This window comes from Oncorhynchus kisutch, linkage group LG8, assembly GCF_002021735.2.
Source record: "Oncorhynchus kisutch isolate 150728-3 linkage group LG8, Okis_V2, whole genome shotgun sequence".
In the NCBI taxonomy this organism is placed as follows: Eukaryota; Metazoa; Chordata; class Actinopteri; order Salmoniformes; family Salmonidae; genus Oncorhynchus; species Oncorhynchus kisutch.
In genome coordinates, this window is record NC_034181.2 from 7,999,900 (window position 1) to 8,071,774 (window position 71,875).

General features: G+C 44.0%; 2 protein-coding genes across 3 annotated transcripts; both read right to left on the reverse strand.

Moving 5' to 3' along the window:
- Positions 1 to 6,695: 6,695 nt before the first annotated feature.
- LOC109883240 (ubiquitin-conjugating enzyme E2 L3-like) lies at positions 6,696 to 11,272 on the reverse strand. 2 transcript variants are annotated; one of them, XM_020475267.2, is made up of 4 exons: positions 11,119 to 11,272; positions 9,579 to 9,674; positions 9,184 to 9,370; positions 6,696 to 8,771 (listed from the first exon to the last, which is right to left on the reverse strand). In XM_020475267.2, exons 1-4 carry the CDS (start codon positions 11,143 to 11,145, stop codon positions 8,617 to 8,619), a joined length of 465 nt encoding a protein of 154 aa, XP_020330856.1. In that variant the 5' UTR covers positions 11,146 to 11,272; the 3' UTR covers positions 6,696 to 8,616. The 2 variants fall into 2 exon arrangements, with proteins under 2 accessions (XP_020330856.1, XP_031685475.1); XM_031829615.1 differs by lacking the exon at positions 11,119 to 11,272 and adding an exon at positions 10,616 to 10,710.
- Positions 11,273 to 26,199: 14,927 nt separating this feature from the next.
- LOC116374797 (hyphally regulated cell wall protein 3) lies at positions 26,200 to 50,548 on the reverse strand. Its single transcript, XM_031829616.1, has 3 exons — positions 50,444 to 50,548; positions 31,653 to 31,938; positions 26,200 to 27,431 (listed from the first exon to the last, which is right to left on the reverse strand). The coding sequence occupies exons 2-3, from the start codon at positions 31,924 to 31,926 to the stop codon at positions 26,551 to 26,553; spliced, it is 1,155 nt and encodes a 384-aa protein (XP_031685476.1). The 5' UTR covers positions 31,927 to 31,938; positions 50,444 to 50,548; the 3' UTR covers positions 26,200 to 26,550.
- Between the last annotated feature and the right edge of the window lie 21,327 nt (positions 50,549 to 71,875).

Consider the following 71,875-nt stretch of genomic DNA (forward strand, 5'->3'; position numbering starts at 1 on the left):
ATGGATCAATAAGAAGATGCTCAATGGCGCTAAGCAAAATATGTTTTTTCTAATCCGGATATGCAAATGACCTGATTCGCTGACTCAAATCATATAGGTGGAATTACCACGAAGTAAGGCAATTGGGGACAACAAGAACAAGTAGATTGTGTTCTTGTGAGTGTTTTAAATGAGTAATTATCTACAACGTTCAGGAGATGATCACGTTTGGCGGCTTACAATATTTCTATAAATTCTGTACGTAGATTTTTTATTTTTATTTTATTTTTTAAAGTGAACACCACAAACTCATGTCGGGAAAAGAAAAAGGTGAAACTAATCTACGCCCGTTTCTGATAAAAACCTTAGGGCATCTAGCCTCGGGGGATGCCTTGCTTGATCACACCCTCCTTCCTTGCTCCTGGACTGCCTTGCCTCTTCCACCAATCCATTTGTTTCTAATGGACGGAAAAGAGCAGAAGCTATGAGCTGTCCGATCAGGTCCATTGTTTACCGAGTCCACTGTCGAGTTGTCGCAAAACCGGTGAATTGAACATCGATACATTGTTGCGGCGCAGCTCAGTGTTGCGCGGAGGGAACAAAATAGCTCTGTAGTTTGAATCGCCCTGTCTGTCTGCTGTGCTGTGTCCTCTTTTCCACCAGTGTCCAGCGATAATGCCTCAACCCAAAGTCAAGTTGGTGGTGACAGGAGACGATTTTGGGTACTGTCCAAAGAGGAATCAGGGGGATAGTGGATTGTTTCCCAAGCCGGGGGGGGGGGGGGGGGGGGGGGGGCATATCTAATGTGTCCCTTTTGGTTAACGCCTCTTTAGCGAAATAAGCGACAGAGCTGGTCAAAATTAGATGTAGTAAAGTAGGCTACATGGTTTACTTTCATAGCTCATATGTGACGTTTAATAGACTACAGATAAATTACATTAAGGGTGTGTTGGTAAATTCAATCTGGAATGTCACAGTGCGCTATGGTCGTTCGTATATTCAGTGTTGTCAGATTGTCCATTCATAAAATTCAGAGAGTTTCGCTCTGAGCGTTCAGAGCCACACTGGACGCTCTGGCGGAGGAGTAGGGTTGATCCGTGTTCTGACATCACAACGGCAGTCAAACACCCAAACTAACTGGCCAATGTCGGCTACTTCCAGACACCAATGAGAGAACCCCTCACTCTGACCATTTTACTCACCAGAGCTGGTTAAGCTGTTTTATAATCCAGAGTTTTGGTGACTGTTTACTGACACCTGCCACAGTCAAGTGGTGTTGAGCGTTAGTATACTAAATGTCTACTGAATATAATTTTTAAAACAATACATTCACAACACATTAAGTGTGTTCCCGCAGGCCACTACTCTACTACCACATATCTACAATACAACATCCATGTGTACGTGTGTATAGTGCGTATGTTATCATATGTCTGTTCCTATGTGTGTGTTGCGTCACAGTAACCCGCTGTTCCATAAGGTGTATTTTTTTGTCTTTGTGGGGTATGCATGGGTGTCCGAGCTGTGTGCCAGTAGTTCAAACAGACAGCTCGGTGCATTCAACATGTCAATACCTCTCACATATAGTAGTGATGAAGTCAATCTCTCCTCCACTTTGGGCTGCCCTGTTCTGAGCCAATTGCAATTTTCCTAAGTCCCTCTTTGTGGCACCTGACCACACGACTGAACGGTAGTCCAGGTGTGACAAAACTAGGACCTGTAGGACCTGCCTTGTTGATATAGTGCTGTTAAGAAGGTAGAAACTAGGGCCTGTAGGACCTGCCTTGTTGATAGGGCTGTTAAGAAGGTAGAAACTAGGGCCTGTAGGACCTGCCTTGTTGATAGGGCTGTTAAGAAGGTAGAAACTAGGGCCTGTAGGACCTGCCTTGTTGATAGGGCTGTTAAGAAGGTAGAAACTAGGGCCTGGGCTTGTCTCAGGATGGTAAGTTGGTGGTTGAAGATATCCCTCTAGTGGTGTGGGGGCTGTGCTTTGGCAAAGTGGGTGGGGTTATATCCTTCCTGTTTGGCCCTGTCCGGGGGTGTCCTCGGATGGGGCCACAGTGTCTCCTGACCCCTCCTGTCTCAGCCTCCAGTATTTATGCTGCAGTAGTTTATGTGTCGGGGGGCTGGGGTCAGTTTGTTATATCTGGAGTACTTCTCCTGTCCTATTCGGTGTCCTGTGTGAATCTAAGTGTGCGTTCTCTAATTCTCTCCTTCTCTCTTTCTTTCTCTCTCTCGGAGGACCTGAGCCCTAGGACCATGCCCCAGGACTACCTGACATGATGACTCCTTGCTGTCCCCAGTCCACCTGGCCATGCTGCTGTTCCAGTTTCAACTGACCTGAGCCCTAGGACCATGCCCCAGGACTACCTGACATGATGACTCCTTGCTGTCCCCAGTCTACCTGGCCATGCTGCTGCTCCAGTTTCAACTTCCACCTGACTGTGCTGCTGCTCTAGTTTCAACTGTTCTGCCTTATTATTATTCGACCATGCTGGTCATTTATGAACATTGAACATCTTGACCATGTTCTGTTATAATCTCCACCCGGCACAGCCAGAAGAGGACTGGCCACCCCACATAGCCTGGTTCCTCTCTAGGTTTCTTCCTAGGTATTGGCCTTTCTAGGGAGTTTTTCCTAGCCACCGTGCTTCTCCACCTGCATTGCTTGCTGTTTGGGGTTTTAGGCTGGGTTTCTGTACAGCACTTTGAGATATCAGCTGATGTACGAAGGGCTATATAAATAAATTTGATTTGATTTGATTTGATTTAAGAAGGTAGAAACTAGGGCCTGTAGGACCTGCCTTGTTGATAGGGCTGTTAAGAAGGTAGAAACTAGGGCCTGTAGGACCTGCCTTGTTGATAGGGCTGTTAAGAAGGTAGAAACTAGGGCCTGTAGGACCTGCCTTGTTGATAGGGCTGTTAAGAAGGTAGAAACTAGGGCCTGTAGGACCTGCCTTGTTGATAGAGCTGTTAAGAAGGTAGAAACTAGGGCCTGTAGGACCTGCCTTGTTGATAGAGCTGTTAAGAAGGTAGAAACTAGGGCCTGTAGGACCTGCCTTGTTGATACGGCTGTTAAGACAGAGCAGCGCTTTATTATGGACAGAATTCTCCCCGTCTTAGCTACTGTTGTATCAATATGTTTTGAGAGGTCTTCAGTGAGAGTGAGATGTTGTCAGTGAGAGTGAGATGTCAGTGAGATGTCGTCAGTGAGAGTGAGATGTTATCAGTGAGAAGTTGTTAGTGAGATGTCATCAGTGAGAAGTTGTTAGTGAGATGTCATCAGTGAGATGTTGTCAGTGAGAGTGAGATGTCATTAGTGAGATGTCATCAGTGAGTTGTCATCAGTGAGATGTCATCAGTGAGATATCTTCAGTGAGATGTTGTTAATGAGATGTCATCAGTGAGATATCTTCAGTGAGTTGTCAACAGTGAGATGTCATCAGTGAGATGTTGTCAGTGAGATATCTTCAGTGAGATGTCATCAGTGAGACGTCGTTAGTGAGATGTCATCAGTGAGATATCTTCAGTGAGATGTTGTTAGTGAGACGTCGTCAGTGAGATGTCATCAATGAGAGGTTTACAGTCCGTGTCCAAGAACACCAAGGTAACCTGTCTAAATGACTACCCGCCCTGTAACACTCACATCTGTAGCCATGAAATTCTTTAAAAGACTGGTCATGGCTCACATCAACACCATCCTCCCAGACCCTGGACCTACTCCAATTTGCATGCCGCTCCAACAGATCCACAGATGATGCAATCTCTATTGCACTCCACACTGACCTTTCTTATTTAGACACAATGAACACCTATGTGAGAATGCTGTTCATTGACTACAGCTCAGCGTCCAACACCATAGTGCCCTCAAAGCTCATCACTAAACTAAAGATGCCGGGACTGAACACCTCCCTCTGCAACTGGATCCTGGACTTCCTGTCAGGCTGCCCCCAGTTGGTAAGGGTAGGGAACAACACAGAGAGACCTGGCAGTGTGGTACCAGGACAACAACCTCTCCCTCAACATCAGTAAGACAAAGGAGCTGATTGTGGACTACAGGAAAAGGAGGGCTGAGCACGCCCCCATCCACATCGACGGGGCTGTAGTGGAACAGGCCGAGAGCTTCAAGTTCCTCGGTGTCCACATCACTCAGGGATTATCAATGGTCCACACACACCAACACAATTGTGAAGAGGGCACAACACCTCTCCCCCCTTTAGGAGACAAAAGATTTGGCATGGGTTCCAGATCCTCAAAAAGTTCTACAGCTGAACCATTGAGAGCATCTTGACTGTCTGCATCACCTGTTTGGTATGGCAACTGCTTGGCATCTGACCGTAAGGCTCTGCAGAGGATTGTGGGTACGGCTCAGTCTACTTGCACATTCATCTGCACATCTACCATTCCAGTGTTTAATTGCTATATTTTAATTACTTCGCCACCATGGCCTTATCTTATCTTTCCTCATTTGCACTCACTGTATATAGACTTCTATTTTTTATAAATTGTATTATTGACTGTATGTTTTTTTATTCCATGTGTAACTCTTGTGTTGTTTGTGTCGAACCGCTTTGCTTTATCTTGGCCAGGTCACAGTTGTAAATGAGAACTTGTTCTCAACTGGCCTACCTGGTTAAATAAAGGTGTTCTCAACTGGCCTACCTGGTTAAATAAAGGTTAAATAAAATACAATTTAAAAACATCACTGGGGCCCAGCTCACTGCCGTCTATGACCTCTATACCAGGCCGTGTCAGAGGAAGAGCCTAAAAATGGGCAAATATTCCAGCCACCCAATTCATAGACCTGTTCTCTCTGCTACTGCACTGCAAGCGGTACCGATGCACCAAGTCTGGAACCAACAGGAACCTGAACAGCTTCTACCCCCCAAGCCATAACACTACTAAATATACTGAACAAAAATATAAACAACAACAACAACAACACACAATTTCAATGATTTGACTGAATTGCAGTTCATATAAACGCAGTATTTTTTAAATAAATTCATTAGGTCCTAATCTATGGCTTTCACATGATTGGTCAGGGGCGCGGCCATGGGTGGACCTGGGAGGGTATAGGCCCACCCATTTGGGAGCCAGGCCCCACCCAGAGTATTTCCCCCACAAAAGGACTTTATTACAGACATAAATACTCCTCAGTTTCACCAGCTGTTCAAGGTGGCTGGTCTCAAGACGATACCCCCGGTGAAGAGGTCCCTGGGCTGGCATGGTTAGACATGGTCTGCAGTTGTGAGGCCGTTTGGACGTACTGCTAAATTCTCTAAAACAATGTTGGAGGCGGCTTATAGTAGAGAAATGAACATGAAATTCTCCGGCAACAGTTCTGGTGGATATTTCTGCAGTCAGCATGCCAATTGCGCGCTCCCTCAAAACTTGAGACATCTGTGGCATTGTGTGTGAAAAAAACAGCACATTTTAGAGTGGCATTTTGTCCTCAGCACAAGGTTGACCTGTGTAATGGTCATGCTGTTTAATCAGCTTCTTGATATTCCACACCTGTCAGGTGGATGGATTATCTTGGCAAAGGAGAAATGTTAAGAAATTTGTGCACAAAAGTTGAGAGAAATAATCTGTTTGTGCATAATGGAAAATTGTCTGGGATCTTTAATTTCAGCTCATGAAACATAGGAACAACACGGTACAAACTGCATTTATATTTTGGTTCAGTATAGTCAGTAGCTATTGGTTAACTATTTAACATTCTGCATTGGCAGTTTATCTGTACTTATCTACCTTATCTAAATGAAATAAAATGTGACTCGAGTATGGCGCCCTCTAGTGGCAGGTTGTCTCACTAGATGCCAAATTAAAAAGCCTGAACACTATCCCACCCAGTTCGCCTTGCCAGGCCACTGACATGAATGTAAGCTATAACTTTCAGCTGTGTCCATTGTTTCCTGATTTGAAATACAGACCAGACTATTATGGAAATGTGCCTTTCTGTGGTGTCACTCTGACCACAAACTTTGTCCCGCCTTCACATCTTCTAGAAGGAACTACTGAATCCCTACACATTCACTTACCTATTGTTGAATCTAGCCTTTCCCCTTCACGTCGACAGTATATCTTGCCCACATCTTGCAGTTGAAAATTATTTAAAAACACGCACTTTATTAAACAACAAATGTTGCACTGACCCTCCAAAACTAACATTTTAAAAAGTGTTCCCATTCCAAACACATTTATTCACCCAGCCACAGGGACAAGCTCCCAGCAGCCAGACACCCAGCCACAGGGACAAGCTCCCAGCAGCCAGACACCCAGCCACAGGGACAAGCTCCCAGCAGCCAGACACCCAGCCACAGGGACAAGCTCCCAGCAGCCAGACACCCAGCCACAGGGACAAGCTCCCAGCAGCCAGACACCCAGCCACAGGGACAAGCTCCCAGCAGCCAGACACCCAGCCACAGGGACAAGCTCCCAGCAGCCAGCCACAGGGACAAGCTCCCAGCAGCCAGACACAGGGACAAGCTCCCAGCAGCCAGACACAGGGACAAGCTCCCAGCAGCCAGACACAGGGACAAGCTCCCAGCAGCCAGACACAGGGACAAGCTCCCAGCAGCCAGACACAGGGACAAGCTCGCAGCAGCCAGACACCCAGCCACAAGCTCCCAGCAGCCAGACACCCAGCCACAAGCTCTCAGCAGTCATTCACCCAACCACAGGGACAAGTTCACAGCAGCCAGACAATGGGACCAAATGGTTAGCCATCTTTATTATGAAACATTGGACTGAATCACACAGCGGTTATACCCTACTGGCAGACAGACAGCTCAGTGTAAGGTACCTGTTACATAGGACCACTGTCACTGTGAGGTAAATCAGTCTGTGTCAAAAAATGGCACCCTATTTCCTGTATAGTGCACTACTATAGACCAGAGCCCTATTCCCTATATAGCGCACTACTATAGACCAGCGCCCTACTATAGACCAGAGCCCTACTATAGACCAGAACCCTATATAGCGCACTGCGTATGAACACAGCACCTAAGCGCCTTACAATTTGGCCAGAACCCTATAAAGGGAATAGGGTGCCATTTTGGACTCAACTTCAGTCCCCCGGTGTTGCCCCAATCAGGTCTGACCCTTCACTAAGACCTGGGGGGGCTGTTCTGTTCCAGTGGCTATATCAGCCACTGAGATATACATATATACGTGTGAGTTAGTCTCTCCGTGATGACAAATAAGATTTGGTTCACGGTGACAAGATTACATTTATGTAGAGAGAAAGGAGGTGGGGGTTCCGATTTTGAAATGTGTATGTGCCGTTTGACAATACAAGTGGGAGTGACGATGATGAGCGGACTGGATAACAGACTTACAGCAATTATGTGAGGAGTCAGAACTATTGTTTTAACTTCCACACTTTGTCTTGAGCATACTGCAGTGGGTGGGGTACACAGCCGACCTTATAAAACACAAAGAGGGAGATAACCAAAAGTATTTCAGAAGGAAGTCTCAGAATGCAAATGGAGAAAATATGTCCAATGCAAAGAGGGGCATCCTCATAAACAGAAAATAATGGAAACTGAAGTACATTGAGTATTCTTCCGTTTTCCAATCCTAAAAAAAAAGGCATTTTAGACCAGTGGGGAGAAAAACAGACAATTATCACCAGTCAATTACACTTGTAACTGATGACAATATTGGCTTATTAAATCGGTTGCCATTTTGTTTCTGTCTGCTCAGTGGACTGGCTTCAAACTGAGGGGGATGGACAACGGCTTGTTCCACAGAATACAGTGCAACTACAGAAGCAGAGAAGTCAGAAGGGAAAAACATTTCAGCACACACTTCCAGGGCCTAGCTAACGTTTCAGCACACACTTCCAGGGCCTAGCTAACGTTTCAGCACACACTTCCAGGGCCTAGCTAACGTTTCAGCACACACTTCCAGGGCCTAGCTAACGTTTCAGCACACACTTCCAGGGCCTAGCTAACGTTTCAGCACACACTTCCAGGGCCTAGCTAACGTTTCAGCACACACTTCCAGGGCCTAGCTAACGTTTCAGCACACACTTCCAGGGCCTAGCTAACGTTTCATTTTGGGGTGTGACAAGACCAAGGTGAGACAAGAAACAGAAAATAAGAAAAGCAGAACCACAACTTTTCATTCTGTCAGAAAAATCTCCTTCCCCAAATTAGTGCTACCACAAGAGGCATACGATACCCAAGCTGTGATTTCTTGTTTTTCCTCTTTTTAAACAAACAGCCAAACTAAAACATTGGATATTTTTTTAATCATTTCCTTCTACCCCCCCCCCCCACCCTCATTAGTTCACCATCTTTAACATGGAAGTGAACTAACCCATTTTTTTTTTTCATTTTAATTTAAGAAAATAGTAGAAAGTTAGTAACGGCCTCGAACTATCACCATGAGGAAGAGAAACCTGTCTGATCCAGGGTCCTGTGTAAAGGGTAGGCTGTGTCGGCAGCCATGCGCTGAGGCTGCTAGGATGGCATGTATGTGTGAGGGAAGAATGGAGGAGAGGATGTGTGGGGAGATGGGGAGGAGAGAGTGGGGGAAGGTACAGAGAGAAGGAAGGAGAAGACATACATTTGGTTGTGGGGGTGAGGAAGGGAGAGAGAGAGAGGGGGCTACACACTGGTCAAGTAATCAGTCCATTGGTCTCCTTTCTCCATGTTTCTTTGTAAACTCTTCTGCGTTCCTAAAGAATTTTTTCCGGTCCTTTGAGTATTCTTCTGCTAAGTCTGCCCTCAGAGGGTGCTCTGGCTGGGGGTCGTTCACCAACGCAATCAGGGACTGAATTACTGCAGAATAGACAGGGAAAACAAACACATTACTACAAAATCAATTGCTACATTGAGAACCTGAAATGACTAGTGAAAGTGTTTATTTTCTAGTGGTTAGAGGGGGAGGCAGGTAGCCCAGTGGTTAGAGGGGGAATTTGAAAATAAGAATTTGTTCTTAACTGACTTGCCAAGTTAAATAAAGGTTAAAAAAATAAAATAATAATAACATAAGCATTGCAGGCATAATTTACATTCTAGGCAAATGAGAGGTGTTTAAGTCCTGACTTGACATGCATGTGCAAGTCAACTTTCAGGAAAATTCAGCACTGTTATATAATGTGTAAAAGTTCAAGCTAATGTTCCAGCACTCCCACCAGAAGGCTGACGCGCTCCCACCAGAGTGACTATGGGGAGACTGAGGCTCACCCACCTTGGTCTGTTTTGGTGGCTGGCTTCCAGTTCTCTGCACTGATAACAGGCAGACACACCTGTCCCTTCTCGTCGATGTTGGGGTGGTAGATCTTCGTCTTGAACGTGATCTTGGGGGGCTTGAAGGGGTACTCGGCAGGGAAGATTAATTCAATCCTGAACGCTCCCTTGTCATAAGGTGCGTTGTCCTGGAGGAGTAACGTGTAGAAAATAAACCATGGTTAGTTAGTGTGACAATGACCATATCCAAGGAGCAACCTGTATAACTGTGTAATGACATTCCATACATGTAATAGGTCCGTAACTACAACAGGGCTTCTGTGAACTTAATAGCCTTCACGAGAGAATTGTGATGCCATGAATTGACGATGATAAGGAATTTAAAAAACCACTTACAGGGACAATGAGACCTTGCCAGGTCAGTATGTTGGATTCATCGACTTGAATGTTTCGGAAGTTTTTCATTCCAGACTTGCGAATCTCTTCAAGTTCCTAAAAAGAGAGCGACATACAACATTATGGCCTGTAAAGCGACCCCCTCCAATAAGGAGAAGGAACATAAGTGTACTGTATAATCCTACTCTTAGGAAAGAGGTTAGGAGAACTTCCAATAAACTGTGGCTCCACATTCACTACAATAAGTCAAATGTCATTCAAGTCATTATGCCTGTGAGGCGAGGCATCAATGTCTGTGAATGACAGCAAATATGGCATTGACATGTCTTGTTGACGTAAACAAACCTGAAAACCAGAAAGCTTTTACTAATTCACGTTTTGTTTGGCCCACACAATTCAGTTTACCGAGTGTTTATTATTAGTTAGGTCTAGAAAAACGTTTCGGTTTCGTTTACTGCAGCCAAACCTTCACGATGACCTCCATGAGATAACTGCACCATGAGTTAATTTTCTACAAGAGCCATATGTGGCTGACTATCTAGTAGCGTAGGTAGACCTACAGAAAATGGCTATCCAACGTTACTATTAGTGACAACAACAAAAAAACTATCAATTACAACACTTGACTAAATGTACTACCACAACCATACGTGCGGTGATAGTAAATAGCATTTACTAGCTAACCACTTGCGGTTTCGTTTCTAAAAAGGAAAGCACTCAGGGTTGATAAAGTCGTTAACTACTAACATTAGCCGACTAGCAAGATAACTAGCTGAGGATACAGCAGTTAACGTGACTGTAGCTACAAGTCGCACTGATAATAAACCGGGCTGACTTGAAAACGTTACAGTAAAACAGTTGTGCGACTTGCTAATCCTCTAAACATTTTGGGACAATGAGATTTGTGTTTGTGACTCAGGTCACATTGTAAAGTGAAACGCCCTTTCTTGGTTTAGCTAGGTGGCTAAACTATTTTTCCCCTTCTGTACCCCGGAGATTGGTGTCAGTTCTAACTATTAGCGAGCAACATTACATACTGCGTTTCCCTGCTGTGATCCTCAATTTTGGCTTAAAAAAAACATGCCGGTGTTTCCAAACCAGGAGTGTATTAATTACGCCGATTCTGTGGCAAACCGTTCCGTCTGACGGTATGTTACAAAACGTTTTTGCAACTGAAACGATTCGCTCCAAACGTTTTTGCAACGAAAAAAAACAACGAGTTTCTATTGGATAGACTGAGGTAGGTCCCTCCCCGTTTTGTTCGCTATGTTTGGTTCTCAAACTGTTTTCGATGTAAGAGGTAAATGAATACACCCTATAGTTTGAGCTGGCTAACCTAACTAGCTAACGAAAGCCATCTAGTCAACGAAACAAGAGTGACTTCTCGCTTTTAGCGTGACATTATTTCAACGCACAACGTTACGGATACGCATCGTGGCGAAATCGTGGCAGCGTTGGGTTGAATAATGACTAAGCCCTTAGATAAACCATTCGGCTTAAATGTTGATAGATATGAAAATAGTGCGATCATGAGATTTACCTTGTGCAGTCTCCTGCTCGCCGCCATCTTGAATCTACTGTGGGTACCCAGAATACACTGCGGAGACAGGGCGGCTTGCTTTCGCAGTTCCAAAATAGCGACGCGTTCGAGCGGGTCATTTTTGTCAACTCGGCGACCATGGTTGGTCACCGCCTATTCAAAGTCTGTTGCATTATGCCAATATAAATTGTCCGACTTGCGCTTACATGAACTTTACAACAGCCATGTGATCAAAGGACATGAAGTTTCGACTGCAGTCGACATGCTCCTCAGCCGTTGCAATTTGCAGCAATCGCCTACATTGTGGGAAGCATTTGTCAATCAATCGTTAGTGTTATTGTTTGACAAACGCGACCAAATATGACTGAGACAGGAAGAAACGATATTCATGATTAAATTGGATATGTACAAATTAATGTGATATTTCAGGCTGTTGCTGCCCAATTGATAGCAATATACACACCTATATTTAAATGTGTGATTTGGGGATTGGAGACATGTTTATTTCGGCAATACAAAAAAACTACGTTTCTAAACAATGGCAACACTCCCATGTTGCACCGAGCCTTACAGTTGGAAAACCACATCAGTATCCGACTTTTTCCTGTAGCAGATGCACCTCCAGTTTGCATTTGGTTTCTTCAACCTTACCAAACACGCCCACTCCTTTCACTCCGCTTTGATACAACGTGATTTTCAAAGCAGGTTAAGAAAGCATTTTCGCTAACCTTAGCCTCAGTCGCCTAACCTGCTGCGTAAAAAATCCTCCTATACTTCGGTATCGAAGTGGCGTAAAAATAGTGTTACCAGTTTCAAAAAGGCAATGGGCCGCCTTCCAAAGTGTGTTTCATTATGGCGATAATAATGGACAGACTTGCGTCTACCTGAACTTTACAAAAAAACGTGATCAAATGTCACTAAATTTTGACTGCAGTCAGAGGAAGAGGCGAAACTGCCCAAAATCTATCTTTTCCAGAGGTAGCGTTTTTTTTTTTTGCACACAAAGCGAGGAGTTTCTTGAATGGAGGTCCATGAGTGTCGTATTTGGTATGGCTTGTTTAATCGAATAGAAGTTTCGTTATGCTTGTTACGAGTGTAACCTAACGTAGCAGGCGTAAAATAAACGCCTGAAATTAGATTCCCTACATTTTTTAAATATATATATTTTTATTTCACATTTATTTAACCAGGTAGACCAGTTGAGAACAAGTTCTCATTTACAACTGCGACCTGGCCAAGATAAAGCAAAGCAGTTCGATACAAACAACAACACAGAGTTACACATGGAGTAAAACAAACATACACTCAATAACACAATAGAACGTGTGCAAATGAGTCAAGACTAGGGAGTTAAGGCAATAAATGTGTTTGTTGAATAAAGTGGCGAAGTAATTACAATTTAGCAATTAAACACTGGAGTGATAGATGTGCCTAAAATGACTGTACTGGTCTTGAAGAGAAGAAAAATAACAGGCCTCTTCTGCATTGTTCAACCAATCCAGTAAATGTAGAGGAGTTTAAAATTAGGGTTGAATGCGGGAACCCCAGTTACCGAGATTTACCGCCCAAAACCCCTCCCTTTTCCCATGATAAATGTCTGTGAGAAACCAGTATATTATAATAAATCATTTATATGAACCGCATGGTGTGAAATGGAACTGTTAAATTATATGCAATGTCTAAATCTGTCTTCTCTACGGCCTCTGCATGATGAATCATCAACGCTCAGGGTGGGGACAGACAGCCCATCTCAGTATGGAGCGCAGTCAACAATTAATTTATTTACCCAATAGAGCATATAGCTCAAATCAAAATTTATTGGTCACATACACATGGTCAGCAGATGTTATTGGGAGTGTCGCTAAATGCTTATGCTTCTAGATCCGACACTGCAGCAGTATCTAACACAACAAAAACCTAATATCTAACAAATTCCACAACAAAACCTAATACATACAATCTATTAAAGGAATGGGATGAGAATATATAGATATAACATATATGGATGAGCAGCGACAGAGCGGCTAAGATGCAATAGATAGTAAAGAATAGATAGAAGGATACAGTATACAGTATATACATATATGGATGAGCAGCGACAGAGCAGATAGATGTAATAGATAGTAAAGAATAGATAGAAGGATACAGTATATACATATATGGATGAGCAGCGACAGAGCAGATAGATGTAATAGACAGTAAAGAATAGATAGAAGGATACAGTATATACATATATGGATGAGCAGCGACAGAGCGGCTAAGATGCAATAGATAGTAAAGAATAGATAGAAGGATACAGTATATACATATATGGATGAGCAGCGACAGAGCGGCTAAGATGCAATAGATAGTAAAGAATAGATAGAAGGATACAGTATACAGTATATACATATATGGATGAGCAGCGACAGAGCGGCTAAGATGCAATAGATAGTAAAGAATAGATAGAAGGATACAGTATACAGTATATACATATATGGATGAGCAGTGACAGAGCGGCTAAGATGCAATAGATAGTAAAGAATAGATAGAAGGATACAGTATATACATATATGGATGAGCAGCGACAGAGCGGCTAAGATGCAATAGATAGTAAAGAATAGATAGAAGGATACAGTATACAGTATATACATATATGGATGAGCAGCGACAGAGCGGCTAAGATGCAATAGATAGTAAAGAATAGATAGAAGGATACAGTATACAGTATATACATATATGGATGAGCAGCGACAGAGCGGCTAAGATGCAATAGATAGTAAAGAATAGATAGAAGGATACAGTATACAGTATATACATATATGGATGAGCAGTGACAGAGCGGCTAAGATGCAATAGATAGTAAAGAATAGATAGAAGGATACAGTATACAGTATATACATATATGGATGAGCAGTGACAGAGCGGCTAAGATGCAATAGATAGTAAAGAATAGATAGAAGGATACAGTATATACATATATGGATGAGCAGTGACAGAGCGGCTAAGATGCAATAGATAGTAAAGAATAGATAGAAGGATACAGTATACAGTATATACATATATGGATGAGCAGTGACAGAGCGGCTAAGATGCAATAGATAGTAAAGAATAGATAGAAGGATACAGTATATACATATATGGATGAGCAGTGACAGAGCGGCTAAGATGCAATAGATAGTAAAGAATAGATAGAAGGATACAGTATACAGTATATACATATATGGATGAGCAGCGACAGAGCGGCTAAGATGCAATAGATAGTAAAGAATAGATAGAAGGATACAGTATACAGTATATACATATATGGATGAGCAGTGACAGAGCGGCTAAGATGCAATAGATAGTAAAGAATAGATAGAAGGATACAGTATACAGTATATACATATATGGATGAGCAGCGACAGAGCGGCTAAGATGCAATAGATAGTAAAGAATAGATAGAAGGATACAGTATACAGTATATACATATATGGATGAGCAGCGACAGAGCGGCTAAGATGCAATAGATAGTAAAGAATAGATAGAAGGACACAGTATACAGTATATACATATATGGATGAGCAGTGACAGAGCGGCTAAGATGCAATAGATAGTAAAGAATAGATAGAAGGATACAGTATACAGTATATACATATATGGATGAGCAGTGACAGAGCGGCTAAGATGCAATAGATAGTAAAGAATAGATAGAAGGATACAGTATACAGTATATACATATATGGATGAGCAGCGACAGAGCGGCTAAGATGCAATAGATAGTAAAGAATAGATAGAAGGATACAGTATACAGTATATACATATGAGATGAGTAATGCGAGATATGTAAACATTCTTAAAGTGGCATTATTAAAGTGACTAGTGTTCCATTAATTAAGTGGCCAATGATATCAAGTCTGTAGGTAGGCAGCCACCTCTCTGTGTTAGTGGTGGCTGTTTAACAGTCTGATGGCCTTGAGATAGAAGCTGTTTTTCAATCTCTCGGTCCCAGCTTTGATGCACCTGTACTGACCTCGCCTTCTGGAAGGAAGCGGGTGAACAAGTAGTGGCTCGGGTGGTTGTCCTTGATGATCTTTATGGCCTTCCTGTGACATCGGGTGTTGTAGGTGTCCTGGAGGGCAGGTAGTTTGCCTCCGGTGATGCTTTGTGCAGACAGCACCACCCTCTGGAGAGCCCTGCGGTTGTGGGCGGTGTAGTTGGCTACCAGGCGGTGATACAGCCCGACAGGATGCTCTCAATTGTGCACCTGTTAGCGAGGGTTTTCAGTGACAAACCACATTTTTTTCAGCCTCCTGAGATTGAAGAGGCGCTGTTGCGCCTTCTTCACCACACTGTCTGTGTGCATGGACCATTTCAGTTTGTCGGTGATATGTACACGAGGAATTTAAAACGTTCCACCTTCTCCACTCATCATTCCTGAAGTCTAGCTACATCTATGTGATTTTCTGTTTTTCTGTCATGCATAATGTGCAGTAGCCTATATCTTATGTATTTGGATAACAGCACAATCATTTGGTATTTTCGGGGGTTGGGCTCATAAAATTGATTTAATATATGTCCAATCAGGGTCAGGTAGCACCAGGCTTGCATTTTCCATCAAAGCCCTATAATCAAATCCAGACATAGGCCTATGTATATACTTTATAAGCTTTTGAATGACACTTCCGGTTTTGGCGGGAAATATGGTTTACCGGTATTTGACAGTTGTGGCTGTTTCACGTGATGTATTGTTGTCTCTACCTTCTTTTCCTTTGTGCTGTTGTCTGTGCCCAATAATGTTTGTACCATGTTTTGTGCTGCTACCGTGTTGTGTTGCTGCCATGTTGTTGTCATGTTGTGTTGCTACCATGCTGTGTTGTTATGTGTTGCTGCTTTGCTATGTTGTTGTCTCTCTTTGTGTAGTGTTGTCCCTCTTGTCGTGATGTGTGTTTTGTCCTATATTTATATATGCAGGAAGCCTTTTGTCTTTTGGTAGGCTGTCATTTGTTCTTAACTGACTTGCCTAGTTAAATAAAAATAAATAAACATAAAAACAGGAGAAAAGGGATTCATTCTAGGGATGGAACATTTGTAAAATATTCAAATTTGAAATCTCTCGCCAAAATCTGTCCAAAATAAACCCAATGCGTTTCCATGGGTTTATTTTGGATCTAAACTTGTTGCCTGCCTTCCCACCTTTGGGACAATGACTCCCATTGTTAAAGTGGAAACATGAGCACCTCGTCATTATATACAGATCTTGTATATAATCCAGAAGCAGAAATTGCGTGATAGGCTCGCTTTCCATTTCCCCTGAAAACGAGAACATCCGATTTGATAGAGACTATTATGAGTGTACTGGTAGGACACGTGATATCCCGGAAACTGTGAGAAAAAAAAAACATTATGCGCTGTATGGGAGTTGTGCCTGCTGTTCACACGCGTATCGACCCTCTCGTTGGCTAGAATGGTCCCAGCTGATCTCACCTCCTCCCGCTTGCCTTCCATCTTTGAGGTAGTTCCATTGTTAGAGAGGTCACATGTCTATCCTGTCAATGGGCTTGTTTGAGTGGTAAGGCCAAAGCAAAAGACTGCAGACAAAAGTCGAGGAGTGAAGTCTGGGGGAGGTGCATCTGCTACAGACAAAAATCGGACACTGATGTGGATTTCCAATCAAGGCTCAGTGCAACATGGCAGTGTTTATGAAAGGATTTTATTCATTTAATATCGAAATAAACATGTTTCCAACCCCACATCACACATTTACAAACTTAAAATCATGTGTGAGCCTCAAATATCACATTAATGTGTACATATCCACTGTACACATATGAATCGCGGCAAAGTTGCTTCCTGTTTTTAGTCACGTCTTTGGTCACTTTAGTGTGGGTCAAACAATAACAACCTTATGACAGTTGACAATTGAGCCTCCCACTATTAGGTGATGGCTTCAGGATGAAGCTGGTGAAGAGCAACTGAAAAAAACGTAGTTGAAACTTCATGACCTTTAATCAAAGGATTTTTGTAAAGTTCATGCAGTCGACATATGGATGCATGTGAGATCATTTTATTGCCCCATAATGCAACACACTTTGAAAGGCTGTGACCAACGACTTGACAAATTGATCTTCTTGAACGTACCCGATCTTTGCTGCAGTCATCTGCAAGTTTCTGCAGTTGCTCTTCAACAACTTCATCATGCAGCCATCGATCTGCGTTGTGGGAGGCTCGATTGTCAACCAATCATTATGGTGTTTTTGTTTGAGTCGTGCGAATGTGACCAAATACCTAATTGAAACAAGAAGTATCTTTGCAGGATTCATGTATAAATGAGGGTATTTGATTAATCTGGCCCAGATGAAAGTTTATTGTATTTGTTTTGGAACCGGGTTGCCTCCCATGCGTGAGCCAAAGCCCACGGCGAAATCGGCTCAAAACAAAAGCAACGTAATTAAGCACGTGGAGTAATTAGTAGGATTCTGGGTTTTCACATGCAAAAGTGATTGATTTTGATAAAAACGCGTTGTCTGCCTTAGTTAAAAAAATTTAAAAATCTATTTTTATGGAAAATATATGTTTTCAGGACGATGCACCATGCTGCCTTGTTGACAACATGACGGAGCGGCAGAGATTACAGTTTGATTTGAGAAGCGCGTTCCTCCCTAGTGGTTTTTGCCCGTTCGCGTCACGTGTCATAGACTGGTGGCCTCGCAGCTCAGCATAATCTACTCCGCCTACTTACAGTGGACAAATGCATGTGATATTTGAGGCTCTCTCTAACCAATTGATATTACAATAGTACAATATATAAAACAAATAGTACAGTATATTTTCATTTGTGAGTGTGCATTATGGGGGTTTCAACATTACCCCCCCCCCCAAAAAAAGGTGTATTAAGGATGCCAACACTGCTGTGTTGCACTGAGCTTTGCTGTTGGAAAACCACATCCATGTACAGCTTTCAGATGCACCTGTCTGCCAGGGGAACCTGTCTGCCAGGGGTACCTGTCTGCCAGGGGAACCTGTCTGCCAGGGGTACCTGTCTGCCAGGGTAACCTGTCTGCCAGGGGAACCTGTCTGCCAGGGTTACCTGTCTGCCAGGGGAACCTGTCTGCCAGGGATACCTGTCTGCCAGGGGAACCTGTCTGCCAGGGCCTGTCTGCCAGGGGAACCTGTCTGCCAGGGGGACTTGTCTGCCAGATGCACCTGTCTGCCAGGGGAACCTGTCTGCCAGGGGGACCTGTCTGCCAGGGGAACCTGTCTGCCAGGGGGACCTGTCTGCCAGATGCACCTGTCTGCCAGGGGAACCTGTCTGCCAGATGCACGTGTCTGCCAGGTGTACCTGTCTGCCAGTGGCACACTCCAACACTCACATATAATTTAAAAACAAAGCATTTGTGTTTAGTGAATCTGACAGATCAGGTAGTAGGGATGACCAGTGCGTGAATTTTGAAAAGTGCGTGAATCGGACCATTTCCTGTCCTGCTAAGCATTCAAAATGTGACGAGTACTTTTGGGTGTCATGGAAAATGTATGGAGTAAAAAGTACATTATTTTATTTAGGAATGTAATGAAGTAAATGTCATCAAAAATGTAAATAGTAAAGTAAAGATACCAACAAAAACTACTCAAGTAGTACTTTAAAGTATTTTTTTTGCTTAAGTACTTTACACCACTGCATGTAGGTAGGGATACAAGTAACTAGGCAGTCAGGGTAGATAATAAACAGAGTAGCAGCAGTGTATGTGGAGAGTGTGAAAGTGTGAGTTGGAGTCTCAGTGTAGTCAGTGTGTGGGTAGAGTCCAGTGAGTGTGTGGGTAGAGCCCATTGTGTGTTTGGGTAGAGTCCAGTGAGTGTATGAGTAGAGTCCCGTGAGTGTGTGGGTAGAGCCCAGTGTGTGTTTGGGTAGAGTCCAGTGAGTGTGTGAGTAGAGTCCAGTGAGTGTGTGGGTAGAGTCCAGTCAGTGTGTGGGTAGAGTCCAGTGAGTGTGTGGGTAGAGTCCAGTGAGTGTGTGGGTAGAGTCAAGTGTGTGTTTGGGTAGATTCCAGTGAGTGTATGAGTAGAGTCCCGTGAGTGTGTGGGTAGAGCCCAGTGTGTGTTTGGGTAGAGTCCAGTGAGTGTGTGAGTAGAGTCCAGTGAGTGTGTGGGTAGAGTCCAGTCAGTGTGTGTAGAGTCCAGTCAGTGTGTGGGTAGAGTCCAGTCAGTGTGTGGGTAGAGTCCAGTGAGTGTGTGGGTAGAGTCCAATGAGTGTGTGGGTAGAGTCCAGTCAGTGTGCGGGTAGAGTCCAGTCAGTGTGTGGGTAGAGTTCAGTCAGTGTGTGGGTAGAGTCCAATGAGTGTGTGGGTAGAGTCCAGTGAGTGTGTGAGTAGAGTCCAGTCAGTGTGTGGCTAGAGTCCAGTCAGTGTGTGGGTAGAGTCCAGTGAGTGTATGAGTAGAGTTCCATGAGTGTGTGGGTAGAGCCCAGTGTGTGTTTGGGTAGAGTCCAGTGAGTGTGTGAGTAGAGTCCAGTCAGTGTGTGGGTAGAGTCCAGTCAGTGTGTGGGTAGAGTCCAGTCAGTGTGTGGGTAGAGTCCAGTCAGTGTGTGGGTAGAGTCCAGTGAGTGTGTGGGTAGAGTCCAGTCAGTGTGTGGGTAGAGTCCAGTGAGTATGTGATTAGAGTCCAATGAGTGTGTGGGTAGAGTCCAGTCAGTGTGTGAGTAGAGTCCCGTGAGTGTGTGGGTAGAGCCCAGTGTGTGTTTGGGTAGAGTCCAGTGAGTGTATGAGTAGAGTCCCGTGAGTATGTGGGTAGAGCCCAGTGTGTGTTTGGGTAGAGTCCAGTGAGTGTGTGAGTAGAGTCCAGTGAGTGTGTGGGTAGAGTCCAGTCAGTGTGTGGGTAGAGTCCAGTGAGTGTGTGGGTAGAGTCAAGTGTGTGTTTGGGTAGATTCCAGTGAGTGTATGAGTAGAGTCCCGTGAGTGTGTGGGTAGAGCCCAGTGTGTGTTTGGGTAGAGTCCAGTGAGTGTGTGAGTAGAGTCCAGTGAGTGTGTGGGTAGAGTCCAGTCAGTGTGTGGGTAGAGTCCAGTCAGTGTGTGGGTAGAGTCCAGTCAGTGTGTGGGTAGAGTCCAGTGAGTGTGTGGGTAGAGTCCAGTCAGTGTGTGGGTAGAGTCCAGTCAGTGTGTGGGTAGAGTCCAGTCAGTGTGTGGGTAGAGTCCAGTCAGTGTGTGGGTAGAGTCCAGTCAGTGTGTGAGTAGAGTCCAGTGAGTGTGTGGGTAGAGTCCAGTCAGTGTGTGGGTAGAGTCCAGTCAGTGTGTGGGTAGAGTCCAGTCAGTGTGTGGGTAGAGTCCAGTGAGTGTGTGGGTAGAGTCAAGTGTGTGTTTGGGTAGATTCCAGTGAGTGTATGAGTAGAGTTCCATGAGTGTGTGGGTAGAGCCCAGTGTGTGTTTGGGTAGAGTCCAGTGAGTGTGTGAGTAGAGTCCAGTCAGTGTGTGGGTAGAGTCCAGTCAGTGTGTGGGTAGAGTCCAGTCAGTGTGTGGGTAGAGTCCAGTGAGTGTGTGGGTAGAGTCCAGTCAGTGTGTGGGTAGAGTCCAGTGAGTATGTGATTAGAGTCCAATGAGTGTGTGGGTAGAGTCCAGTCAGTGTGTGAGTAGAGTCCCATGAGTGTGTGGGTAGAGCCCAGTGAGTGTGTGAGTAGAGTCCAGTGAGTGTGTGGGTAGAGTCCAGTCAGTGTGTGGGTAGAGTCCAGTGAGTATGTGATTAGAGTCCAATGAGTGTGTGGGTAGAGTCCAGTCAGTGTGTGAGTAGAGTCCCGTGAGTGTGTGGGTAGAGCCCAGTGTGTGTTTGGGTAGAGTCCAGTGAGTGTATGAGTGGAGTCCCGTGAGTGTGTGGGTAGAGCCCAGTGTGTGTTTGGGTAGAGTCCAGTGAGTGTGTGAGTAGAGTCCAGTGAGTGTGTGGGTAGAGTCCAGTCAGTGTGTGGGTAGAGTCCAGTGAGTGTGTGGGTAGAGTCCAGTGAGTGTGTGGGTAGAGTCAAGTGTGTGTGTGGGTAGAGTCCAGTCAGTGTGTGGGTAGAGTCCAGTGAGTGTGTGGGTAGAGTCCAGTCAGTGTGTGGATGGAGTCCAGTCAGTGTGTGGGTAGAGTCCAGTCAGTGTGTGGGTGGAGTCCAGTGAGCGTGTGGGTAGAGTCCAGTGAGTGTATGAGTAGAGTCCCGTGAGTGTGTGGGTAGAGCCCAGTGAGTGTGTGAGTAGAGTCCAGTGAGTGTGTGAGTAGAGTCCAGTGAGTGTGTGGGTAGAGTCCAGTCAGTGTGTGGGTAGAGTCCAGTCAGTGTGCAGGTAGAGTCCAGTCAGTGTGCGGGTAGAGTCCAGTCAGTGTGTGGGTAGAGTCAAGTGTGTGGATAGAGTCCAGTGAGTGTGTGGGTAGAGTCCAGTGAGTGTGTGGGTAGAGTCAAGTGTGTGTTTGGGTAGATTCCAGTGAGTGTATGAGTAGAGTCCCGTGAGTGTGTGGGTAGAGCCCAGTGAGTGTGTGAGTAGAGTCCAGTGAGTGTGTGAGTAGAGTCCAGTGAGTGTGTGGGTAGAGTCCAGTCAGTGTGTGGGTAGAGTCCAGTCAGTGTGCGGGTAGAGTCCAGTCAGTGTGCGGGTAGAGTCCAGTCAGTGTGTGGGTAGAGTCAAGTGTGTGGATAGAGTCCAGTCAGTGTGTGGATAGAGTCCAGTCAGTGTGTGGGTTAGAGTCCAGTCAGTGTGTGGGTTAGAGTCCAGTCAGTGTGCGGGTAGAGTCCAGTCAGTGTGCGGATAGAGTCCAGTCAGTGTGTGGATAGAGTCCAGTCAGTGTGTGGGTAGAGTCAAGTGTGTGGGTAGAGTCCAGTCAGTGTGTGGATAGAGTCCAGTCAGTGTGTGGGTTAGAGTCCAGTCAGTGTGTGGATAGAGTCCAGTCAGTGTGTGGGTTAGAGTCCAGTCAGTGTGTGGGTGGAGTCCAGTGAGTGTGTGGGTAGAGTCCAGTGAGTGTGTGGGTAGAGTCAAGTGTGTGTTTGGGTAGATTCCAGTGAGTGTATGAGTAGAGTCCCGTGAGAGTGTGGGTAGAGCCCAGTGAGTGTGTGGGTAGAGTCCAGTCAGTGTGTGGGTAGAGTCCAATGAGTGTGTGGGTAGAGTCCAGTGAGTGTGTGAGTAGAGTCCAGTCAGTGTGTGGGTAGAGTCCAGTGAGTGTGTGGGTAGAGTCCAGTCAGTGTGTGGGTAGAGTCCAGTGAGTATGTGATTAGAGTCCAATGAGTGTGTGGGTAGAGTCCAGTCAGTGTGTGAGTAGAGTCCCGTGAGTGTGTGGGTAGAGCCCAGTGTGTGTTTGGGTAGAGTCCAGTGAGTGTATGAGTGGAGTCCCGTGAGTGTGTGGGTAGAGCCCAGTGTGTGTTTGGGTAGAGTCCAGTGAGTGTATGAGTGGAGTCCCGTGAGTGTGTGGGTAGAGCCCAGTGTGTGTTTGGGTAGAGTCCAGTGAGTGTGTGGGTAGAGTCCAATGAGTGTGTGGGTAGAGTCCAGTGAGTGTGTGAGTAGAGTCCAGTCAGTGTGTGGGTAGAGTCCAGTGAGTGTGTGGGTAGAGTCCAGTCAGTGTGTGGGTAGAGTCCAGTGAGTATGTGATTAGAGTCCAATGAGTGTGTGGGTAGAGTCCAGTCAGTGTGTGAGTAGAGTCCCGTGAGTGTGTGGGTAGAGCCCAGTGTGTGTTTGGGTAGAGTCCAGTGAGTGTATGAGTGGAGTCCCGTGAGTGTGTGGGTAGAGCCCAGTGTGTGTTTGGGTAGAGTCCAGTGAGTGTATGAGTGGAGTCCCGTGAGTGTGTGGGTAGAGCCCAGTGTGTGTTTGGGTAGAGTCCAGTGAGTGTGTGAGTAGAGTCCAGTGAGTGTGTGGGTAGAGTCCAGTCAGTGTGTGGGTAGAGTCCAGTGAGTGTGTGGGTAGAGTCCAGTGAGTGTGTGGGTAGAGTCAAGTGTGTGTGTGGGTAGAGTCCAGTCAGTGTGTGGGTAGAGTCCAGTGAGTGTGTGGGTAGAGTCCAGTCAGTGTGTGGATGGAGTCCAGTCAGTGTGTGGGTAGAGTCCAGTCAGTGTGTGGGTGGAGTCCAGTGAGCGTGTGGGTAGAGTCCAGTGAGTGTATGAGTAGAGTCCCGTGAGTGTGTGGGTAGAGCCCAGTGAGTGTGTGAGTAGAGTCCAGTGAGTGTGTGAGTAGAGTCCAGTGAGTGTGTGGGTAGAGTCCAGTCAGTGTGTGGGTAGAGTCCAGTCAGTGTGCAGGTAGAGTCCAGTCAGTGTGCGGGTAGAGTCCAGTCAGTGTGTGGGTAGAGTCAAGTGTGTGGATAGAGTCCAGTGAGTGTGTGGGTAGAGTCCAGTGAGTGTGTGGGTAGAGTCAAGTGTGTGTTTGGGTAGATTCCAGTGAGTGTATGAGTAGAGTCCCGTGAGTGTGTGGGTAGAGCCCAGTGAGTGTGTGAGTAGAGTCCAGTGAGTGTGTGAGTAGAGTCCAGTGAGTGTGTGGGTAGAGTCCAGTCAGTGTGTGGGTAGAGTCCAGTCAGTGTGCGGGTAGAGTCCAGTCAGTGTGCGGGTAGAGTCCAGTCAGTGTGTGGGTAGAGTCAAGTGTGTGGATAGAGTCCAGTCAGTGTGTGGATAGAGTCCAGTCAGTGTGTGGGTTAGAGTCCAGTCAGTGTGTGGGTTAGAGTCCAGTCAGTGTGCGGGTAGAGTCCAGTCAGTGTGCGGATAGAGTCCAGTCAGTGTGTGGATAGAGTCCAGTCAGTGTGTGGGTAGAGTCAAGTGTGTGGGTAGAGTCCAGTCAGTGTGTGGATAGAGTCCAGTCAGTGTGTGGGTTAGAGTCCAGTCAGTGTGTGGATAGAGTCCAGTCAGTGTGTGGGTTAGAGTCCAGTCAGTGTGTGGGTGGAGTCCAGTGAGTGTGTGGGTAGAGTCCAGTGAGTGTGTGGGTAGAGTCAAGTGTGTGTTTGGGTAGATTCCAGTGAGTGTATGAGTAGAGTCCCGTGAGAGTGTGGGTAGAGCCCAGTGAGTGTGTGGGTAGAGTCCAGTCAGTGTGTGGGTAGAGTCCAATGAGTGTGTGGGTAGAGTCCAGTGAGTGTGTGAGTAGAGTCCAGTCAGTGTGTGGGTAGAGTCCAGTGAGTGTGTGGGTAGAGTCCAGTCAGTGTGTGGGTAGAGTCCAGTGAGTATGTGATTAGAGTCCAATGAGTGTGTGGGTAGAGTCCAGTCAGTGTGTGAGTAGAGTCCCGTGAGTGTGTGGGTAGAGCCCAGTGTGTGTTTGGGTAGAGTCCAGTGAGTGTATGAGTGGAGTCCCGTGAGTGTGTGGGTAGAGCCCAGTGTGTGTTTGGGTAGAGTCCAGTGAGTGTGTGAGTAGAGTCCAGTGAGTGTATGAGTAGAGTCCCGTGAGAGTGTGGGTAGAGCCCAGTGAGTGTGTGGGTAGAGTCCAGTCAGTGTGTGGGTAGAGTCCAATGAGTGTGTGGGTAGAGTCCAGTGAGTGTGTGAGTAGAGTCCAGTCAGTGTGTGGCTAGAGTCCAGTCAGTGTGTGGGTAGAGTCCAGTGAGTGTATGAGTAGAGTTCCATGAGTGTATGGGTAGAGCCCAGTGTGTGTTTGGGTAGAGTCCAGTGAGTGTGTGAGTAGAGTCCAGTCAGTGTGTGGGTAGAGTCCAGTGAGTGTGTGAGTAGAGTCCAGTCAGTGTGTGGGTAGAGTCCAGTCAGTGTGTGGGTAGAGTCCAGTCAGTGTGTGGGTAGAGTCCAGTGAGTGTGTGGGTAGAGTCCAGTCAGTGTGTGGGTAGAGTCCAGTGAGTATGTGATTAGAGTCCAATGAGTGTGTGGGTAGAGTCCAGTCAGTGTGTGAGTAGAGTCCCGTGAGTGTGTGGGTAGAGCCCAGTGTGTGTTTGGGTAGAGTCCAGTGAGTGTATGAGTGGAGTCCCGTGAGTGTGTGGGTAGAGCCCAGTGTGTGTTTGGGTAGAGTCCAGTGAGTGTGTGAGTAGAGTCCAGTGAGTGTGTGGGTAGAGTCCAGTCAGTGTGTGGGTAGAGTCCAGTGAGTGTGTGGGTAGAGTCCAGTGAGTGTGTGGGTAGAGTCCGGTGAGTGTGTGGGTAGAGTCAAGTGTGTGTTTGGGTAGATTCCAGTGAGTGTATGAGTAGAGTCCCGTGAGTGTGTGGGTAGAGCCCAGTGTGTGTTTGGGTAGAGTCCAGTGTGTGTGTGAGTAGAGTCCAGTGAGTGTGTGGGTAGAGTCCAGTCAGTGTGTGGGTAGAGTCCAGTCAGTGTGTGGGTAGAGTCCAGTCAGTGTGTGGGTAGAGTCCAGTCAGTGTGTGGGTAGAGTCCAGTGAGTGTGTGGGTAGAGTCCAGTGAGTGTGTGGGTAGAGTCCAGTCAGTGTGTGGGTAGAGTCCAGTCAGTGTGTGGGTAGAGTCCAGTGAGTGTGTGAGTAGAGTCCAGTGAGTGTGTGGGTAGAGTCCAGTCAGTGTGTGGGTAGAGTCCAGTGAGTGTATGAGTGGAGTCCCGTGAGTGTGTGGGTAGAGTCCAGTCAGTGTGTGGGTAGAGTCCAGTGAGTGTGTGAGTAGAGTCCAGTGAGTGTGTGGGTAGAGTCCAGTCAGTGTGTGGGTAGAGTCCAGTGAGTGTGTGGGTAGAGTCCAGTGAGTGTGTGGGTAGAGTCCGGTGAGTGTGTGGGTAGAGTCAAGTGTGTGTTTGGGTAGATTCCAGTGAGTGTATGAGTAGAGTCCCGTGAGTGTGTGGGTAGAGCCCAGTGTGTGTTTGGGTAGAGTCCAGTGTGTGTGTGAGTAGAGTCCAGTGAGTGTGTGGGTAGAGTCCAGTCAGTGTGTGGGTAGAGTCCAGTCAGTGTGTGGGTAGAGTCCAGTCAGTGTGTGGGTAGAGTCCAGTGAGTGTGTGGGTAGAGTCCAGTGAGTGTGTGGGTAGAGTCCAGTCAGTGTGTGGGTAGAGTCCAGTCAGTGTGCGGTTAGAGTCCAGCGAGTATGTGATTAGAGTCCAATGAGTGTGTGGGTAGAGTCCAGTCAGTGTGTGAGTAGAGTCCCGTGAGTGTGTGGGTAGAGCCCAGTGTGTGTTTGGGTAGAGTCCAGTGAGTGTATGAGTGGAGTCCCGTGAGTGTGTGGGTAGAGCCCAGTGTGTGTTTGGGTAGAGTCCAGTGAGTGTGTGAGTAGAGTCCAGTGAGTGTGTGGGTAGAGTCCAGTCAGTGTGTGGGTAGAGTCCAGTGAGTGTGTGGGTAGAGTCCAGTGAGTGTGTGGGTAGAGTCCGGTGAGTGTGTGGGTAGAGTCAAGTGTGTGTTTGGGTAGATTCCAGTGAGTGTATGAGTAGAGTCCCGTGAGTGTGTGGGTAGAGCCCAGTGTGTGTTTGGGTAGAGTCCAGTGAGTGTGTGAGTAGAGTCCAGTGAGTGTGTGGGTAGAGTCCAGTCAGTGTGTGGGTAGAAAATAGTTTTACAATCCTCCTCAATTGTTAACTGGTCTTTGACAAGTAAATGGACCTAAATAAAGTATACCATATTGGCCCATCCTCTTGATCTAGAACGGCTCAGTTTTTGCAAGTGCCTTTGGCAGTGCTCTCCTTTGCAGTGCTCTTCTTTGCAGGTCTCTTCACCACTGGTGTCTCCTTTGCAGTGGTAGTGTCCTCCTTTGCAGTGTTCTTCGCCACGGTGCTCTCCTTTGCAGGGCTCTTTGCCGCCGGTGTCTCCTTTGCAGGTCTCTTCACCACATTGGCGGTGCTCTCCTTTGCAGTGCTCTTCGCCGCAGTGCTCTCCTTTGCAGTGCTCTTCACCGCTGGTGTCTCCTTTGCAGTACTCTTCGCCGCAGTGCTCTCCTTTGCAGTGCTCTTCACCGCTGGTGTCTCCTTTGCAGTACTCTTCGCCGCAGTGCTCTCCTTTGCAGTGCTCTCCTTTGCAGTACTCTTCGCCGCAGTGCTCTCCTTTGCAGTGCTCTTCACCGCTGGTGTCTCCTTTGCAGTACTCTTCGCCGCAGTGCTCTCCTTTGCAGTGCTCTTTGCCACAGTGCTCTCCTTTGTAGTGCCCTTCGCTACAATGCTCTCCTTCGTAGTGCTCTCCACCACAGTGGCAGTGCTCTCCTTTGCAGTGCTCTTCACCGCTGGTGTCTCCTTTGCAGTGCTCTTCACTGCTGGTGTCTCCTTTGTAGTACCCTTCGCCACAGTACTCTTCGCCGCAGTGCTCACCTTTGCAGTGCCGTTTTGCGCTGGTGTCTCCTTTGCAGTGCTCTTCACCGCTGGTGTCTCCTTTGTAGTACCTTTCGCCACAGTGCTCTTCGCCGCAGTGCTCACCTTTGCAGTGCCGTTTTGCGCTGGTGTCTCCTTTGCAGTGCTCTTCACCGCTGGTGTCTCCTTTGTAGTACCCTTCGCCACAGTGCTCTTCGCCGCAGTGCTCACCTTTGCAGTGCCGTTTTGCGCTGGCAAGAGAGTTGTATATGAGCAGATTTATGAATATGTTAACAAATAAAATCTGATGCATGATTTTCAGTCAGAGTTTAGAAAAACTTACACCACTGAGTCATGTCTACTTTAATTGACTGACTTCATCAGGAAAGAGATTGATGAGGGAAATCTCTGTAGAATGGTACTGCTTGACCTACAGAAGGCCGTTGATACAGCTAACCACTGTCTCCTAATCTCCAAACTGGAGGCACTGAGGTTAAGCAGAATCCCTCTAGGCTGGGTAAAATCCTACTTGTCAGGTAGGGAGCCAGTGGTGGAGGAGATAATAAGCTATCTCTGTACAAACGGATCATTATTTTTGGGTCCAGACCTACAGTGCCAGTCACTAGTTTTAGAACACCTACTCATTCAAGGGTTTTTCTTCATTTTTACATTTTTAGATTGTAGCATAATAGTGAAGACATCAAAACTATGAAATAACACATGGAGTCATGTAGTAACCAAAAAAAGTGTTCAAGAAAATCAAAATGTATTTTATATTTGAGATTATTCAAATAGCCACCCTTTTCCGTGATGATAACTTTGCACACTCTTGGCATTATCTCAACCAGCTTCACCTAAAATGCTTTTCCAACAGTCTTGAAGGAGTTCCCACATATGCTGTTAGCTGCTTTTCCATAACTCTGCGGTCCGACTCATCCCAAACCATCTCAATTTGGTTGAGGTCGGGGATTGTGGAGGCCAGGTCATCTGATGCAGCACTCCATCACTCTCCTTCTTGGTAAAATAGCCCTTATACAGCCTGGAGGTGTGTTTTGGGTCATTGTCCTGTTGAAAAATAAATGATAATCCCACTAAGCACAAACCAGATGGGATGGCGTATCGCTGTGGTAGCCATGCTGGTTAAGTGTCAGACAGTATCACATACAGTGTCACCAGCAAACCAGCCCTACCCCATAACACCTCCTCCTCCATGCTTCACAGTGGGAAATACACAGATCATCCGTTCACCCACACCGCGTCTCGCAAAGACACGGCAACCAAAAATCTGGAATTTGGACTCCAGACTAAAGGACAAATTTCCGGTCTAATGTCCATTGCTCGTGTTTCTTGGCCCAAACAAGTCTCTTCTTCTTATTGGTGTCCTTTAGTATTGGTTTCTTTGCAGCAATTCGACCATGAAGGCCTGATTCACACAGTCTCCTCTGAACAGTTGATGTTGAGATTAGAGGTTGACCGATTAATCAGCATGGCCGATTAATTGGGGACGATTTCAAGTTTTCATAACAATCGGTAATCAGCATTTTTGGATGCCGATTATGGCCGATTTCATTGCATTCCACCAGGAAACTGTATGGCAGGCTGACCACCTGTTACACGAGTTACAGCAAGGAGCCAAGGTAAATTGCTAGCTAGCATTAAACTTATCTTATAAACAATCCATCTTCACATAATCACTAGTCAACTACACATAGTTGATGATATTACCAGGTTAACTTGCTTGTCCTGTGTTGCATATGATCAATGCAATGCCTGTTAATTTATCATCAAATCACAGCCTACTTTGCCAAACGGGTGATGTTTTAATTAACAAAAGCGCATTCACGAAAAAAGCACAATCGTTGCACGAATGTACCTAGTCATAAACATCAATGCCTTTCTTTAAATCAATACACAGAAGTATATATTTTTTAAACCTGCATATTTAGTTAAAATAAATTAATGTTACCAGGCAATATTAACTAGGGAAATTGTGTCACTTCTCTTGCATTCATTGCACGCAGAGTCAGGGTGTATTTAACAGTTTGGGCCACCTGGCTCGTTACGAACTAATTTGCCAGAAATTTACATAATTATGACATAACATTGAAGGTTGTGCAATGTAACAGCAATATTTAGACTTAGGGTTGCCGCCCGTTCAATAAAATACAGAACGGTTCCGTATTTCACTGAAAGAATAAACATTTTGTTTTCGAAATGATAGTTTCCAGATTTGACCATATTAATGACCAAAGGGTCGTATTTCTGTGTTTAGGTTTAGTATATTATAATTAAGTCTATGATTTGATATTTGATAGAGCAGTCTGACTGAGCGGTGGTAGACAGCAGCAGGCTCATAAGCATTCATTCAAACAACACTTTACTGAGTTTGCAAGCAGCTCTTAGCAATGCTTGAAGCACAGCGCTGTTTATGACTTCAAGCCTATCAACTCCTGGGATTAGGCTGGCAATACTAAAGTGCCTATTAGAACATCCAATAGTCAAAGGTATATGAAATACAAATGGTATAGAGAGAAATAGTCGACACGTCATAATTCCTATAATAACTACAACCTAAAACTTCTTAACGGGGAATATTGAAGAACTGGGAATATTGAACTACCAGCTTTCATATGTTCTGAGCAAGGAACTTAAACGTTAGCTTTTTACTTGGCACATATTGCACTTTTACTTTCATCTCCAACACTGTGTTTTTTCATTATTTAAACCATGTTTCATGATTTATTTGAGACTAAACACATTTTATTTATGTATTATATTAAGTTAAAATAAAAGTGTTCATTGTTCATTCAGTATTGTTATAATTGTCATTATTACAATTATATAAAAATCGACCGATTAATTGGTATCTGCTTTTTTTGGTTCTCCAATAATTGGTATTGGTGTTGAAAAATCATATTCAGTCGACCTCTAGTTGAGATGTCTCTGTTACTTTAACTCTGTGACGCATTTAATTGGGCTGCAATTTCTGAGGCTGGTAACTCAAATCAAATCAAAATTAAATTTGTCACATACACATGGTTAGCAGATGTTAATGCAAGTGTAGCGAAATGCTTGTAGTGTAGCGAAATGCAAAATTCAACTCTAATGAACTTATCCTCTGCAGCAGAGGTAACTCTGGGTCTTCCATTCCCGTGGCGGTCCTTCATCGTAGCGTTTGATGGTTTTTGCGACTGCACTTGAAGAAACTTTCAAAGTTCTTGAAATTTTCCATATTGACTGACCTTCATGTCTTAAAGTAATGATGGACTGTCATTTCTCTTTGCTTATTTGAGCTGGTCATGCTATAATATGGACTTGGTCTTTTACCAAATAGGGCTATCTTCTGTATACCCCCCTACCTTGTCACAGCACAACTAATTGGCTCAAACGCATTAAGATGGAAATAAATTCCACAAATGAACCTTTAACAAGGCACACCTGTTCATTGAAATGCATTCCAGGTAACTACCTCATGAAGCTGGTTGAGAGAATGCCAAGAGTGTGCAAAGCTGTCATCCAGGCAAAGGGTGGCTATTTGAAGAAATCCAAAAACATATATTTTGATTTTCTTTAACACTTTTTTTTGGTTACTACATGACTCCATATGTGTTATTTCATTGTTTTGATGTCTTCACTATTATTCTACAATGTAGAAAATAGTATATAAAAAAAAGAAAAACCCTTGAATGAGTAGGTGTTCTAAACCTTTTGACTGGTAGTGTAAAATGTGTAGATCCTCTGAAATCAGAGTGCAGTTAGGGGTTGAGATCCTGACTATTAAAACCTCAGTTAGTAACTACTTGAGGCTTAGGTGTCCCACATTAGACTGGGTTTGGTTTACACGATTATTTACGGTTCTGTGCCCAGATATCTAACCAATTACTTTCCCCGTGTTAGGAATGGACACAATCACAGCACCAGATCAGGTGTTGCTAATGTGTGCTTATACAGGTTCAGGAGTAATGGTGGGAAAGGTACTGTCTTGTAGTGGAATGAGTTGCCTCTGCCCATAAAAATGACATCCTCTCCTGGCAGCTTTATATTTTATATATATCTATATATATTTATTAAGAAAATGGTTAATTGACCACAAAATCAGTATTTTGAAATTGTCATCTCAGTCTCCGGACTTGAACCTCATTGAAAACATGTGGTTTGAACTGAAGAGGGGCACGTCCTTAAACGCAGATGAAGAACATCACTGATCTGGAAATATTATCTACGGAGGAACGGTCTAAGATCTCTCCCAATGTGTTCTCCGATCTCAATAAAACATTTCAGAAGTGCCGTTATTCTCGCAAGGTGAAGTATTGAAAGGTATTGAACAGGGCGCCAATAATTTAATAACCTGTACATACACATGTTAAAGAGGCTGCGTGTTCCTGTCTATGTTCCGCTCCCAGTATAACGTGGCAGTCATGTTCAGCTGTCATTTTCATCATAGGTGTCTATGACCTGTAATTCTGTATTACCTCTTTTGAGAATGTTTGCTTTTGTCTTCAACTCGTGAGCAAGTGTATTCTGGTTCATGTTCTTCAGGATATTAATTGTGACGCCCAGAGCTCCATTCTCTTTGTATTTATTCACCATCAGCTCCACGGTATTCTCCCTGCTTGTGTTGCGATCCAACTCGCTTTTTTTGATGGGATCATAGCCACGCCTCTGGTGCCTGATCAGGAGCCACTGAAATCTCTTCATCTCGTCACTCGTCACCTCATCCAGAATGTTGACCAACACCTGCTCCATTGTTGATGATCACTGCCATGGACAAAAGAATCAGAAACCTATATCATCAACTCCCTTTTCATCTGTAGAATAATAATGATCACTGCAGTACTAACAGCCTGAGTAAGGGCTTGGTTGAAAGTGTGAAACTTTATCATGTACCATTGACACCATGTGAATTTGGGAGGGAGGTACAGTGGTCCAATGACTGTCAATGCATCTGTCTGTAATAGGGGAAACTCAGGTATAGAAAGCACAACAGAAGGTAGGCTAAAATAAATCAGGTTTAATACAATACGAGTTGTAACAAGGGAACAATAAGCCACATGGGAACATTTAGCTGAAATGTGTGCCCTCTAATGGCGGAAATCAACAACACACTGAGGTGCGGAAGGCTGCCCAAATTAGGCAGCAGGGGTACTCTGACTCGTTACTCTATTATGCTCTGGACACCGCATCTAAGCAATGGTTTTCGAGGAAAGCAGTGCAATGAGGAATACAAATTAAATCAACGCAATTAGTCCGACCGAGAAGTTGTGAAGACGGCCATGTTGGCGTGGTACTAGGGTAAGCCTATGCTTCAGGAACAGCCCGGCATTACAACATCAACTTTTTCCTCCAAGTTAGCAGGCTATGTTAATTATGTTAATTATGCTAATTGTGTTAATTATGTTAATTGTGCCAATTGTGCTAATTATGTTAATTGTGCTAATTATGTTAATTATGTTAAGTACAGTTCATGAAATACGAGTTAGACTAGATAGTTGTTTTTATACCGTTATTTAAAGCTAGAATCCTAGGAAGGTGTATCATTTTGTTATCTGCATCTTACGGGACCGTGGTTGTTGTTGCTGTTGACAAACGTATATGGGTGGCTGTTGACAAACGGATATGGGTGGCTGTTGACAAACGTATGGGTGGTTGTTGACAAACATATATGGATGGTTGTTGACAAACATATATGGATTGTTGTTGACAAACGTATATGGGTGGTTGGTGACAAACATATATGGATGGTTGTTGACAAACATATATGGGTGGTTGTTGACAAACGTATGGATGGTTGTTGACAAACATATATGGATGGTTGTTGACAAACATATATGGGTGGTTGTTGACAAATGTATATGGATGGTTGTTGACAAACATATATGGATGGTTGTTGACAAACATATATGGATGGTTGTTGACAAACGTATGGGTGGGTGTTGACAAACATATATGGGTGGTTGTTGGCAAACGTATGGGTGGTTGTTGACAAACGTATGGGTGGTTGTTGACAAACATATATGGGTGGTTGTTGACAAACATATATGGGTGGTTGTTGACAAACATATATGAATGGTTGTTGACAAACGTATATGGATGGTTGTTGACAAACGTATATGTGTTTTTTAACCCAATAATGGGTGAATTAAAGAAGTTTATTGAGTTGCCCATCTATCGTTGTTATTGCGACCAGTGGACAGCCAGTGAAAAATGTGCTCTTGCCAACAGCTGTGTAACAGGGTTGGTTATGTTTCCACGTGCCTCTAAAGAAATGTGTATTTAATGTTCAAGCATTCTTATTGGTTAGTTGAACTCTGGTGACAATAAGGTGTGTTGTGATTGGCCCCGCTTGCAGATAGGGGGAGATCGCGAATGTCAGGTCTCCCCAGTATGAAAATGTGATGCAAGGGGTAGGTCACGTTTTGAATACTGTTGTCTATTTTACAATGTGTACAAGTTTGCTGTACGTTACTGATTTATACATGTGTGGGTATATGGTACCTGTTAGGGATTGAGGGGCTTTCTGGGATGTGCTTTGGCATATGATTGCTGTAAATTGGAGACTTTTATCTCCCTCACCAACTTCAAACATCTGCTATCTGAGCAGCTAACCGATCGCTGCAGCTGTACATAGTCTATCGGTAAATAGCCCACCCATTTTTACCTACCTCATCCCCATACTGTTTTTATTTATTTACTTTTCTGCTCTTTTGCACACCAATATATCTACCTGTACATGACCATCTGATCATTCATCACTCCAGTGTTAATCTGCAAAATTGTAATTATTCGCCTACCTCCTCATGCCTTTTGCACACAATGTATATAGACTCTCTTTTTTTTCCTACTGTGTTATTGACTTGCAAATTTTTTACTCCATGTGTAACTCTGTGTTGTCTGTTCACACTGCTATGCTTTATCTTGGCCAGGTCGCAGTTGCAAATGAGAACTTGTTCTCAACTAGCCTACCTGGTTAAATAAAGGTGGAAAAAATAAAATAAATAATAAAATAAGTGTGTTAGCTAGCATGCACCGATGTAATGGTCACATAAGCCACTGCTAACACAGTTGTCTTCATGCTACAGATTTTGCCATCAACAGCCATCAATAGCGTTCAGCCCTGCACAACTAACGTGCTGTTTCAACAAATGCTCAACTGGGACCACTGGCCGAAGAGATTTATTTGGAGAAAACACAACGCATGGAGAGTACATATTCATCTGTTACAGCTGCAGAGTGTGGATCCTTTGGAATAAACGTTCGAGGGACTTCTACTCTTCTAAACTCAAATCAAATCCAATTTTATTTGTCACATACACATGGTTAGCAGATGTTAATGTGAGTGTAGCGAAATGCTTGTGCTTCTAGTTCCGACAATGCAGTAATAACCAACGAGTAATCTAACCTAACAATTCCAAAACTACTACCTTATACACAAGTGTAAAGGGATGTATAATATGTACATAAAAATATATGAATGAGTGATGGTACAGAGCGCCATAGGCAAGATACAGTAGATGGTATCGAGTACAGTATATACATATGAGATGAGTATGTAAACAAAGTGGCATAGTTCAAAATGGCTAGTGATACATGTATTACATAAAGATGCAGTAGATGATATAGAGTACAGTATATAAGTAGACATATGAGATGAATAATGTAGGGTATGTAAACATTATATTAAGTAGCATTGTTTAAAGTGGCTAGTGATATATTTTACATCAAATCCCATTCCTCCCTGGTATTGTGAACAAGTTTGGACCGCAATCTTTTACATATGTATATATAATATTTAATGTAATTCATGCTGATATATATATATATATATATATATATATACTTTTTATCCATAGTCCTAACTGACACGTTGAAACTTGCACACTTTGATAGACTTAAAAATAAAGAATATACATGATAAATGTTTCGTGAGCTTAGTTCAACTGTCGTAGTCCATCAGAACCCAATATTTAAGCTTGTTTTACTCCAATGTTTGTAAATGTTGTACATGCAAACAACCATTGTATAGCCTCAAAACATGGTTAAAACTACAATTTGGATATCGTGGATGGTCAGTCCTTGCACCCATAGTTCTGTCTATGAATTTTAGTGTTTACATTTCTCCAGGCCCATCCCTCATTTTCTTACCAAAACAGAGGTGGGGTGGCCACTTCGGTTATTGTTTCGATGAAGGTGTCTAGCTTTTAACAGATTAGAAATTGGAGAGAGGCCAAGTAGCCTGGTGTGCATCAGCAAAAAATGCAATGGGGCAGATATACAGAGCTATGCAAAAGTATTGACCCCTTTCTCATTCTGCATGTTGTTGATACTGCACCTTATCAGATCTTCAACCAAAACCTAATATTAGATAAAGGGAACCTGAGTGAACAAATAAAACAATGACATACTTACATACTCATATTTCATAAAGAAAGTTATTCAACACCCACTTCCCCAATTCCCCTTGGTTTAAACACATTAAGGCACTAACATCACGCATAAAACAAAAGAATAAACAGTACATCATACAAAATGTATAATACCTCCATACAACAATATAATAATGTATGTGTGTAGAGTGCATGTGTTAGCATGTGTGTGTGTCTGTACCTGTGTGTGTGTGTGTGTGTGTGTCTCTTCACAGTCCCCGCTGTTCCGTAAAGTATTTTTTTAATCTGTTTTTAAAATCTAATTTTACGGCTGCATCAGTTACCTGATGTGGAATAGAGTTCCATGTAGTCATGGCTCTATGTAGTACTGTGGAATAGAGTTCCATGGAGTCATGGCTCTATGTAGTACTGTGGAATAGAGTTCCATGGAGTCATGGCTCTATGTAGGACTGTGGAATAGAGTTCCATGGAGTCATGGCTCTATGTAGTACTGTGGAATAAAGTTCCATGGAGTCATGGCTCTATGTAGGACTGTGGAATAGAGTTCCATGGAGTCATGGATCTATGTAGTACTGTGGAATAGAGTTCCATGGAGTCATGGCTCTATGTAGTACTGTGGAATAGAGTTCCATGGAGTCATGGCTCTATGTAGTACTGTGGAATAGAGTTCCATGGAGTCATGGCTCTATGTAGTACTGTGGAATAGAGTTCCATGGAGTCATGTCTCTATGTAGGACTGTGGAATAGAGTTCCATGGAGTCATGGCTCTATGTAGGACTGTGGAATAGAGTTCCATGGAGTCATGGCTCTATGTAGGACTGTGGAATTGAGTTCCATGGAGTCATGGATCTATGTAGTACTGTGGAATAGAGTTCCATGGAGTCATGGCTCTATGTAGTACTGTGGAATAGAGTTCCATGGAGTCATGGCTCTATGTAGTACTGTGGAATAGAGTTCCATGGAGTCATGGCTCTATGTAGTACTGTGGAATAGAGTTCCATGTAGTCATGGCTCTATGTAGTACTGTGGAATAGAGTTCCATGGAGTCATGGCTCTATGTAGTACTGTGGAATAGAGTTCCATGGAGTCATGGCTCTATGTAGTACTGTGGAATAGAGTTCCATGGAGTCATGGCTCTATGTAGTACTGTGGAATAGAGTTCCATGGAGTCATGGCTCTATGTAGGACTGTGGAATAGAGTTCCATGGAGTCATGGCTCTATGTAGGACTGTGGAATAGAGTTCCATGGAGTCATGGCTCTATGTAGGACTGTGGAATAGAGTTCCATGGAGTCATGGCTCTATGTAGTACTGTGGAATAAAGTTCCATGGAGTCATGGCTCTATGTAGGACTGTGGAATAGAGTTCCATGGAGTCATGGCTCTATGTAGGACTGTGGAATAGAGTTCCATGGAGTCATGGCTCTATGTAGTACTGTGGAATAGAGTTCCATGGAGTCATGGCTCTATGGGGCGGCAGCGTAGCCTAGTGGTTAGAGCGTTGGACTAGTAACCGGAAGGTTGCGAGTTCAAACCCCCGAGCTGACAAGGTACAAATCTGTCGTTCTGCCCCTGAACATGCAGTTAACCCATTGTTCCCAGGCCGTCATTGAAAATAAGAATATGTTCTTAACTGACTTGCCTGGTTAAATAAAGGTTAAAAAAAAAAATGTAGTACTGTGCGTAGACTGTTCTGGATTTAGCTATAATGGCAAACATGGAATAATAATGATTTGACATCCTCTCCTAATTGGACCAGAACTCTGTGGTGGTTATTTCTTTATTATCAAATGAGGAGAGACAAACTTATCACACAAGTCAGAGTTACACTTAAAACTAAAATCTTTATTCACTTATTAATAAGGAAAGCAGGTAAATACCACACACACACAAGTGAATAATGTGAGTGCTCTGCGATAACGAGGCTGGTCAACTCAACACTCTTGACTGTCGGGTTGAGAGCCCCGACACAAAGAATACCAAGATATTTTCTATGGCATAGATAAACCCCATTAGTCTACATGACAAATAACAGATGTGTGGAATTGGTCACAAGGTGAGACTTGAAATAAGAGAAAAGAGTATCCCCCAGCCAGATAGCATAAGTGCGTTGGGCCAGTAACTGAAAGGTTGTTGGCTCAAATCCCGAGCTGCTCCTGAACAAGGCAGTTAACCCGCTGTTCCCCGGTAGGCCATCATTGTAAATAAGAATTTGTTCTTAACTGACTTGCCTAGTTAAATATTTTGTTTATTTTTAAAACAGGGGTTGGCCTCCAAAACGAGGTTCCTCTCAACTTGAGCCATCTCTCCCTGGTTCATTCCAGTCAGATCGGAGCAACTTCCCTCACATGAAATTAATGTAGCTTGTTAGGTTTATGACCTAAGATATCGTCAATTTGCTTTCAGCGTTAACACACACACACACACGAGAGTTCTAAGAACCCTATTCTATTTACATAGAACAACCATTTGATGCAATAACAGTATTATAACGTAATTTTGTCATTTTGCCACCATAACTCTTATTAATTTTACATACATTGTATGTACAAAAGTATGTGGACACCCCCTTCAAATGAGTGGATTTGGCTATTTCAGCCACACCCGTTCCTGACAGGTGTATAAAATTGAGCACACAGCCATGTAATCTCCATAGACAAACATTGGCAGTAGAATGGCCTTACTGAAGAGCTCAGTGACTTTCAACGTGGCACCGTTGTAGGATACCACCTTACCAACAAGTCAGTTCATCAAATTTCTGCCCTGCTAGAGCTGCCTCCGGTCAACTGTAAGTGCTGTTATTGTGAAGTGGAAATGTCTGGGAGCAACAACGGCTCAGCCGCGAAGTGGTAGACCACACAAGCTCACAGAACAGGTCCTCTGAGTGCTGAAGAGCGTAGCACGTAAAAAATCATATGTCCTCGGTTGCAAATCTTTGTCTAAAAATGATGCCGAAAAATAGAATCCTGACTAGAACCCAGAAAATGTATCATATTACTCCAGTGCTAGCCTCCCTACACTGACTTCCTGTTAAGGCTAGGACTGATTTCAAGGTTTTACTGCTAACCTACAACAGGGCTTACTCCTTCCTATCTCTCTGATTAGGTCCTGCTGTACATACCTACACGTACGCTACGGTCACATGACGCAGGCCTCCTTACTGTCCCTAGAATTTCTAAGCAAACAGCTGGAGGCAGGGCTTTCTCCTATAGAGCTCCATTTTTATGGAATGGTCTGCCCAACCATGTGAGAGAAGCAGACTCGGTCTCAACCTTTAAGTCTTTACTGAAGACACATCTCTTCAGTAGGTCCTACGATTGAGTGTAGTCTGACTCAGGAGTGTGAAGGTGAACGGAAAGGCTCTGTAGCAACGAACTGCTTTGCTGTGTCTGCCCGGCCCGGTTCCCCTCTCTCCACTGGGATTCTCTGCCTCTGACGGGAGGCTGAGCCACTGGCTTACTAGTGCTCATCAATGCCGTCCCTAGGAGGGGTGCGTCACATGAGTGGGTTGAGCCACAGACGGTTTTGCTCCCCCTTGGGCTTATTGGTGGGCTATATACTCAGCCTTGTCTCAGCGTAGTAAGTTGGTGGTCTGTTGATATCTCTCTAGTGGTGTGGGTGCGGTGCTTTAGCAAAGTGAGTGGGGTTATATCCTGCCTGGTTGGCCCTGTCCGGGGGTATCGTCAGATGGGGCCACAGTGTCCCCCGAACCACCCCTGTCTCAGTCTCCAGTTTCCAGTATCTATTCTGCAATAGTTTATGTGCCAGGGGCTAGGGTCAGTCTGTTATATCTGGTGTAATTCTCCTGTCTTATCTGGTGTCCAGTGTGAATTTAAATATGCTCCCTCTAATTCTCTCTCTCTCCCTCTCTCCCTCCACTCTCGGAGGACCTGAGACCTAGGATCATGCCTCAGGACTACCTGGCCTGATAACTCCTGGCTGTCCCCAGTCCACCTGGTCGTGCTGCTGCTCCAGTTTCAACTATTTTGCCTGCGGCTATGGAACTGTGAGAGCAAAATGACAAGATTATATTATAATAATTTTTATGCTTCGAATAGCTTTGATGAGTACTTCCTCATCTGTGTCTGTGTGAACTGACAGGAGCCTAAAAACCTACAGCTGGCCGAGATGTGGTGGGTGTAACCGAGATAGCCTGGAGAAGTAGATCGTAATCCTTCATTGTCTCAAAATCATCCTGGCATCTGGGAAACTAAGCCGAGGTGGTGTTAAAACCACACCAGAGGTAGATAACCAGGAGATGAACCCAAAGTTGCATGGGAGGGGTGGAACCAGCCACGAATAAGCATTTTTTGTGTCAGTTATATAAGAAATCTGTTATGGTTAACATTTGGCAACACAAATTAGACTGTGCGGTCGACAGCTTCATAATTGCAATAATTAAATCGATATTAAACTAAGATGATTGTTTGAAGAAATTACAATGTTTCTCTCACTTGATTAGAATATTCCACCACAGAACCCTGACCTGTTCACCGGACGTGCTACCTTGTCCCGGACATGCTGTTTTTGACTCTCTCTCTCAACGGTCTCGACCTCTGAATGATCGGCTATGAAAAGCCAACTGGCATCTACTCTTGAAGTACTGACCAGTTGCACCCTCTACAACCACTGTGATTATTATTTGACCCTGCTAGTCATCTATGAACGTTTGAACATCTTGAAGAAAAATCTGGCCTTAAATGTTCATGTACTCTTATAATATCCACCCGGCACAGCCAGAAGAGAACTGTCCACCCCTCAGAGCCTGGTTCATCTCTAGGATTCTTCCTAGCTTCCTGCCTTTCTAGGGAGTTTTTGCTAGCCACCGTGCTTCTACATCTGCATTGCTTCCTGTTTGGAGTTTTAGGCTGAGTTTCTGTTGAGCACTGATGTAAAAAGAGATGTATAAATAAATTTCATTGATTGGTTGATTAAGATATTGTTGAGGAATTGCACTTACAAACTATCTTATGAACTTCTTATTTTTTTTCTTAAGAAGCTTTTTTGTGAATCTGGGCCAAGGTCTTGTCTTGGTGTCAGATACATTTCTACTCGGCCTCGACTAGGTCTCGGATCAGCGGAGTAAAAAACAAAACTCTATATTATCAGCTTCCATTAAACAAGCAGGTAACCAATTGTTCCCACTGTTCCTAGGCCATCATTGAAAATAAGAATTGCCTAGTTAAATAAAGGTTCAATGAAATAAATAAAAAAGTCAGCGCATATAAAACTGCTTCGACAAGCCAAATATATACACTCATTTGTTGAAACATAAATATCTTAAAACACCCTTATCTATTATGGACATGTTTGCACAATGGCAAACCTATAGGCCTCCAGTATGTGACAGGTTGGTGATTCTGTAAAGGACAGCAACCGTAATACCAGCCAGCGCACTCGTGTAGGAGAAAGTAAATATTAGTTTAATACTATACTGTTTAATTAGACTTATTATGCTGTTTAACTTACAGAATTGTTATATGTTAGTATTTTGCTGATACAGGCTTGTGTTGTGTGGGTATGACTGCAGTAAGTGACTTCCTGTTTTCACAATCTACAGGAACTTAGATGTGTGGAAATATATAGGAAGAAACTGACACCGGTGGCAACGTCAGCTATATTAATCTGCACAGACAAGCTACATGTTGGAGAGTGCACTTTTTTGTAAAATAACACAAAGGAACACTTTATTTTCAGTGGGCTTTGCGTATACTCACTTCTTAATGCCTACTGATGCGTATCAAAGTAGTGTAGTGGAGGTATAGGACTTATCCCGAGTGGGGCAGCAGTCTAAGGCTCTGCATCTCAGTGCTAGAGGCATCATTACAGACACCCTGTGAAACATGTGATTTTGAGTGAAAATCAGAAGAATCTATAGAGAAACAGGATTTTTCCCACAGGGAGGCTTTCCTTCGCTGGGCGGGCCGTTTGGGAACTTTTTGACAAAATCTCCAGGCACCACTACTCCCCTGCATAGGGCCGACGGAAAGACAGCAGTCACACACAGCATGATGTTAAATCACCACCACACCACTGGATAGGGCCGATGGAGAGACAGCAGTCACACACAGCATGATGTTAAATCACCACCACACCACTGCATAGGGCCGATGGAGAGACAGCAGTCACACACAGCATGATGTTAAATCACCACCACACCACTGCATAGGGCCGATGGAGAGACAACAGTCACACACAGCATGATGTTAAATCACCACCACACCACTGCAAAGGGACGATGGAGAGACAGCAGTCACACACAGCATGATGTTAAATCACCACCACACCACTGCATAGGGCCGATGGAGAGACAGCAGTCACACACTGCATAGGGCCGATGGAGAGACAGCAGTCACACACTGCATAGGGCCGATGGAGAGACAGCAGTCACACACTGCATAGGGCCGATGGAGAGACAGCAGTCACACACTGCATAGGGCCGATGGAGAGACAGCAGTCACACACTGCATAGGGCCGATGGAGAGACAGCAGTCACACACTGCATAGGGCCGATGGAGAGACAGCAGTCACACACTGCATAGGGCCGATGGAGAGACAGCAGTCACACACTGCATAGGGCCGATGGAGAGACAGCAGTCACACACAGCACGATATTAAAGGATAAGCAGTCCATAAACACGGACATAATAAGCCAGTAGGTCCCAATCATAAAAATACATAATGCATTTCACCATCAAAACGTACACGTATTACTTCCCATTTCACGTTAGTGAAGTAATCGATTACCTACAGTTTAAAGTGGAACTGACAGCGTGTTAACTACTTTGCAGATATGAACCAAACAGATTATCATTATATCAGTCAAAAATATACAATTCCCAGTTTATTCTACAAAACCAACTTCAGAAGAGGTTTTAGAAATAGGTTCTATATTTGACTCAGCGTTCCATGACGTACACTAAGGCATTGTTGGCAGAATTGATGGATGCAGTTCAATGCATGATTAATATAATTCACCAATATATTTCTTGGTAGTCCAAAAGATATCACTACCAGGTTGTAAATCCCAGCTGGCCTGGTACATTGTTTGCTGTCTCCATTCAGGATGCACTGTTTCAGTTTCAATTACTCAATATTCTGGACAAAAACTAAGAAATGTAAATAATGCTGGGAATATCAATACAATCATACTAGGAAGGGAAATGATCACAAGTCAGTCATAACGTGGCTAATTGGCTAGCGTATCTATTTATGTAGCAAGCTAAAAACACTGTGACTGACGTTCGCTAGATAGCTAACTAACTGCTAGGAGGATGTCAGGCCATTGGATGAGTGGGTGAGTTACTGACTTTTTCCCCTCATATCGTTTTTCGTGGGCTATACACAGGTAGAGAGGCAGGTGTCATTTGGTTAGCTAACAAGAACTTGTACGACTGTTATCCAAGTAGCATATCTCTTAGCAAATTATTTCTGGCTATCTACTCCGATTTCAGAGTACTCTTGTCTGAGTGTGCCAGAGTGCAGAATAACTGATGCATTTACGAAGGCGCCACACCTCACTGAAAAAGGCCGGTGTCAGTAAACGTAGGCAAAAAAAAGTAATAGTAAGTCAAGAATGCTCTAGATAACTGTAACTGGGTGAGTGACTGGTTGCCGGGAAGTCAGGCGCAGGAGAGCAGAGATGGGTGATAACAGGAGAACTTTAATATACACCCTGGCCCAAAGGCACAGGCGAGGCAGCACAAAGCACAACCACGCTAACATGAACAGGATTAAACAAAGCAAACAAACCTAGGTTGGAAACAAACCTAGCGCAAGACAGCCTGTAGCGTAACACCCTACACAAAGAACAATTCCACACACAGACATGGGGGAAACAGAGGGTAATATACATTTAGTCTGATGAGGGAATGTGAACCAAGTGTGCTGGAAAACAAGACAAAACAAATGGAAAATGAAAGGTGGAGTGACGATGGCTAGAAGACCGGTGACTTCGAACGCCGCCCAAACAAGGAGAGGGACCGACTTCCAGCTCTGCTACGGCAAGTAAAATGTTCAGAGTGGTGTTCTCTCATTTATGTCTATAAGTAGCTAGCTAGCAAGCTAGCCAACTTTAGCCAGTTAGCTTTGGTGCTTGGTTGGGACAAGCATGCATTGGCAGGTAAGCTGCAGAAGGACGAGGAGGCTACAATTCCCCATCGTTTATCAGTGCAATTTTGACGTCCAACTAAAGAAGATTGAGAGGGTTTATCTAATGTTACTTTGTTAGATTTTATTTCATCTTGCACCGGCTAGTTTTAGTTGTTGATCTTGTTGTTGTTGATGCGCATAACTGAGAGAGAGAGTCTACCTTTTCATGGTTGTTTGATCAATAGGACTGTAAAGTTCCCAAATGTAAGAGGACTCCTGTGGTGTTTCCATAGTTGCAGAAATTAATGTCGCTTTTAGCGAATGGAATGCGTTCTAATGATCTAAAGTCTCCCTGTTGCAACTGCGTGTAAACATACAGTCCAGTTCAAATTGAATGATGTCATCCCCGTGTTGTAAATGGCTTGTTTGTATAAAGGCCTACTGTAGCTCTGATTGGCTATAGCGCACCGGTCTGTGTGGACTCCGGTGCTGGACGAGACAGATGGTTTCATTAGGTTTTATTTACTGCAGTGTTTATTGATTGTCCAAACACCACAGCCACAATCCCACTCTATATTGCTATAGAATTCTCCCAAATGCCTTAGTATACGTTTTCCCCAAACATTCTAAGAATATATGAAAACGTGAAAATGACCATATCTAAGTGGTCGCTTTAATTAAGATTTCATGTTGCTAAAATGCTGTCAGTTCCACTTTAAATGCAACAATGTTTCACACACATAACTTATTTTCAAAGAGATGGCTAACAACAGGATGTGACGCTGCAATAACAAACATAGTTCCATTCACTAGATTAAGATCATTTGAAACTTAACTTATTGTTGAAAGTTATTCTTGGAAAGGGAGAAGCTAATAAATTAGCAACAACGTCCTCTTTGATAAGACCTGCTGCAACTGCTGCAAACTAGCCTGCAACAAAAGCTAGCTAGCTAGACCGTGGGGGAAAACCACTGCTCGCTATTGCGCAATGACCTGCCTTCTTGAAGGCCAACAGAAGTTTCCATACGTTTTTGTAAAAACGGTCCCACCCATTAAGTCAATGTGATTGGTTGATTCCACTGTCACTCCAAAAATGTTCCATAATACAGTTGAATGGCAGATGCATTTTGTCTAGCTTCTGATGGCCTAGCAAATGGCTGACTTAGCTAGCTATATCTATCTCCCCAGAGACCAGCAAAGAAAAATCCTGATTGCATCTTTTTTTCTCTTCACTTCCCAACCAAAACTGAAAAGATTAAATCAGAACAAAATTGAAAATAATAATATAAATATATAATAATAATAATTTGTATAAATCCTTAGCCCTTCTCTGAAGGCGTAGAAGGCCCATTGTTCCCCACTATGTTTGGGTTAGTAATAATTTGTAGTAGCTCTATTTTCCCCCAGAATGCATTTTTTCACTATTTTGAATGTCTAAAGAATCCATATGTTGTTCTGAAATATGAACACAGAAATACTGGACATTTTGAACTCTTATGGTGTTGATTTTACAAAATTACAATCATGGTCTTGAATTGGACACATTTTTCTAGTCTTGGTCTTGACTCGGTCTCAGAGCCCTTGTCCCCTCCTGGTCTCGGCCTTGACTCAGACTCGATTATCTCCGGTCTTGGTCTTGAATTGGTCTCACTTTAGTTGGTCTCCAACACCCTACTGTTAGTTAGCAAGGGTTGGAAGTAGATGCATCGGTCTTCTTTTTATATGTTCAATGCCTCACTTGATTTCATCAACTATATTGATGAACCCTGAAGGATGGGGACAAAGTGCATGACAAGTTGGCCCAGAGGAAGCCAGCTGTTCTCAACCCCTACACTGCCCCATTCTTCCAAGAGCTCACTGAGTTTGAATGAATAACTCTAGCGAGGTAAGTATACACACACACATAAACACACAACACCAGCTTGATATGTCCCTTGTCCCCTGTCTTTTTACCCACAGAGTAACAGCCCTGGTCTCTGTCTCTCTATTCTTTCATTTGCATGTCCTAATTAAGGATGAGAAGTGCTGACCTCTCTCTCCTGGATGATCTCCTGCCCAAACTGTCACGTTATTTCTTTCACTGCCTCTGAACCCCTTTTCCCCAATTAGACTTGCCCCGGATCATAGATCTAGGATTGTACACAATCTCAATTATAACTCCAACTCTCTCTCTCTCTCTCTCTCTCTCTCTCTCTCTCTCTCTCTCTCTCTCTGTATCTCTCTGTATCTCTCCCCCACACAACACACACACAGAAGCACACAATTTAGATTTTAGTGTTGTAATGATGCTCTTATTTGGTTACATACAGTGCCAGTCAAAAGTTTGGACACACCTACTCTTTCAAGGGTTTTTCTTTATCTTTACTATTTTCTACATTGTAGAATAATAGTGAAGACATCAAAACTATGGAATAACAAATATGGAATCATGTAGTAACCAATAAAGTGTTAAACAAATCAAAATATTCTAAATAAATCACCAACAGTGTCACCAGCAAAGCACCACCACACGATCACACCTCCTCCTCCATGCTTCACGATGGGAACCACACATAAGGAGATAATCTGTTCACCTATTCTGTGTCTCACAAAGAAACAGTGGTTGGAACCAAAAATCTCAAATTTGGACTCATCAACCTAAAGGACAGATTGCTACAGGTCTAATGTCCATTGCTCATGTTTCTTGGCCCAAGCAAGTCTCTTCTTCTTATTGGTGTCCTTTAGTAGTGGTTTATTTACAGCAATTCGACCATGAATGCCTGATTCACGCAATCTCCTCTGAACAGTTGATGTTGAGATCTGTCTGTTACTTGAACTCTGAAGCATTTATTTGGGAAGCAATCTGAGGTGCAGTTAACTCTAATGAACTTATCCTCTGCACCAGAGTTAACTCAGAGTACATTAAATGGGGCGGCAGGGTAGCCTAGTGGTTAGAGCGTTGGACTAGTAACCGGAAGGTTCAAACCCCCGAGCTGACAAGGTACAAATCTGTCATTCTTCCCCTGAACAGGCAGTTAACCCACTGTTCCTAGGCCGTCATTGAAAATAAGAGTTTGTTCTTAACTGACTTGGTAAAAAAATATATATATATATGCACTGTTGCTATGGTTACACCTCTTGGGACTTTTCCAGAACATGGGTGTTCCTTTCAGAGGATGACATATCTGGTTATGTCTGTAAAATGTATCTATGGACCGTTGCTATGGTCCTACATGCATACCTGTCTTAGTGGAGAACAAGTTTGTATTTTTTGAACTATTGGTGTGGCTCTACAGTTTCCCTAATATGAAACCTAACTAAAATGAGTGCAAGGCAATCAGAAAACGGTGGCTGAATGCCAGAAGGGGATGAGTCATTAAGAGGAGTTACTCTGTGTGACTTAAGGAGGAAGAATGTATAAGAAGTATGTGTCAAGACTGGAAAGTTGTTTTCATGAACGAGCTTGGCTTTTATTATGTGGTAATACAGTCTATTTGTACTCACATTCTCCGGTATTTGTGGAATATTATTGACTGAATATTTTCACGACAGTTTGATGGTGAACCTAGTCTGAGGTCCTGAGCGCTCGGGAGCAGGTTTTCATCAAGGATCTTTCTGTACTTTGCTCTGTTCATCTGTCCTTCGATCCTGACTAGTCCCCCAGTCCCTGCGGCTGAAAAACATCCCCAAAGCATGGTGCTGCCACCTGGATTCCTCCAGATTTGATGCTTGGCATTCAGGCTAAATAGTTCAATCAGACCAGAGAATCTTGTTTCTCATGTTCTGAGAGACGTTTAAGTATTTTTTTGGCAAACTCCAAGCAGTCTGTCATGTGCCTTTTACTGAGGAGTGGCTTCCGTCTGGAAACTCTACCATAAAGGCCTGATTGGTGGAGTGTTGCCGAGATGGTTGTACCTCTTGAAGGTTCTCCCATCTTCACAGAGGAACTCTGGAGCTCTCTCAGAGTGACTATTGGGTTCTTGGTCATCTCCCTGACCAATGCCCTTCTCTCCCGATTGCTCAGTTTGGCAGGGCGGCCAGCTCTAAGAAGAGTCTTGGTGGTTCAAAGCTTCTTCCATTAAAGAATGATGAAGGCCACTGTGTTCTTGGGGGGCCTTCAATGCTGCATAAATGTTTTTGTACCCCTCCCCAGATCTGTGCCTCGACACACAATCCTGTGTGGGACCTTTATGGACAATTCCTTCGACCTCATGTCTTAGTTTTTCCTCTGACATGCAGTGTCAACTGTGGGACCTTATATAGACAGGTGTGTGTCTTTCCAAATCATGTCCAATCAATTGAATTTACCACAGGTGGACTCCAATCAAGTTGAAGAAACATCTCAAGGATGATGAATGGAAACAGGATGCACCTGAGCTTTAATTTCGTGTCTCATAGCAAAGGCTCTGAATAATTATGTAAATAAGGTATTTCTGTTTTTTAGTATTTTTAATACATTTGAAAACATTTTTAAAAACCAGTTCTCTCTTTATTATTGGGTTATTGTGTGTACATTGAATAAGGCTGTAATGTAACAACATGTGGAAAGGTTGACCTCAGGTCTCCCTACTGAAAGACCGAGGTAGGGGGAGCAGGGGAGTTTCTAACTAATGCAATTAGTAATGCAATTAGTTGTGAAATTTAGTTTGTGTGTTTCTTGTTTAAAGCGCAATCCTGTAATAATCAGGTTATCTTCTTTATAAGTGTGTTATTCTATTTGTGCCTTTGTGTGATATATATAGGTTTATTTCTATGGTTTTTGTTGTTAGCAATATGGTAAAGTGTAATAATTATATTCTCTCTTTTATCTGTATTTATATACAACAGTTTGTTTCTATTTGTCTTTGTTACTACTTTTTTAAATATTTGAGTGTTATTTTTGTATATTTCTATAGTTTTAAATGTTATGATTATTTAATTGTGTTGTTCCAAATGTCTGAATTAAAATGTTAGTGCAGAATGGTGATTTTTTTCTTTTTTTGGGGGGGGGGGGGCTCGAAGACGAAGACCATACAAGCTAGAAACGCAACTGGGACTTGGAAATATATAAATATAGAATAGGCTAATTGTTTTACCTGCGCGTAACCCTAAAACTAAGGACTAATTCGACTACTATGTTGTTTATCATTGTGTTGTCATGGAAGACTGCTGCGCTCATGGAATTGCATGCTTTGAGCACAACAGAAAAGTGTTATTTGCACGTGAAAAATTAATGCAATATGCTGCGCTTGCTGTAAGCCTATTGTTTCCGTTTTTGTTGGTGACAGTTTGATATCTCGACAATTTGCAGCTCTTTAAGTCTATCAAAAGTGCTCGAGTTTGAGCATGTGTCCATTACGCCTAATGATTAAAAAAATAAATAATAATCAGCACGAATTAGATTGAGCAATAAAAGCCCCACTCGTGGCACAATACCACAGCGGAGTTTATAAGGGAGGAACTCAAACTTTTATTCCATAGGAGGGGGTCCGTATAACGCAGCTGCAGCAAGAGCGCATGTTTCACTCGATCCACTGGGGCGTATTCATTACGCCGATTCTGTTGCAAAACGTTTTTTAAACCGAAGCAAACGGAACGAAACGGGGAGGGACCTTCCTGAATTTGTCCAATAGAAACTCTTTATTTGCTCTGTTTGCTTCCGTTTGGTTCAAAAACATTGCTTGATAGGCAGCTTAAACTACTTCAATTCAACCACTATTTGGTTAAAATACACATATACATTTGTGAACTGAAATCCACAACCACAATCCATAAGGTGCAGATAGGTAACAGAGAGCAGCAGCGTGATTCATAGACTAGATATCAACAATAAATTCTAACGTAGGCTACACCATTGCTGTCTTCCTTAACCCCAAGCATTTATTCAAGTTGGATCATCTTTGGATGTCATAAATCGCACGAATCTAAGACATCGCTTGTGGATTGTAGCCTACAAAAGCCTATTCCGGTTATTTTCCCGCCTATTCCGGTTATTTTCCCGCGTTCCACCAAACGTATTTGGTGTGTCATCATAGTGATCTTTGATTTGTGGTCGGAACAAATGTACATTTGCACCTTTTGCAATGCTTATTTTAATGTCATCAAAATAGAAAGTTGTCGAATACTTTTTCTCTCTCACAAAAACCCTTCCTGAATAAAACATTTACCTTAGAAGTAATCACAACGTTTTTCAAAATGAATCCTATCTGTAATCTGATAACTATATTGTTGCTGGGAACGTAATGGATTACAGTTACCGTCTTTTCGTAATCAGTTACATGTAAATCCTCAACCGTGATGATCCACTGCCGCTACTACAACGTTAAATCCACAATGATTCCAGTGGTAATTCTTCGGCTGTTCTGCGCAGGGAGTACCGTTTATAAAACATGGGAAATATAAATGGGCCAACATAGGATAATAGTGGATAAGGTTATCCAACCAATAACAATAACCTTCGATCAAAACATTTATAAATACAAATAAATAAATACAAATAGGCCGAAATGAAACGGAAGAAGGGCACAACGAGAAGATTCAAGTGTGAACGATATATATATATTCTATTTCCCATGTTTTATCTTTCGCACTTGAATATATATATATATATAGGCTTGCACACAATCTACAGCTTACATACGTTCATATTTTTAAAAACATGTTCCTAAAGGTTAGCTGGCTATGTTCATTATAGCCCATAAAATACAAGTTATATATTAGTCTTCATACCGTTTTTAAAAGAGATTCTAAAAAGTGTTTTTACTCAGTGTATAGCCTAACTAATAGTACACCACGAAATAAGATCGAGTTAGTGCTTTAGTAGGTATCTTACCTTCAAGAAATTATAACCAGAATGCTTTAGTCTCAACAGGTGTTCTTTGCTTTGGCTTTCATCCGTAATCTATGTAATATAACCGCATTGAAAAAGCAGGCCACGCCTATCATGTCTGTAACCGATGTGAAATGGCCAGCTAGTTAGCGGGGTGCGCGCTAAAAGCGGTTCAATCGGTGACGTCACTCGCTCTGAGACCTTGAAATAGTTGTTCCCCTTTTGTGGAGAGTCGGGTAATGATGCTTAGTGGTTCAGTTGTTGATGTGTGCAGAGGGTCCCTGGTTCGAGCCCAGGTTGGGGCGAGGAGAGGGACGGAAGCTATACAGTTACATGGGCACCTAATCTTCTGAAATCTAATGTTATTTATATAGTACATTTCTTACAACAAATGCATTTGAAAGGTACTTCACAAATAAAATAATACAAGTTGAGAAAGATAAAACAGAAAACGTTTCAAAGCATCTACATGATTACAAATTCAGAGATGATCGTCTAGGGAAGTTATGAATAGAAGGGAAATCACGTTCAGCATCAAATGCTTTCTAAGCACTGTGACCTCAAGCAGCAGGCGCAGAAAAGACACCTGAGCGGAGTTCCCGCTGGTCTGGAGATTACAGCCTAACAGAGACTGTTCTACGAAATATATTCTCAAATAAATGTATTCTCAGATATTGTGTTCTCTCTTACGCTGCGTGAACTGACATGTATGGTTGTTGAAGACACTCCGATGTTCCCTCCGAAGGGAATTAAATGTCTATAATGCCCTCCACCGTGGCTCTATACTCAAACAGCGGCGTGGCAAAGTTATTCAAAGCGTATACTTTATTTCTCAGGATGTCATTTGCCAGTGATACTATAATATTGTTATTTAAACAAAAACAGACAACCCCATAGTGGAATAGTTTATCTATTTACCTTGTCGGCTTGTTGTTGTGTGTTCTATGCAAGATCGCTGTTCTTCTTGAGGGCATTCAAGTGGCAAGAGTCACAGGAGGGAAATATGTATTCTGATAAGCAATCAGTGCACAACAATTCTAATGCAATCACTGGTAAACACTTTTTGAAAGTAGTTTTGTCAAATGTAATTTATTTTGAAAAGCCTTTGTTAAAAAAAAGAGGGGGATCCCAGGTTTACATTGCTACCATGTTTATTGATCTACTCCTTCAATTGAGCATGTGGCATCGTTTTACAAATGCAGAAATGTGAGTTATAGATCTGTCATTCTCATTGAAAGCCTAACGAGTGGTTGATCTGTTCTTTGTGCTCTATTTCTATGCTTCCTTTTCTTAAGTTTTATTTTTGCTTATTTTACTTTCAGGTTTTATTCGCCATCTTCAAACAGCTGGGATCACACCTGTTCCCTGGGCCTCGCTGAGCCCACACCTATTCCCTGGGCCTCGCTGAGCCCACACCTATTCCCTGGGCCTCGCTGAGCCCACACCTATTCCCTGGGCCTCGCTGAAATCACACATACCCCTGTTAGGCCCAGGGAACAGGTGTGGGCTCAGCTAAGCCCAGGGAATAGGTGTGGGCTCAGCTAAGCCCAGGGAATAGGTGTGGGCTCAGCTAAGCCCAGGGAATAGGTGTGGGCTCAGCTAAGCCCAGGGAATAGGTGTGGGCTCAGCTAAGCCCAGGGAATAGGTGTGGGCTCAGCTAAGCCCAGGGAATAGGTGTGGGCTCAGCTAAGCCCAGGGAATAGGTGTGGGCTCAGCGTGGCCCAGGGAATAGGTGTGGGCTCAGCTAAGCCCAGGGAATAGGTGTGGGCTCAGCGTGGCCCAGGGAATAGGTGTGGGCTCAGCTAAGCCCAGGGAATAGTTGTGGGCTCAGCGAGGCCCAGGGAATAGGTATGGGCTCAGCTAAGCCCAGGGAATAGGTGTGGGCTCAGCGTGGCCCAGGGAATAGGTGTGGGCTCAGCGTGGCCTAGGGAATAGGTGTGGGCTCAGCGTGGCCCAGGGAATAGGTGTGGGCTCAGCATGGCCCAGGGAATAGGTGTGGGCTCAGCTAAGCCCAGGGAATAGGTGTGGGCTCAGCGTGGCCCAGGGAATAGGTGTGGGCTCAGCTAAGCCCAGGGAATAGGTGTGGGCTCAGCTAAGCCCAGGGAATAGGTGTGGCCTCAGCGTGGCCCAGGAAATAGGTGTGGCCTCAGCGTGGCCCAGGAAATAGGTGTGGCCTCAGCATGGCCCAGGAAATAGGTGTGGCCTCAGCGTGGCCCAGGGAATAGGTGTGGGCTCAGCTAAGCCCAGGGAATAGGTGTGTCCTCAGCAAGGCCCAGGTAGAAAGCCCATCTATTGGGCCTTCAGATTCTTCTCTGGCACAGGAAAGAAGAGTTTCTTCCTCAGGTACTCCCCGGACACAGGCGTCTGCTTGACCACCCCTTTATCCAACAGCCCTTTCTGGCTCACGTCGTTTTTGACCTCACAGAGTATAATCAGGATGTCATCTCTGGAGAGAGCAGGAAACACGGGAGCAGACAGCGATGACATAAGCACACAGTGTGGATAGTTCAAGTGATGAAATGTGTATTAACAGGACATGGACATGTACAATTAATGAAAAATATTGTGTCCTCCAAAATAATCAGGCTTTACATGGGGCAGCCCTTTTCCAGATGGAGGCACATAGCCTGGATAAACCAGCACCCTGTGATATTGTGCCTATAGGAGACAGACGTATCCATAGTGGCCCTGACCACCAGAGTATCTGCACCAACAGGGGCGAAGGCCTTGAAATCTAGGAAGCCGACTGTCTCTAGCCCAGCCTCCGACCCAGCCTCTGATCCTGCCTCTGACCCAGCCTCCAACTCTGCCTCTGATCCTGCCTCTGACCCTGCCTCCAACTCTGCCTCTGTTCTTGTCTCTGACCCTGCCTCCAACTCTGCCCCTGATCTTGCCTCCGACCCAGCCTCTGATCCAGCCTCTGATCCTGCCTCTTACCCTGCCTCCAACTCTGCCTCTGATCTTGTCTCTGACCCTGCCTCCAACTCTGCCCCTGATCTTTCCTCCGACCCAGTCTCTGATCCAGCCTTAGACCCAGTCTCTGATCCAGCCTTAGACCCAGCCTTCTTCTTCAGCTCAGAGCAGAGCTTCAGCACATCTTGTATCTCCTTCTTAGTCATGTTCATTTGGCATCACCACCTTGAACCCCAGACAGCTGAACACCTTCTCCAGTTCCACTGCAGGACAAGAGAAGGCACTCAACTCTTAAACAATTCTGTCTCACTAAATCATTATTTAAAATCAACCCATAATAACCAACTACCGAGTCAGACAAGAGAAAGTTGGTCAGATGTTGAAATATAGAAGTGTGTCTGGTTGAAGATAAGAGGTTGAAATACCAGCATCAATGTTTGATCCCGCTCTGTCCCTCATATCCTCTGCTTTAAACTTCTGGTTGTTAATCAGACAGAGAACTCTAGGCAGGCTGGTCATCGTATAGCGATCGCCTTGGAAACAGTAGAGAGTGGTTTTCAGTTTCACAGAAACCCAATCCCCATCACTCTACCATCCCTGGGTTCCCCATCACTCTACCATCCCTGGGTTCCCCATCACACTACCATCCCTGGGTTCCCCATCACTCTACCATCCCTGGGTTCCCCATCACTCTACCATCCCTGGGTTCCCCATCACACTACCATCCCTGGGTTCCCCATCACACTACCATCCCTGGGTTCCCCATCACTCTACCATCCCTGGGTTCCCCATCACACTACCATCCCTGGGTTCCCCATCACTCTACCATCCCTGGGTTCTCCACCACTCTACCATCCCTGGGTTCCCCATCACACTACCATCCCTGGGTTCCCCACCACACTACCAGCCCTGGGTTCCCCACCACGCTACCATCCCTGGGTTCCCCACCACGCTACCATCCCTGGGTTCCCCACCACGCTACCATCCCTGGGTTCCCCACCACACTACCATCCCTGGGTTCCCCACCACATTACCATCCCTGGGTTCCCCACCACACTACCATCCCTGAGTTCCCCACCACATTACCATCCCTGAGTTCCCCACCACATTACCATCCCTAGTCGTCGGCTCAGGGATTCGAACCAGCACCCTTTCGGTTACTGGCCCAACGCTCTAACCACTAGGCATAACTTCCCTTTCATCTGCTGTAAAATAATAATGGTCACTACTCTACTAACAGGGCTTGGTTGAAAGTGTGAAACTTTATCATGTACCGTTGACACCATGTGAATTTGGGAGGTACAGTGGTCCAATGACTGTCAATGCATCTGTCTGTAATAGGGGAAACTCAGGTCTAGAAAGCACAACAGAAGGTAGGCTACAATAAATCAGGTTTAATACAATACGAGTTGTAACAAGGGAACAACAAGCCACATTGGAACATTTAGGTGAAATGTGTGCCCTCTACTGGCGGGAAATCAACAACACACTGAGGTGCGGAAGGCTGCCCAACATATGGAGCAGTGGTACTCTGACGCGTTGCTCGATTGCGCGCTGGACACCACATCGAACTAATGGTTACATTAGTGCGTCGGGGAATATAAATTAAAGGAACTAAATGAGTTCTAACCGAGAAGTTTGAAAGACCTGGTGAGCAGCGAGCTAGGCTATTCATTATAAAGTCATGCATAGCCATAACTCATGTTAGTTCATTTTCTCAACGTTAACAGGCTATGTTAAAAGAAGAGTTAGAACAGATACTAGTGTTTATACATTTTTTCCCCCAAAGAGATTTCAAAAGTTGGAGAGACAGTCATGTAGCCGAGAGTATGTAAGGAACAGCAAGGATTGGCATTAGGCCTACATTACGCGCAATAAGTCAGGCACATACTGTATGTAATAAGTTATTTCCTTTTTATAAAATATGTATTTTCAATCAAAGTTAGTACGCTATATAACTTATAGACGATTCCACAACGAAATAAGATCGAGTTAGACTTTATATTCGTCATTTTATACGTTTCTTACCTTAAAGAAATTACAAACAGATGGCAAACAAAGGCAGAGTTGAAAATGATTTTAGGCTATATATATATATAGTCAAAAGATCCGTTCATTTTCATTTAGGATCTTTTGACTATATAGCCAAAACTCATTTTCAACTCTGCTTTGACAGGACCACGCACTACAAGCGCTATTACTAAAGCCTTTCAGTGATAGCTGACACGACCCTGTTAATATTCTTCTTTCTTTCAACACATCTCTCTCAACAGTAGGACATAATATGCTTTCTCTTCATAGCAGTCTGGGTTTATTTTCATCAATCGGAGAACACAACAAGTATTTATCCAGTAATAATTGAATGCATTTTTATTTTCTTCATTTCAATTATTTAGCCGATAAGAGCCATTTACAGTTGTTTAATTCAACTGAGGTAACAATCATCATACGTGCCTTCGCTGAAATAGTGGAAACAGCGTGTGTTCACTGTTCATTCAGTGTATAGCGCCTGGATTTACATGCTACAATCTCCACTGTGTATGTGTGTTCAGTTCTTAGCAGCCACACCTATAGCCATATTAAATAGCCATATTAAATCATTTCTTGGCCCATCGTACAGAGAAGTTATGACTCAAAGATACATTTTATTATATTTTATTTTACCTTTATTTAACTAGGCAAGTCAGTTAAGAACAAATTCTTATTTTCAATGACGGCCTAGGGACAGTGGGTTAACTGGCCTAGGGACAGTGGGTTAACTGGCCTAGGAATAGTGGGTTAACTGGCCTAGGAACAGTGGGTTAACTGGCCTAGGAACAGTGGGTTAACTGGCCTAGGAACAGTGGGTTAACTGGCCTAGGAATAGGAACAGTGGGTTAACTGGCCTAGGAACAGTGGGTTAACTGGCCAAGGTACAGTGGGTTAACTGGCCTAGGAACAGTGGGTTAACTGGCCTAGGAACAGTGGGTTAACTGGCCTAGGAACAGTGGGTTAACTGGCCTAGGAACAGTGGGTTAACTGGCCTAGGAACAGTGGGTTAACTGGCCAAGGAACAGTGGGTTAACTGGCCTAGGAACAGTGGGTTAACTGGCCTAGGAACAGTGGGTTAACTGGCCTAGGAACAGTGGGTTAACTGGCCTAGGAACAGTGGGTTAACTGGCCTAGGAACAGTGGGTTAACTAGCCTAGGAACAGTGGGTTAACTGGCCTAGGAACAGTGGATTAACTGGCCTAGGAATAGTGGGTTAACTGGCCTAGGAACAGTGGGTTAACTGGCCTAGGAACAGTGGGTTAACTGGCCTAGGAACAGTGGGTTAACTGGCCTAGGAACAGTGGGTTAACTGGCCTAGGAACAGTGGGTTAACTGGCCTAGGAACAGTGGGTTAACTGGCCTAGGAACAGTGGGTTAACTGGCCTAGGAACAGTGGGTTAACTGGCCTAGGAACAGTGGGTTAACTGGCCTAGGAACAGTGGGTTAACTGGCATAGGAACAGTGGGTTAACAGGCTTAGGAACAGTGGGTTAACTGGCCTAGGAACATTGGGTTAACTGGCCTAGGAACAGTGGGTTAACTGGCCTAGGAACAGTGGGTTAACTGGCCTAGGAACAGTGGGTTAACTAGCCTAGGAACAGTGGGTTAACTGGCCTAGGAACAGTGGATTAACTGGCCTATGAATAGTGGGTTAACTGGCCTAGGAACAGTGGGTTAACTGGCCTAGGAACAGTGGGTTAACTGGCCTAGGAACAGTGGGTTAACTGGCCTAGGAACAGTGGGTTAACTGGCCTAGGAACAGTGGGTTAACTGGCCTAGGAACAGTGGGTTAACTGGCCTAGGAACAGTGGGTTAACTGGCCTAGGAACATTGGGTTAACTGGCCTAGGAACAGTGGGTTAACTGGCCTAGGAACAGTGGGTTAACTGGCCTAGGAACAGTGGGTTAACTGGCCTAGGAACAGTGGGTTAACTGGCCTAGGAACATTGGGTTAACTGGCCTAGGAACAGTGGGTTAACTGGCCTAGGAACAGTGGGTTAACTGGCCTAGGAACAGTGGGTTAACTGGCCTAGGAACAGTGGGTTAACTGGCCTAGGAACAGTGGGTTAACTGGCCTAGGAACAGTGGGTTAACTGGCCTAGGAACAGTGGGTTAACTGGCCTAGGAACAGTGGGTTAACTGGCCTAGGAACAGTGGGTTAACTGGCCTAGGAACAGTGGGTTAACTGGCCTAGGAACAGTGGGTTAACTGGCCTAGGAACAGTGGGTTAACTGGCCTAGGAACAGTGGGTTAACTGGCCTAGGAACAGTGGGTTAACTGGCCTAGGAACAGTGGGTTAACTGGCCTAGGAACAGTGGGTTAACTGGCCTAGGAACAGTGGGTTAAAGCAGTAATTCCAGCCACCACAGACTTTAACCAGGGCAATACAGGGGCATAGTGTCGATCATACGATTATGCACGTACACATAAAATGAATATATATAAAATATATATGTTATATGTTTAAAGCTGAAGGCCTTAATAGAAACAATAACAACTCCCATGCTCCACCTCTGTTTTGGTAAAAGGCTGAGGGATGGGGCTGGAGAAATGTACCCACACAAATTCATAGACAGAGCTATGACCATGCATGATATAACAATTATATATTTTTAACCATGTTAAGAGGCTATACAGTGTTTGTTTACATTTACATTGTTTACGAACATTGGAGTAAAACCTAGCTTACATTGTGGGTTGTGATGGGGTACAACAGTTGAACTAACCTCATGAGGCATTTCAACAACAAAAAATTCACACAAAAACAACAAACAACTTAACATTCACATACATACACTTTAACAAACATCTACGACCTCACACTTGCTCAGACCCACGTTCCCACCACTTCCACACCCAATGTTGCTTCTAGTGCCCATAGAACTCTCCCACATATGACTGAGAATTGTGCCATGTAGTCTGTCCTAGCCAGACCCCTCTTTCCATATTTAAATAATAAATACATTTTTACATTCTCTTAACCTTAGAGAATATTCAGACTTCCAGTATTTAAGTAATAACTTCTTCAATATAAGTGTCAGAATGTCAACTGTCAGAATGGCAGTCTAAGGCCTAGTTTTCTGTGACATTTTAGTGGCAGAATGCATGAACAGGAAGTCCCCACCCACACACCCACCCATGAAGACATTTTACTGCTTTTTCTTCCTTCCTTCTTCTTCTTTGTCTACTCCCCTAAACGTAGCGACGTTTAAGACGTGGATTTCATGTTGTTGAAATGTTAACAACGTTCCCAAAAGTACTTTGAAGTAATGTTTTAATTTTATTAGCTAAGCAAAAATTGTCACGGAAATAATTACTTTGCATAGATTAAAATAATGTAATTTAGGCTGTAATGGTCTCCAACATTCAATGTGTTTGATCATCACACCGTTGATATAGCAACGGACGTTAATCGTGCAGGGGGGGACACAATTTGGAATGACAGGCCCATGCCAAACCTTTTCAGCCTCTTGAGGGTGAAGAGGCGCTGTCACACGTTCTTCACAACTGTGGACTATTTTACGTCCTTTGTGATTTTAACAGAGGAACTTGAATCTCTCGATCTGCTCCCCTGTCGATGTGAATGGGGACTGTTTCCTGCGATCAGCTCATCATCGACTGTGATCAGGCCTACCACCGTCACGTCGTCATGTTTCAACATGATAAGGCACAGCCCCATTTCGCAAGAATCTGCACATAATTCCTGGAAGCTGAAAATGTCCCAGTTCTCTTGTAACTCTCTGACACCTGGAGCTGCATGGCAAATGGTCCAGGAACAAACTACAATACCCAAGGACTAGTCAGTCATTCCCCCTCTGAGGGGGCAAAATGTACTGTCTCTCTCTGTTACTGTCACGATCTTCCTCCTCTTCATCTGAGGTATAAGAGGAGAGGCGAGAAGGATCAGAGGACCAAAATGCGGCGTGGTATGTGTTCATGATGAATGTTTAATTAAAGAAAGAACTGAACACTGAATACAAAAACAATAAACAAATAAAGACCGTGAAGCTATCATAAGGACTGTGCTGACACAAGCAACTAACATAGACAATCACCCACAAACAAACAGTGCAACCCAGGCTACCTAAGTATGATTCTCAATCAGAGACAACTAATGACACCTGCCTCTGATTGAGAACCATACTAGGCCGAAACATAGAAATCCCCAAATCATAGAAAAACAAACATAGACTGCCCACCCCAACTCACGCCCTGACCATACTAAATAATTACAAAACAAAGGAAATAACGGTCAGAACGTGACAGTTACAGTATCCAGAGGACTGACTATTGTGACAGAATACTACTATACCATGCATGTTTGGTTTGTATCTGGAACGTGTCCTCTCAGGATAACTCTGATGCTGTCTATAAGGATGTGTGATCTCTGTGGTAACTTGTCCTCAGGATAACTCCGATGCTGTCTATAAGGATGTATGATCTCTGTGGTAACTTGTTCTCAGGATAACTCTGATGCTGTCTATAAGGATGTGTGATCTCTGTGGTAACTTGTTCTCAGGATAACTCTGATGCTCTCTATAAGGATGTGTGATCTCTGTGGTAACTTGTTCTCAGGATAACTCTGATGCTGTCTATAAGGATGTGTGATCTCTGTGGTAACTTGTCCTCAGGATAACTCTGATGCTCTCTATAAGGATGTATGATCTCTGTGGTAACTTGTTCTCAGGATAACTCTGATGCTGTCTATATGGATGTGTGATCTCTGTGGTAACTTGTCCTCAGGATAACTCTGATGCTGTCTATAAGGATGTATGATCTCTGTGGTAACTTGTTCTCAGGATAACTCTGATGCTGTCTATAAGGATGTGTGATCTCTGTGGTAACTTGTCCTCAGGATAACTCTGATGCTGTCTATAAGGATGTATGATCTCTGTGGTAACTTGTTCTCAGGATAACTCTGATGCTGTCTATAAGGATGTATGATCTCTGTGGTAACTTGTTCTCAGGATAACTCTGATGCTGTCTATAAGGATGTATGATCTCTGTGGTAACTTGAATCTGGTCAGGGTGAACTCTAAATTACTCTATGCAAAGGGATTTTATTGTCTTCTCAGGGATTCTGTCATATTTACGTTGGTCTCATTCCCCACACAAGCCTTTAAATGCTGTGACACCCTGTGGAGATTGGGCCTTGTTGGTCAGGTTACTCTGTAAACTTGGTATTGTTTGATTGGTCAGGTTACTCTGTAAACTTGGTATTGTTTGATTGGTCAATGGTGGTTGGTTTTTTGGTTGAAAGGTTACACCTTCAGATGTTACAAACTGAAATGAATGTCTGTTCTCTCTCTCCTATCCTGTATCCAGTCCATGGAGGAAGGTTGTATGATCAATTCTAATTTCCTAGGCTTCTGGTCCTCTGGCCTAATAGGCATCTCTTTGTTCCTGCTTTGTAAGTTAACCTTAGGACCTATACTACCGGTCAAAAGTTTTAGAACACCTGCTCATTCAAGGGTTTTTCTTTATTTCTTTCTTTCTTTTTACAATTTTCTACATTCTACAATAATAGTGAAGACATCAACACTATGAAATAACACATATGGAATCATGTAGTAACCAAAAAAAGTGCTAAACAAATCAAAATATATTTAATATTTGAGATTATTCAAAGTAGCCACCCTTTTCTTTGATGACAGCTTTGCACACTCTTGGCATTTAGTATAGTAGAAGCTTCTGTCTTTAAAATCCTAAAGAATGCCATAAATTCACAGTAAAAAAAAAAAGTCAACATGAAAGCATGATGTAAGATGCAAACCTGGTATTCTTTAGGATATTCCAACTGATTGTAGGCTACTAAAACCAACAACTAACTGCTGCACCACGGAGTTTTGATGTAAACTGTGATTTTTTAAATTTTACTTGACAAATAAACACTGCTAAACCATTTAAATCGGGCCTCCAGCCTCTTTTCACCTTGTTTATCACATGATTTACTTGAACTTTCACACGTGGACAGGCGTAAGGTCGAAGGGCAGGCATTACGTTGCAAAAGTGGGCGTGTACGTGTCCTTATACTAGTTCTGTGAACACCACAGACACATTAATGGTAGAACAATGGGCTACACAGACTGACAGCGAGAGCAGCATTGTGACTGACTATATCCCAGAGGGAGATTCCCTGCCCTTGGAAAATCTGGAGAGAACTCCAACAGATCAATCCATATACAGTGCCTTCGGAAAGTATTCTGACCCCTCAAAGGAATTTTCCGTAGAGCTCCGAGACAGGATTGTGTCGAGGCACAGATCTGGGGAAGGGTACCAACATTTTTCTGCAGCATTGAAGGAAGAAGTTTGGAACCAACCACCAACCAGTTCTTACTAGAGCTGGCCACCCGGGTGAACTGAGAAATCAGGGGAGAAGGTTCTTGGTTAGGGAGGTGACCAAGATCCTGATGGTTACTCTGACAGAGCTCTAGAGTTCCTCTGTGGAGATGAGAGAACCTTCCAGAAGGACAACTATCTCTGCAGCACTCCACCAATCAGACCTTTATGGTAGAATGGCCAGACGGAAGCCACTCCTCAGTAAAAGGCACATGACAGACCGCTTGGAGTTTGCCAAAAGGCACCTTAAGACTCTCAGACCATGAGAAACAAGATTCTCTGGTCTGATGATACCAAGATAGAAACTATTTGGCCTGAATGCCAAGCGTCATGTCTGTCGGAAACCTGGCACCATCCCTATCGTGAAGCATGGTGGTGGCAGCACCATGCTGTGGGGATGTTTTTCAGTGACAGGGACTGGGAGACTAGTCAGGATCGAAGCAAAGATGAACAGAGCAAAGTACAGAGAGATCCTTGAAGAAAACCTGCTCCAGAATGCTCAGGACCTCAGACTGGGGCGATGGTTCACCTTCTAACAGCACAACGACCATAAGCACACATCCAAGACAACGCAGAAGTCGCTTCAGGACAAGTCTCTGAATGTTCTTGAATGTCCCAGCCAGAGCCTGGACTTTAACCTGATCGAACATCTCTGGAGAGACCTGAAAATCCTAGGTGTGGCTGTGGCCCTGGTCCATCAACGCTCCCCATCAAACCTGACAGAGCTTGAGATGATCTGCATAGAATATTGGGAGAAACTCCCCAAATACAGGTGTGCCAAGCTTGTAGCGTCAGACCCAAGAAGAAGCTATGCTGTAGTCGTTGCCAAAGGTGCCTCAACAAAGCATTGAGAAAAGGGTCTGAATACTTACGTAAACCTGATATTTCATTTTTTTTATTTTTTATTCTAACGACCTGTTTTTTCTTTGTCATTATGGGGTATTGTGTGTAGATTTATGAGTATACTTTTTTTAAAACACATTTTAGAAAAAGGTTGTCATGTAACAAAATGTGGGAAAAGTCAAGTGGTCTGAATACTTTCCGAAGGCACTGTATGTTCAAGCTACTGGCTTCTAGGGATGAAGAAGATGTGAGTTCGGAAAAGGACTGGATCAGTTTGACACCCGATCTCTCTTGTGGTCCACAAATGCATAAAACAGTTCAAACATCATATAAAACTACTGTAGACAAAGGCCATGACAACAGGCTGTGATTAGGGGTCCATTTGGTGTTGAATGAATGACAATCCCACTTCCAAAAATAGTGGGTCTAAATTGGTAACATTATATTTACCTGTTGGTCAGGATAAATCGACGCTACAGATTCTTCTGTCAGCTATTTTATGCATGTTGAGCTCCACTATTCCTGTTTGGTCAAATTAGCATGGCACATGGCAAACTACTTTTAAAAGTTCAGACTTTTCTGGCAAATTCTAACATCTTCGCAGGCATTCTGGATCTTGTTAGGATGACTTTAAAAAAATAAGGTCTTGTCTTGTCTTGTATCCAGAGATGAGGCACCTAGGTGGCATTTTCCGGTTTGGCTGTACTGTGACTTTTTCCTAAACAATGCAACTGGATGACCAATAACAGAAGGCAACTCAGCGTCCAGGTAACCTAACCCACAGGAGGGGTGGGGTTATAGCCGATGACACAATGCCTTCCAATTGTGGATCCTCAGTCTGTGGGAGGTCATTTAAGAATGCACAGGAAATAAACACTTTTCTTTTGCAGTTTAGTGTGGAAGGGACTGGGAGACAACCCTTTTAATAACGGGTGCAATGAATCTAAATAAATTATTGTATTTTATGAGGAAAATGTTATTTATCTTTGTGTAGCATAAGATTAATCAAGCAATCAATGTACATGCAAAAACAAAGATATGAAAAACATTCCTAAAAAAAAATCTACTTGCAGTAGAGCATGCTGGGAAATATGATTGTGATAGGCATGGTTTTGATAGGAATGTTTTACTCTCCACAGAGTAAAACTGACAATCACACTGCCACACTCACCTCTGGTTATTAACACAAACATTTGAACTATTAGTGAATCAACACTAGGACATTTTACACTGAAAAATCAACACTAGGACATTTTACACTGAAAAATCAACACTAGGTAACACTGGCCAAATTGCTATGTAGTTTCTAACCCTTTTTGCCACGCTTGTGTAACAGTATAACTTTAGACCGTCCCCTCGCCCCCATACCCGGGCGCGAACCAGGGACCCTCTGCACACATCAACAACAGTCACCCACGAAGCATCGTTACCCATCGCTCCACAAAAGCCACGGCCCTTGCAGAGCAAGGGGAACCACTACTTCAAGGTCTCAGAGCAAGTGACGTCACCGATTGAAACGCTATTTAGCGCACACCACCGCTAAATAAGCTAGCTAGCTATTTCACATCCGTTACACTTGTATAGAATGACATTTGCTTACAAATGATTTCTGAAGCTTAGGCATTGTCAAGGGCTTATGAAGACTTTTTAAGTTGTAGTTGGTTCTAAGTGGGACCACAAAGGTAGATCCCATCCCACCCACACATTTCAAAATTAAATAAAATGCTAACTTCACACTTTCACAAAAACAACACAATAATATGATTGTGAATCAAATCAAATCAAAGCCCTTCGTACATCAGCTGATATCTCAAAGTGCTGTACAGAAACCAAGTCTAAAACCCCAAACAGCAAGCAATGCAGGTGTAGAAGCACAGTGGCTAGGAAAAACTCCCTAGAAAGGCCAAAACCTAGGAAGAAACCTAGAGAGGAACCAGGCTATGCGGGGTGGCCAGTCCTCTTCTGGCTGTGCCGGGTGGAGATTATAACAGAACATGGCCAAGATGTTCAAATGTTCATAAATGATCAGCATGGTCAAATAATAATGATCACAGTAGTTGTCGAGGGTGCAGCAAGTCAGCACCTCAAGTCAGCCAATCATTAAGAGTATCTATACCACTCCTGCTGTCTCTAGAGAGTTGAAAACAGCATGTTTTGGGACAGGTAGCACATCCGGTGAACAGGTCAGGATTCCATAGCCGCAGGCAGAACAGTTGAAACTGGAGCAACAGCACGGCCACGTGCACTGGGGACAGCAAGGAGTCCTCATGCCAGGTAGTCCTGAGGCATGGTCCTAGGACTCAGTTCCTCCGAGAGAGAGAAAGAAAGAGAGAAAGGGAGAATTAGAGAGAGCATACTTCAATTCACACAGGACACCAGATAAGACAGGAGAAGTACTCCAGATATAACAAACTGACCCTAGCCCCCTGACACATAAACTACTGCAGCATAAATACTGGAGGCTGAGACAGGAGGGGTCAGGAGATACTGTGGCCCCATCCGATGATACCCCCGGACAGGGCCAAACAGGAAGGATATAAAACCCCACCCACTTTGCCAAAGCACAGCCCCCACACCACTAGAGGGATATCTTCAACCACCAACTTACCATCCTGAGACTGAGACTGAAATGTGTTTGGTATGCTCTATGTATGTACCCTTATTTAAGCATTACTCATTTTGCCTCATGTTCCCCAGCTCTCCTGATGCATGGCAGACGGCGGTGCCTGTGTCTCTGAGAACACCATGTGAATCTCTGTGCCTGAGAACACATGTGAATCTCTGTGCCTGAGAACACATGTGAATCTCTGTGCCTGAGAACACATGTGAATCTCTGTGCCTGAGAACACATGTGAATCTCTGTGCCTGAGAACACATGTGAATCTCTGTGCCTGAGAACACCATGTGAATCTCTGTGCCTGAGAACACCATGTGAATCTCTGTGCCTGAGAACACATGTGAATCTCTGTGCCTGAGAACACATGTGAATCTCTGTGCCTGAGAACACCATGTGAATCTCTGTGCCTGAGAACACCATGTGAATCTCTGTGCCTGAGAACACATGTGAATCTCTGTGCCTGAGAACACCATGTGAATCTCTGTGCCTGAGAACACCATGTGAATCTCTGTGCCTGAGAACACATGTGAATCTCTGTGCCTGAGAACACCATGTGAATCTCTGTGCCTGAGAACACATGTGAATCTCTGTGCCTGAGAACACATGTGAATCTCTGTGCCTGAGAACACATGTGAATCTCTGTGCCTGAGAACACCATGTGAATCTCTGTGCCTGAGAACACCATGTGAATCTCTGTGCCTGAGAACACCATGTGAATCCCAGGAACATCCTCCAACACACCATTCATCAGAGAAGCCCTATCTGTGACCACATGTTTGTGCTAATCAAGAGCAAGGTAATGTTTGTGCTAATCAAGAGCAAGGTAATGTTTGTGCTAATCAATAGCAAGGTAATGTTTATGCTAATCAAGAGCAAGGTAATGATTATGATAATCAAGAGCAAGGTAATATTGATTAGAAGGTCTTTATTTCAGAACCATTGTGTAGCATGTATACAGCTCCGTTCAGCACATAGTAATGAATGCCTAACTTTGCTCACTCCTACTCTAGGGTACCACACTCAGATACACATAACAGCAGCGCCATCTATTGGCTTGGCGACGTCTCGTAACAACCACGTAGAGATAGTGTGAGTTCTATCCTGCATGTACATTCATTGACTTGATTAACTTGGCATATTCACTTTATGATGTGTTGTTTTTACATGGTTCACGTTATTATTGGGTAACTACCGTTGTACCATGACATTTCTATGTCATCAAATATGTATTCAAATGTTTTTTTTTTCACAAAATGATGTATGTAGGATCTTAATTTGAGCCAGTATGCTACGTCATGAAAATAATCCCGCAGCTACAGGAAATGTGAATTATGTGGATTATAATTATGGTTTGATTTTTTGATTACCACCAAGAACACTCTGCCTGAATCCAGACTCTGAAATGGGCAAGAAGATACAGACTGAGTGGGTCCAGAAGAACTGACCCAAACATGATATGTAAACTATGTTGTATAGTTCCTTCGTTTCTTCTTTTTCTTCTTCTTCTTGTGAGAGACTGTGTGACCTATCTGGCCAGAGGCAAGTTAAGGTTCTCTATGGGCTCTAAATTAAAATGTTTCATTGGTAGGACTGGTGCTCCCAACTGTAAAAAGTGAGGAGGACAAAATAAAATCTAGGAGCACGAGAAAATATTCTTCTTCTGTCAATTCGATTGAGATATAGCCTATAATGGGGCTATAGGATGGGGCTATATGTTGTGTCCTAGGGATTAATAGTTAATAATTAATAATTTTTTTTATAAAAAGCTAAAATGTTGATACAAATACAGTGGGGCAAAAAAGTATTTAGTCAGCCACCAATTGTGCAAGTTCTCCCACTTGAAAAGATGAGAGAGGCCTGTAATTTTCATCATAGGTATACTTAAACGATGACAGACAAAATTAGAAAAAAATCCAGAAAATCACATTGTAGGATTTTTAATGAATTTATTTGCAAATTATGGTGGAAAATAAGTATTTGGTCAATAACAAAAGTTTATCTCAATACTTTGTTATATACCCTTTGTTGGCAATGACAGAGGTCAAACGTTTTCTGTAAGTCTTCACAAGCTTTTCACACACTGTTGCTGGTATTTTGGCCCATTCCTCCATGCAGATCTCCTCTAGAGCAGTGATGTTTTGGGGCTGTTGCTGGGCAACACAGACTTTCAACTCCCTCCAAAGATTTTCTATGAGGTTGAGATCTGGAGACTGGCTAGGCCAGGCCAGTCATTGATATTTCAAAGTCATTTGTGGAATGTTAGATTTCTACATAGTTAGGGCTCTATAAAATCAGCTTCCTTTTTTGCCAAATTCTGTCTTTTTCTGTGTGTGTTTTCTCCCCAAATTCTGTTTTTTCGGTTTTGGATTTACAGGTTTCTAATTATTCCCCGTTTTTTTTTTGTGTGTGTGTGTGTGTGTGTGTGGGGGGGGGGGGGGGGATAGAGTCAAGAGACAACGTTTGAGGTCTGGGGAAAACCTGAAGATATTTTTGTTTGTTGTTGTAGTTTCATTCAAGTGTGCACCATGGACATATAGCAGTAGAATGTTGTTTGGTTACCTGTGTTTCTGGAGCCCACGTGTGTAGAGATTGCTAAACAAATGCCCATTGGATTGATGTAAACAATCAGGATATATGTCTTCCAGGTAGGCATAGGCTACATTGTAGTTAACATTTAATTGAGAAGGTTTTTGGAAAAGTCTTTCCATCTACCAGAAGGCTGTTATCATTAGTATCGTCGCTCACGTCTAAGTCAAGGTAGTGTGTGTGACATAATAACTGGCTTGGGGTGTGTTAAGGTGCATTGTGGGTGAAGGCTGAACACCTCTATGGACATGGTTCTAGGTGTACGGCCAGGTGAAGCTAAGGGGGACATACCAACTAAGAATACAAGTCAACACAGCTATTCGGGCATGTGCACAGCAATTGGATAGGCAACTGCTGAGTAGGTCGCTTTGTTAGGGCATTTGGTAAGCCCTTTGGTAGGCCATTTGGTGGGTCTTTTGGTAGGCCGTTTGGTAGGCCTTTTGATAGGCCGTTTCATAGAACGCTTGGTAGTATGTTTGCTAGGCCTTTGGTAGGCTGATTGGTAGGCCTTTGGTAGGCTGATTGGTAGGCCTTTGGTAGGCTGATTGCTAGGCCTTTGGTAGGCTGATTGGTAGGCCTTTGGTAGGCTGATTGGTAGACATTTGGTAGCCAGTTTGGTTGGCCTTTGGTAGGCCATTCATCTTCTTCTTCTGTTTCTTCTTCTTCTAGCCAGCAGAGTGGAAGAGTGGGGTCACTGCTCCTTCTTCTTCTTCTAGCCAGCAGAGTGGAAGAGTGGGGTCACTGCTCCTTCTTCTTCTTCTAGCCAGCAGAGTGGAAGAGTGGGGTCACTGCTCCTTCTTCTTCTTCTAGCCAGCAGAGTGGAAGAGTGGGGTCACTGCTCCTTCTTCTTCTTCTAGCCAGCAGAGTGGAAGAGTGGGGTCACTGCTCCTTCTTCTTCTTCTAGCCAGCAGAGTGGAAGAGTGGGGTCACTGCTCCTTCTTCTAGCCAGCAGAGTGGAAGAGTGGGGTCACTGCTCCTTCTTCTGTTTCTTATACTTGTATAATTTTTCATCTTCTTCTTCTACAAAATGGAAGGCCATTTGGTAGGCCTTTTGGTAGGCTGATTGGTAGGATTTTGGTAGACCGTTTAGTAGAGGGAGAATGATGCCACCCCTTCTGCTTCTTGTTCTTCTGTTTCTTCTGAGAGACTGTGTGACATAATAACTGGCTTGGGGCATCTTAAGGTGCCCTCTGGGTGAAGGCTGAACAGCTCTGTGGACACGGTTGGAGGTGTACGGCCTGGTGAAGTTAAGGGGGACATACCAACTAAGAATACAGGTCAACATAGCTATGCGGGCTGTTTGGTAGACCTATTGGTAAGCCATTTGGCAGTCCATTTGGAATGCCGCTTGGTATGTCGTTTGGAAAGCTGTTTGGTCGGCCTTTGGTAGACAGTTTGGTAGGCCTATGGTAGCCCACTTAGTAGGCCCTTTGGTAAGCCGTTTGGTAGGCCTTTGGTAGTTCGTTTGATAGGTAATTTGGTAGGCTGTTTGGAAGGCCATTTCAAAGCCCGCTTGGTAGTTTGTTTGGTGGGCTTTGTTAGCTGATTAGTAGGCTTTTGGTAGACAGTTTGGTAGGCCTTTGGTAGGCTGATTGGTAGACTTTTGGTAGACAGTTTGGTTGGCCAATTAGTAGAGGGGGAATGATGCCACCCCTTCTTCATCTTCCTATGTTTCTTCTTCTTCTTTTATAATTTTACATCTTATTCATCTTCTTCTTCTAACAAACAGAAGGATGTTTGGTAGGCCTTTTGGTAGACCGCTTGGTTGGTCTTTTGGTAGGCCGTTTGGAAGGCTGTTTGGTAGACCGTATAATAGGCCGCTTGGCAGTAAGTTTGGTAGGCCATTTGGAGGACTCTTTGGTAAGCCGTTTAATAGGCCGCTTGGTAGTATGTTTGCTAGACCTTTGGTAGGCTGTTTGGTAGGCTTTGGTAGAAAGTTTGGTTGGCCTTTGGTAGGCCATTTAGTAGAGGGGGAATGATGCCACCCATTCTTCCTCTTCATCTTCTTATGGACCTTCTTTGTCTTCTTCTGTTTAATCTTCTATAAAAATAATCTTATTCTTCTTCCTCTTCTTGTCAGCCAAGTATAGGAGTGAAGCCACTGTTCCTTCTTCTTCTTTGTCTTCTTTTGTTTATTCTTCTTTTATAATTGTTCTTATTATTATTATTATTTTTCTTATTATTATTTTTCGTCAACCAAATGGAAGGCCGTCTTCTTTTTATTCTTCTTCTGTTCCTTCTTTTATAATTTTCCTGTTCTCCTTCTTCTTCTAACAAATGTAAGACCGTTTCACAGGCCTCTTCATAGTATGTTTGGTAGACATTTGGAAGGCTGATTGGTAGGCTTTTGTTAGACAGTTTGGTAGGCGGTTTAGTAGAGGGGGAATGTTGCCACCTCTTCTTCATCTTCCTATGTTTCTTCTTCATTTATTATGTTTCTTCTTCTTTTTGCCAGCCAAGTGTAGGATTGGGACCACTCCTCCTCCTCCTCCGTCTTCTTCTTGCCAGCCAAGTGTAGGATTGGGACCACTCCTCCTCCTCCTCCTTCTTCTTCTTGCCAGCCAAGTGTAGGATTGGGACCACTCCTCCTCCATCTTCTTCTTGCCAGCCAAGTGTAGGATTGGGACCACTCCTCCTCCTCCTCCGTCTTCTTCTTGCCAGCCAAGTGTAGGATTGGGACCACTCCTCCTCCTCCTCCTTCTTCTTCTTGCCAGCCAAGTGTAGGATTGGGACCACTCCTCCTCCTCCTCCTTCTTCTTCTTGCCAGCCAAGTGTAGGATTGGGACCACTCCTCCTCCGTCTTCTTCTTGCCAGCCAAGTGTATGATTGGGACCACTCCTCCTCCTCCTCCTTCTTCTTCTTGCCAGCCAAGTGTAGGATTGGGACCACTCCTCCTCCTCCTCCTTCTTCTTCTTGCCAGCCAAGTGTAGGATTGGGACCACTCCTCCTCCTCCTCCTCCTCCTTCTTCTTGCCAGCCAAGTGTAGGATTGGGACCACTCCTCTTCCTCCTCCTCCTCCTCCTCCTCCGCCTCCTTCTTCTTGCCAGCCAAGTGTAGGATTGGGACCACTCCTCCTCCTCCTCCTCCTTCTTCTTGCCAGCCAAGTGTAGGATTGGGACCACTCCTCCTCCTCCTCCTCCTCCTCCTCCTTCTTCTTGCCAGCCAAGTGTAGGATTCGTACATCAGCTGATATCTCAAAGTGCTGTACAGAAACCCAGCCTAAAACCCCAAACAGCAAGCAATGCAGGTGGAGAAGCACGGTGGCTAGGAAAAACTCCCTAGAAAGGCCAATACCTAGGAAGAAACCTAGAGAGGAACCAGGCTATGTGGGGTGGCCAGTCCTCTTCTGGCTGTGCCGGGTGGAGATTATAACAGAACATGGTCAAGATGTTCAATGTTCATAAATGACCAGCATGGTCGAATAATAATAAGGCAGAACAGTTGAAACTAGAGCAGCAGCACAGTCAGGTGGAAGTTGAAACTGGAGCAGCAGCATGGCCAGGTAGACTGGGGACAGCAAGGAGTCATCATGTCAGGTAGTCCTGGGGCATGGTCCTAGGGCTCAGGTCAGTTGAAACTGGAACAGCAGCATGGCCAGGTGGACTGGGGACAGCAAGGAGTCATCATGTCAGGTAGTCCTGGGGCATGGTCCTAGGGCTCAGGTCCTCCGAGAGAGAGAAAGAAAGAGAGAAGGAGAGAATTAGAGAACGCACACTTAGATTCACACAGGACACCGAATAGGACAGGAGAAGTACTCCAGATATAACAAACTGACCCCAGCCCCCCGACACATAAACTACTGCAGCATAAATACTGGAGGCTGAGACAGGAGGGGTCAGGAGACACTGTGGCCCCATCCGAGGACACCCCCGGACAGGGCCAAACAGGAAGGATATAACCCCACCCACTTTGCCAAAGCACAGCCCCCACACCACTAGAGGGATATCTTCAACCACCAACTTACCATCCTGAGACAAGGCTGAGTATAGCCCACAAAGATCTCCGCCACGGCACAACCCAAGGGGGGGGGGGGGGGGGGGGGGGGGGGGGGGGGCGCCAACCCAGACAGGATGACCACAACAGTGAATCAACCCACTCAGGTGACGCA

Coding starts and splice junctions, on each gene's coding strand:
- LOC109883240 (XM_020475267.2), bottom strand. CDS start 11,145: ATGGCGGCGAGCAGGAGACTGCACAAG. Junction 9,675..11,118: donor CGAGCAGGAGACTGCACAAG/GTAAATCTCATG, acceptor CTCTCTTTTTAG/GAACTTGAAGAGATTCGCAA. Junction 9,371..9,578: donor GGCAAGGTCTCATTGTCCCT/GTAAGTGGTTTT, acceptor TTACTCCTCCAG/GACAACGCACCTTATGACAA.
- LOC116374797 (XM_031829616.1), bottom strand. CDS start 31,926: ATGGAGCAGGTGTTGGTCAACATTCTGGATGAGGTGACGAGTGACGAG. Junction 27,432..31,652: donor AGCAAACATTCTCAAAAGAG/GTAATACAGAAT, acceptor CTCTCTTGCCAG/CGCAAAACGGCACTGCAAAG.